We start from the raw sequence: 68,226 nt of genomic DNA, 5'->3' as shown, positions 1-68,226 counted from the left end.
ATTTGCCTTAGAACACACTGCTTGTTAGCGATGGGATAAGGATTAGAAGCCTTGGACTCTTGGTTCAGTGCTCTTTTTACCATGTAAAGCTTTCTCTCCCTCTGCGCTGAGTAGAATATTGGATTCTGTTTAATCATTGCTTTTCAGTTGTGAGATGCTGAGATGTTCAAAGAAACATTCAGAGTGGTTGAATTTATTCCCGAAAGGTAGCTGCGAATAGTAAATAAAGGTTCCATCCCACTCACCGGAAAGATAGTCAATAGGTTTCACCAAAACATATGAGATTGCTGTTCTGGGACACCTTGCCTGACATTAGGCTTCCCTCTGATGTACTGAAGAACCATGAGAACGTATTTCGCCCCTTGTTCTTCAGTATCGGTCAGGATGTTTTCAGTTGCGAGTGATGTAATCCCAGTTTAAAATAACACACCAGCAAAGGAGAATCTATTGGCTGACATGACTGAAATGTCTAGTACCTGGGGGCATGGCTGGGTCCAGGGAGGACTCAAGTCTCTTGACAGAGGTGCTTTCCTTTGAGTTGGCTTTATTCTCAGGTTCCAAGTGATGATTCCGCCTCTGGTTTTGGCCATCCTTCCAACCACCCGTGTCCCTGGACAGGAAGTTTCTTCTACCCGTTTGTTTTGGGAGGCTCTCGTTGCCTGAATTGCACCCTCAATCACTATGAGCAAAGGTGTGGGGCATGCTGATGAGCTAAATCAGGTCGCAGGCTCACCCCTGCCAAAGCAGGATGAACTCAAGGAAAATCAGAGGTCATCGTCAATGGGGAAAAGAGTGCTAGGTAGGGAAGTACAATAGGTGTCCACCCAGCTCTATCAGTAGCGGGGACACTGCCTGCCTCAGTGTCCCGTTTGTCCAGTTCCTTCTTTTATCCCACCTGAGGTTGGGCATATCAAGTTATTGCCCATCTTAACCTCCTGAAGACCTGAAGTCCATCTTTCCTCAGTCCGTTGCCTTCCTCGAGTCTTGTATCACTGTGTGTACGTTCATTCATTTAACTAATACCGATTGGAAGCATGGCCTGCGTCAGGCACTGTCCTGGGTGTTCAGAAGAGAACAATGAACAAAACAGAGAGTCTTTGCCCCCCCCAGCCCCCCTCCCCCCTGAGCTTACATTCTAATTAGGGTGGGGGGCAGAAAATAAATAAATAGGGACCATGTTAGGTGGTGATCAAAGGTAGAGATCAAAATGCCAGGTAGGGTAAGGGATACCAGGAGAGAGTGGAGGTGGGGATTGTTATTAAAACGTGATCCTCTGGGACGCCTGGGTGGCTCAGTTGGTTAAGCAGCTGCCTTCAGTTCAGGTCATGATCCCAACGTCCTGGGATCGAGTCCCACGTTGGGCTCCTTGCTCAGCGGGGAGCCTGCTTCTCCCTCTGCCTCTGCCTGCTATTCTGTCTGCCTGTGCTCGCTCTCTTCCTCTCTCTCTCTCTGATAAATAAATAAAATCTTAAAAAAAATGTTAAAAAAAAACAACAAAAACAAACAAAAAAAAACCAATGTGATCCTCTGATGAGGTGCCCACCGGGGACTGGAGGCTGAGGCTGGTGGCTTAGTCAGTAGTCAGCTGGCCTGCTAGTGGTGAGGGCTGGGAGGCCGAAGCTTCTGGAATGGATGCAAGGCCTTCCTCTGAGCCCTGATGGACTCAGCCTCTCGACTGAGTATCCTGCCATGGTTCTTTTGTTTCTGCAACTTGCAAAGGGAGAAAGGAAGATGGCTTGGTAGCCTGAGGTGGGGAGGGGCCTGGTCATGGGGGGCTTTGTGAGTAAGAGCACCTTGTCCTGTGAGGACATGAGGATGGCATCTGAGATGTATGAGGATCGGGTGCTCCCTGGGGGCTGGGGCTGTTCTGTGACCGGCTGGACCTCAGTAAGCTGCCCAGCGCCTGTTGGAAGAAGGTGGCCTTCAAGTTGTGCTTGGTTGGGATGTTTTCTTCTTTGGATTGTTTTCCTGTGCTTTGCCCTCTCCAGTTGTGTTTGGAGAAGCTTTGTTGTCTCAGGCCCGATGGATATGCACAGGACAGGGCCCTTTTGGCTGAGTGATGGGACCTAATTAAAACTACCATAAGCAACAAGAAGTTAATGGCTCATGTGAAAAAGCATTAAGAGCCAGAGAGAAGCTGACTGGCCTGGCCTCCAGGTCTGGGGATTCAGATCCCTCCCACCCAGCTCTGTTCTCTCAAGTTGGCCATCCTCATGGGCCTGGAGTCACGGCCTCGGGTGGCCCAGGCTTCTGTGCTTCCAGTCTCCTGACCAGAGAGGGAAGAGGGCTTCCCCACACCTGCTCTGTGGGAAAGAATCGTAGGGAAGAACGATTGGTTGGCTTGGGGGTCACGTGGTCATTCTGTGATGCGCTGGACTGTTCTTGGCCAAACCTGTTACGTTGGAACAGGGTGAGAGTCGCTCCACGAAAGGCCAGAGGAATCTCTTCCGGGATGACAAATAGTAAAACCTCTGCAATGAGGCAATGATGCTCAGTTCCTGCTTTTGAGCAGCTCCGGTCTTGTGTGCCACCTTGATTCAGCCCCTCCCTAGATCCCTGCCCCAGCCACACTGACCTCCCAGTTCCCCAAACAGGCTGTGCCCTATTGTGCATCCACGCCATAGTGCACACATGTCGTTGTGTGTACTGTGTCCCTCCACTCCACTGCTTTTGCCAGCTCGGCGTCTAGAAAGCTCCTATGTATTCTTCAAGACGTAGCTTGAATGCCCCCTCTCCAATCAGGTTCTATGTTCCCACACACCTGATTACATGCAGCTCCCACCCCGCACTGCAGTCATCCTTTGACACACGTCCTTTCTCAGTGCCTCAAGGATATGATCTTCGTCCCTCCAGCCACACCGTAGGTACTCACTGAGTCCTTTTGATTAGCTGTTGTTGAATGAAGAGTGGGGCAGACCATTGTTCCGGGGACTCAGGGCGATGGAGATGAAAGCTGCTTGGGAGAGTGACAGAAACTGTGGCAGCAATGGGTTTGGTTTGCCCACTTCCTTGCTTGTCTTCTGTAGCAGATGTCAGTGTCCAGACCTCAGAAATGGCCATGGAACCCCAGCCTGGTAATCATAACCAGCAGCTTGAGCTTTCCCGGTGCTGGATCAGGCTGTCCGCTGCCCCTTCGTGCTTTACCATGTGAGCCAGGGATTTTCCCCCCCAGACCCTTGTTGTGAGCTGGCTGGGGGCTTCCCTGTCCCCTGGAGCCCAGAAGAGCTCCCTAGTCCCTGGGCTCCAAGAAGGAAGAAGCCCTTGAGCTGGTCTGTGTCTGTAGAGTATGGTTGGTGGGATAGGGTGGAAAGGCATTCTGGGTGGAAGAAACTGGGTAAAAGGAGGCAGGGAGGCTCAGGGCCGCATCACATCTTCAGGATGACAAGCAGTGGGGTCAGTACTGGGCGTGCTGGGGAGGGTAGGGCCACACAGAGAGTTCATACTTAGTCTGGAAAGGCTGGGGCCAGCACCCGCCCTCTCCTTCCCACTTGGCTGTCTCTCCCCCACTGCACATTTCTAGCTGATGGTGGTGACCCTCTGTTTCTTCTTTCCTTCCCCCCCACCCCTGCAGGAAAATAATTTTAAACTTATAAGTTCAAAGTGCAAATATTCGTGTACCCGTGAATTCGTGTACTCCCAGATTAAACAAATATTAATATTATATATAATATATATGTGCATATATATAATTTTAAAAATATTTATTTGAGAGAGAGAGAGAGAGAGCGCAAGAGAGCAGGGGGAGGGAGAAGCAGACTCCCTGCTGAGCAGGGATTCCCACCGTGGGGCTTGATTCCAGGACCCTGAGATCATGACCTGAGCAGAAGGCAGAGATGCTTAATGAGCTGAGCCACCCAGGCTCCCCTATTCTACTTATATTGGCTTGTTTTAAAATTTTATTTAATTTAAAAATATTTTAGGAAAGAAAACATGAATACAGTTTGAGTCGCATCTCTGTCTCCAGTACCAATAGCTCATTCCCTTTCCTCTCTTCTCAGAGGAATTTAGATTGGTGAGTGTCCCTCCTGTCCATGCTCTGATCACGTATATGAGAGGTGAGAGTAGCCTAATTAATGGTTCAGGCATTAATTCAGGAGCCAGACTTACTGGGTTAAAGTCTAACCCCATTTCGCTTTCTAGTAGTGTGAACTTGAGCAAGTTCTATATATCTCTGGGCCCTTATGTCTGTCTTCTCAAAATTGAAATAAGGAAAACAAAACCCTTACACATTAGTGCCTGATACCTGGGAGGGGCTGTAGGTATTAGTTACTATTATGCACAAATAACACATGGTGTTATGTTGGATTGCACTGTACCATCATTGTTTCACAAAGCTGGGTAAGTGGTATAGAACCATTTGGTAGCAATTTGTGTTTTTCATTCAATGTACCACGTTTGGGAGACTTTGCTTCTAGCCAAATTGGAATAACTAGGACCAGATTTCTCTTACTGCCTGAAATAATCGACAAAAATATCCAGACAAAATATAGGAGGTAAGGGTTTTCAGACCTTGAATATCATGCAGCACAGGACAGCGATCCCTGGGATGTGGAAGACCGACAAAGTTAGCCCTGTGATTGCACTGGTTTACTGCCTAAATGTCCAGACCTCAGCGTGGGGAAGGGAAGTATAACATCAGGTAAGCCTGATGGTCCCCCCGAGTTGCGGAGATGGAGCTGGGAGTTTGGAGAGGTCAGGGAGACTGGGATTTTCAGGCAGAGTGTGAATGAGGGGAGCCCTGCCCAGAGAGAGCTTTTGGGCAGTATAGGGAGCCCCCCTTGAGTCTTCTGCTGTGGATCAATCAGTGCATGTGTGTGAGGAAATTATCTAAAGCTAGGGAAAGAACTCAAAAGGATTAGAGAGAGTGATTCCTTTAGATCATGCAGGGCTGGGAATAGTTCAGATTCTCATCAGCCAGAACAGAAAAACCTTGTAATTCATGGGATGTCTTGCAGAACACTCAGTTTTGGGGAAAAGGTAGCCCAGAATAAAAGGCTGCTTTGATCCCACCTAGCAAAACTTAGAAGCAAACCTTGGGAGGATCAAACTGTTTCTGAGTAACTTAATTGTATCACAGAACAAACCCCTGGACTATCTATAGGGATACAAAATACCCATTGCATGTCATGCTAAAATTCACAATCTCTGGCAGTCAATAAACATCACCAGGCATGCAAACAAGCAATAAACTATGACCCATAACGAGGAGAAAAATCAATCAATATAAACAGACCCATAAAGGACACAAATGATAGAATTAGTAGACAAGGACATTAAAACAGTAATTATAACTATATTCCATATGTTCAAGAGGAGAACAAAGATCAAGCATGCAAAGAGACATGGAAGATATAAAAAGGATTCGGGAAGTCCCCCGGGTCTGGGCAGATCCTCCCACTAAGTACAACTAAAATCCCTAAAAACAGGGCTGCCTGGGTGGCTCAATCTGTTGGGTGTCTGCCTTTGGCTCAGGTCATGATCTTGGGGTCCTGAGAGCCAGCCCTGGATTCAGGCTCTTTGCTCAGTGGGGAGTCTGCTTCTCCCTCTGCCCTTTCCCCTGCTCACGCTCTCTCTGTCTCTCTCTCCAATGAGTGAATAAAATCTTACAAAACAGCAACAAACAAGTGTAAGAAGACACTGAAAGGTGGGGAGAAGAATGTAGATTTCAGGGCCCAAACAATGTGTCCTTCCTTTATCTTATACAAAAATCAACTCAAAATATATTAAAGACTTAACTGGAAGGCTTGAAACTATAAAACTGCTAGAGGAAAGAAAATACAGGGGAAGAGCTCCTCGACATTGGTCTTGGCAAGGATTTTGGGGGATAGGACACTAAAAGCAAAGGCAACAAACGCAAAAATAAACAAGTAGGACTCCAAACTAAAAAGTTTCTGCACAGTAGAACAAAGTCAACAAAATGGAAAGGTATCCTATGGCATGGGAGAAAATAATTGGAAATCATATACACACACAAACACACATACACACACACATTTGAGGGGGAAGGGGCAGAGGATGAGAGAAAAAGAGAGTCTTAAATAGGTTCCATATCCGGAATGGAGACTATTGCAGGGTCTCACAACCGTGAGATCATGACTTGTGCTGAAATCAAGAGTCCGACACTTAACCGACTGAACTGCCCAGGCACCCCTGCAAATCATATACTGGGTAGGTGTTTAATGTTCAAAATACACAAAGAATGCATGCAAGTCAGTAACATAAGAACAGATAAGCCGATTAAAAAAATGGGCAAAGGACCTCAATAGATGTTTTTTCAAAGAAGACCCATGGGTGGCCAACAGAAGCATGAAATCTTGCTCGGTGTCACTAATCACCAGCGAAATTTGAATCAAAACCACACTGAGAGATCACCTCACACCCATAGGAGATGGCTATCATCAGAAAGTCAAAAGATAACCAGTGTTGGGAGGACATGGAGAAGAAGGAACCCCTGTGCTCTGTCGGTACAAATGTTAACTGGTGTAGCCAGTGGAAAACAGTGTTCCTCAAAAAATTAAAAATAGAACTACCATGGGCCCCAGAAATCCACTTCTGAGTATATTCCCGAAAGAAATCAAGTCATAGACACCATCTCAAAGAGATACCTGCATTTTCATGTCCACTTCTGTATTATTCACTATAGCTAAGATATGGAAACAGCCTTGGTGTCTGTTGACAGTTGAACAGATAAATGAAGTATACCTGCCAGTCTGTCTGTCTGTCTGTCTATCTATCTATCTATCTATCTATCTCCAAGGACATTATCTGAAATGAAATAAGCCAGAAACATTTATATGTGGAAACAAACAAACAAAAAAGCAACAAAAGAAAAAAAAGAAAAACCAATACCCCTTCCCCCAAACTCAAACTCCTCAAACTTAGAGTAATAGTGGAATGGTGGTTAGCAGAGGCTAGAAGTGGGTGAGGAAAAAGGAGGGATATTGATCAAAGGGTACAGACTTCCAATTAAAAGTGGCTGAGTTCTGGAGACCTAGTGTAAGGCGTGGTTACTGTAGTTGGTAACAGTGTATTATGTACCTGAAATTTGCTAAGAGAGTTCTTAAGTGTAAGGACACACACACACACACACACACACACACTGACTATAGGAAGTAATGGATGTCTTAATTAGTTTGAGTGTATTCATTGTTTCACAGTGTATACATATATCAAAACATCATGTTGTATACCTTAAATATATGTAATTTTTTTTACTCTGTCAAAAAAAGAGAGAAAGTCATAAACTTGCAAACGTATGTAGAGTTGTTCTTAATATTTCCTTATTCTTTTGGTGTCTGCAGGGTCTCTGGTGATACCCCATTTCATTCCTGGTCGTGGCATTTTGTTTTCTCTTTCCCTGTGTAAGTTTTATTTTTATTTATTTATTTATTTTTAAAAAGATTTTATTTATTTATTTGACAGACAGAGATCACAGTAGGCAGAGAGACAGACAGAGAAACAGGAGTGAAGCAGGCTCCCCACCAAGTAGAGAGCCCGATGCTGGGCTCTATCCCAGGACCCTGGGGTCATGACCTGAGCTGAAGGCAGAGGCTTTAACCCACTGAGCCACCCAGGCATCCCTATGTGTCAGTTTTATTGATCTTTGTTTCGCTGATCTTCATTGTCTTTCTCTTTTCGATTTCATTGATTTCTGCTCTTTATTGTTTCCTTCTTTCTGTTGCCTTTGGGTTTGAATATCTCTAATTTTTCTAGGTTCTTTAGGCAGAAGCTTCCGTGACTTATTTGAGACAGACCCTTTTTTCTGATGTGCACATTTAGTGCTGTCAGTGTTCTTAGCCCTGCTTAGCTGTGGTTCCGTGAATTTTGATTCATCATAATTGCATTCTGTTCAGCGCTTTTGTGCATTTCTTTGAAACTTCCTCTGTAACTCAAGGATTATTTAGAAGTGTGTTGCTGAGTTTTCAAACATGTGGAGATCTTTCCATTATCTTTCTGTTCTTGATTTCTAGTCTGATTCCACTGTGGTCTACCAACACAATGGGTGGTATTTCATTACCTAGAGTGTGGTGACCATTTCGCTGGCATTTGCCTATGTCAAAACCCCATCAAGTATCACCCTTAAATATGCACAGTTTAAAACATGTCAGTTACACTGACATAAAGGTGTCAAAAATGTAAAAAAAAAAAAAAAAAGACTCAGAATTTCTGGAAGTGAAATCTACAACATTTGGGATGAAGAATGGGCGATATGGGATTGGTGACCAATTAGATACTCAGGAAGGGAAGGTGAATGAACTTTGAAGACAGAGTGAGGTGAACAACCCAAAATGAATCATGGGCAAAAACGACCCCCAAAATGAAGAGGATCAGGGAACTGTGGGAAAACTGGAAGCTTAATAGAAGTGCATTTGGAGCCCCTGAAAGAGGAGAGAATGTATTAAAAAAAAATATATATATATATTCCTCTCATTATTTCTTCATTCATATATATATGAATGAAATATATGAATATATATATGAATGAATAAATAATGAGAGGAATATATATATTTTAAGTATATTCATATATAAATATATATAAATATTCTCATATATATATGAATGAATAAATAATGAGAGGAATATATATATATGAATGAAATATATGAATATATATATCAATGAAGAAATAATGAGAGGAATATATATATTTTTAAATATATTCATAAATAAATATATATAAATATTCTCATATATATATGAATGAAGAAATAATGAGAACAATATATATATATGAATGAAATATATGAATATATATATCAATGAAGAAATAATGAGAGGAATATATATATATATATATGAATGAAGAAATAATGAGAGGAAAAATTATGAATTTACAAACTTACAAACATAAAGAAAATGACACCAGTACACATCACAATCTATTTGCTTCAAACCAGGGATAGAGAAAAAAACCTTAAAAGCATCCATAGAGGGGCACCTGAGTGGCTCAGCCGGTTAAGCATCTGACTTTGGCTCAGGTCGTGATCCCAAGGTCCTGGGATTGGATCCTGTACTGGGCTCCCTGCTCAGTGGGGAACCTGCTTCTCTCTCTCTCTCTATCTGCCACTTGCCTTGCTTGTGCTCTCTCTCTGTCTCACTTTCTCAAATAAATAAATAAAATCTTTTTTTAAAAAAGCATCCATAGAAAAAGAAGACATTATGTGCACATAAGGCTCACTTCCGGGGGCCCAAGGCTACTATCCCTAGAAAAGTCCATAAGTGAATTTGGCCGTTGGCTGGTGTCTGGGAACGTGGCTTTGGGGCCAAGTGGGGGAGGAGGGTGAGGGGGGCTTCTCAAATACGATGAGCTGAGAAGGACACTTGCCCTTTGTGGTGTCCTTCTCCTGAACCCACAATCTTGACCTAATCATGAGAAAATACACAGACAGACCCTAAATTGAGGGACATGTTACAAAATACCTGACCGTACCTCTCATGACTTGTCAAGAGAAACAAGAAGACTGATACACTGTCAGAGGCAAAACGAGACTAACACAACTCAGTGCAAAGTGGCATCCTAGACTGGACCTTGGAACCGCCAAAGGTCAGTGATAGAAAACTGGTAAAACCCAAAGTCTACAGTTTAGTTCGCAGTGATGTACCAACGTGGGTTTCTTGGACTTGATGGATTTATAAGAGCCATATGAAATAATAACATTAGGGAAAACCAAAACAGTGTGTGGGGTTGTACAAGAACTTTCGCTTCTGTCTGCAAGTTTTCTGTAAGTCTAAAGTTATTCCAGGCGTGCCTGGGTGGCTTAGTCGGTTAAGCGTCTGCCCCTGGCTTAGGTCCTGAGCCTGCTTCTCCCTCTCCCTCTGCCTCTCCCCCTGCTTGTGATCTCTCACACTCTCTCTCTGTCAAATAAATAAAATCTTTTAAAAAGATAAAACAATTCCAAATAAAAGGCTTATTTTAAAAAGGTCATCCTTTGAGAAGACTAATACAGCTGATGAATTTCTAGTTGGACTGATCAGGAAAAAGAAGAGAAAACATAAAATACCTTGATCAGGGCGCCTGGCTGGCTCAGTCTGTTAAGCATCTGCCTCAGGTCATGATCCTGGGGTCCTGGGATGGAGTCCTGTATGGGGCTCCCCACTCCTTGAAGAGCCTGCTTCTCCTTCTGCCTTTGCCTCTCTCTCTCTCATCTCATGAATAAATAAATAAAATCTTAAAAAAAACCTTGATCAGAGATCAAGCTATAAAACACACACACACACACACACACACACATGCACACACTTATCTTTGCCCTCTGTCTACATTGGTGCAGGTATGTCCAGGTAATTAATTTTCTTATCTGTATAGTACTCTGTTTTTGCAATGTGCCATATTTGATTTATTTGTTGTCATCATGAGGGGCATTTACATTGTATCTGTTTAAATCATTATTATAAGCAGTAGCACAATAATCTTGTTCAAGTCCCTTGTGCAGTTGTATGAGAATTTCTTTGAGGAGACTCCCAGGAATAGAAATGCTGTATCCTATGGCATATATTTACCTTTGCCAGAGATTGTCAAGTTGCTTTCCAAAGTGGTTGAGTGGATTTCTGCATTTTTTGCTACCCTTGGCTTCCTGAGGTCTGTTCCGTCTGATTTGTGGGCTTCCATCTCTCTCTCCCTCTGCTCCATTCCTCTTATCCAGGATAGGGCTGATGGAGGTTGATCCTGGGTGATGGAAACAATGTTTCCCCCCTCTTGCAGACCTGAAATAAACTTACTTACCTCTTCAATTTCACTCTTCCAAAACATTCTCAAAGCTGCAATTTCCTGGTCAAGTCCAGCATAAGAGAAATCAGTGTGGTGTATGTATTTGCCCATTCTGCGCCCCCCACTCTGCCCCGCAAGAAACTGAAGATCACATTCACAGATACCAGTTCGTCTACTTGGTAGTTCAAGATACATATCTTATTCCCTTAAGAACTCCTTTTGGAACCTGGCTGGTCTCATCATTTTGGCTTCTTAGATGAGGAGGGTGACATTCGGAAAGGTTAAGTGATATATCTACAGTCACATGATAAATTGATGGCACGATAAATTTTTGATGTTCTTGCTAAAGATGCCTAACCTGAATCTAATTATGAGCAAGCCTCAAATTCAAAACGAAGGACATTCCATAATACAGCTAACCTGTATTCTTAAAAAATGTCTGTGCCAGTGGATACGAGGGTAATCTGTACCTCTTTCTCAGTTTTGTTGTTGACCTAAATTTGCTGTAGAAATAGTCTTTAAAAATGTCCTAAAGCATGCATGTATGGATATGTGTCTCTACACACAGGCACACACACACAGCTGAGGAACTGTTGCAGGTTGACAGAGAATAAAAAGACATAACAATTGAACACAATCATGATCCTGGATTTTCTTTTGCACAGAAGATGTTATTGGGACAGTGGCTGATATCTGAATGAGGTTCCTGCAGTAGATGTTAGCATTGCATTTATGTTAATTGCCTTATTTTGATAATTGGGCTGTGATTGTGTAAGGGAATGTCCTTGCTGAGAAACACGCACTGAAGACTTGGGGGCAAAGGAAGATGACACTTGCAACTTTCTCCACATGGTTCGGGGACAAAACAGATGCCCATCTACCAAGAGGGAGGGATGGAGAAAGGGAGGAGGTATACGTGGTGTTAGGGCACGTGTGGGGAATTTGAGGGGAGGGCACGTGAGAATTCTTTGTGCTATATTCTTGCAACTTTTTTCTCAATTTGAAATTATGTCAAAATATGTCAAAAAAGAAAATGCTCCCTTCGCCCCATCCATCTCACATTGTGTAGGGGGGTCTCCAGGCATCCATACACTTTTTCTTTTTTAAATAAATATTTTATTTATTTGACACAGAGATACAGCACAAGCAGGGGGGAGTAGCAGGGAGAGGGAGAAGCAGGCTCCCCGCCCTGAGCAGGGAGCCCGACATGGGACTCAGTCCCAGGACCGCTGGATCATGACCTGAGCCAAAGGCAGATGCTTAACTGCTTAACAGACTGAGCCACCCAGGCACCCCACTCAGTGGTTTTTTCTAAAGCCTGTGATGGCCAGGGAGACAGGGAAATGCTGTGTGTGGGGGTCCTCTGGAGAAGAGTCAACGCCTCCTCACCCTTCTGGGGTCTGCAGAGTGGTGCATGAGGTGGGCACAGGCCCTCTCTAACCTGCTTGGTGTCACTGGGGCCTTGGGCGGGTTTTCTGGAGTGCGTGTACAGGCGATTTTTAAGTGTTGATGGAGACGCAGAAAATACACCAATGTCAGTATGTTTTCCTTAAAATGTAACTCACATGTCCAAATGCCCTTTGTATCAGGCAGCGCTTACATGTGAGTCATCTTGTTGAATTCTTAGAACCACCCTCTTAATTAGTTACATCTTAGTTACGGGAAAAGACACCGAAGCTCAGAAGGGTAGTTAATTGCTTCAAATCAAGGCACAAGTAACTGTAAATCTCGAAGCTGATCTCTGAGCCTCTGATGATGATTATACAGCTCTGGGGCTGGGGGAAGGGGCGACAGGCTGGTGGGGAACATGGAGGAAGCTGATGGCCAGATTGACCCTGACTTTCCTGTGCAGGTGTTGTTGGTGTCAGGTTCTGGCCTCCGTAAGGCTTTCCTCCATGTGCCCACGAGAGGGTGCTGCTGGCCCAGTTCAGAAATGCTTTCCTCTGGACCTTTGCTGTGGTCCGAGGAGGAATTGCTCTGTAAGCAGGTAAAGCTGATGCTTTTTGGGTCCTTCACCTGCACAGACCCCTTCTACTTTTGCACCCAATTTTGCATTCATAATGGACTATGTTCTATAAGAGGGCTCTCTGAATAAGCTTCAGGTTCTCTAAATCTGTATTCTCCTGCTTCATGCAAATGCTTCAGTAGCTCAAGCTTGGGAGGCTGGATGCTTGATGCTTTTCAGCCACATGGATAGTAGATTTCCATGGTCTCAGTTGTTAAGGATTACAGGTAGGGCGATGCTAGACAGAAGTCACCTGTAAAGTTCCTTCCAGCCAGATATTTACTCTAGATTCTCTCCATGTCCTTTCTTCTTTTTCTGCTCTGCCACCTTTCACAGAGTCTCCTTAGTTCTGCTAACGGCTTCGGGGGAGGTCTTGAGTCCTCATGGGGTGGGTTGTTCTGTTTCTGTGCCTGAGAAATCAGGGATAACCCTGGGTGAACACAGTGGGCAGGGGGAGAGGGGGAGACGAGTCAACATTTTCTCTACTATCCAGGAAGCACCAGGGAGGACTCCCTCCTCATTGATCTCAGCTCTAATCTTGATGATTTCCCTTCTTATGTGTGGAGTTGGTTTGATTTGTTGTTGATTCTCCAGTTCTTTAAGGTATAGAGACAGCTGCTGTGTTCTGGATTTTTTAATTTTTTTGAGGGAGGCTTGGATGGCTATGTATTTCCCCCTTAAGACCGCCTTTGCTGTATCCCATAGGTTTTGGACCGAAGTGTCTTCATTCTCATTGGTTTCCATGAATTGTTTCAGTTCTTCTTTGATCTTCTGGTTGATCCAAGCATTCTTAAGCAAGGTGGTCTTTAGCTTCCAGGTGTTTGAGTTCCTTCGGAACTTTTCCTTGTGATTGAGCTCCAGTTTCAAAGCATTGTGATCTGAGAATGTGCAGGGAATAATCTCAGTCTTTTGGTATCGGTTGAGTCCTGATTTGTGACCCAGTATGTGGTCTATTCTGGAGAAGGTTCCATGTACACTTGAGAAGAATGAGTATTCTGTTGTTTTAGGGTGGAATGTTCTGTATATATCTATGAGGTCCATCTGGTCCAATGTGTCATTCAATGCTCTTGTTTCTTTATTGATTTTCTGCTTTGATGATCTATTTCTGAGGGAGGTGTGTTAAGATCTCCTACTATTAATGTATTCATATCAATATGACTCTTTATCTTGATTAACAGTTTTCTTATGTTATTGGTTTCTCCCATATTGGGGGCATAGATATTTACAATTGTTAGATCATCTTGGTGGATAGTCCCTTTAAGAATTATGTAGTGTCCTTCTGTATCGCTGACTACAGTCTTTAGTTTAGAACTAATTTATCTGATATAAGAATCGCTACCCTGGCCTTCTTTTGAGGCCCATTGGCATGAAAGATGCTTCTCCATCCCTTCACTTTCAGTCTGGGTGTATCTTTAGGTTCAAAATGGGTCTCCTGTAGACAACATATGGATAGGTCCTGTCGTTTTATCCTATCTGCAACCCTGTGCCATTTTATGGGCACATTTAGGCCATTCACATTGAGAGTGATTATTGATAGATATGGTTTTATTGACATCGTGTTACATTTGAAGTCTTCCTCGCAGCCTCCACTGGCTTTTCTTACCTTCTATTCTGTAACTCTGGCTTCCAGAGCCAGCGCAGCCAGGGAGAAGTCAAGAACCTACACGGTGGCCTTCTGCTCACTTCTTGGACAATGTTCCCGATTTCCCTTCCGCTGCTCTGATAGCTCTTTTGCAATCTCCTTCCTGAGCTTGTCCCTACCTCTTGAGGCTCTGTGGGGTTGCACCCTCCCCCTTTGGCCCTCCTTGCTCTGTCCACTCTTCCTAGGTAACCTTTTCCATCATCATGGACATCCCGATGACCTTGTACATCTCTCTGCACTCCAGGTGTTTCCTCTGGGCTCCAGACCCATCTTCACCATCATATCCCACTGCCTTCAACTCAAGGTGGTCCAACATTTTCTCCGCTTTATTGAGGTATAATTTGTATACAATGTGATTGACTATTGCAGGTGGGTAGTTTTAAGTTTGGACACAAGTATTCAGTAACGCTACAGAACATTTCTATCACTCCCCCACCCCAGTTTCCTCGTGCCTTCTTGCCTCCCTCATTTCTGGGGCCCTGACGATCACCGATCTGCCCTCTGTCACTGTGTTTTGCCTTTTATAGAATGTATATAAATGGAACCCGTCAGAATGTAGTCTTTTATGTGTGGCTTACTTTCACTTGCCACGTTTTCAAGATTCATCCATGTTCTGATATATCAAGTAGTCCGTTCCATTTTTATTACTGAGTAGTATTCTCTTGTATGTGTGAACCATAATTTGTCCAGATGGACCTACCAGTCAGTGACCGACGCATCCAAAATTAATCTGCAAGTTGGACAGAGCCACCTGGCTTTGAGTCTAGCCACCTGGGTTTGAGTCTAGACCCTGCCATCTATTGGCTGTATGATCCCGAGCAAACTGTGTTACTTCTCCAGGCCTCACGGCTCTCAGCTCACTGTGGGGACAGTAATACCTTCCTTGGAATGTTGCAAGGAAGAGTACATGAGTTCACCTGGAGGAAGCCCCTGGCTTCTGTGTCTGGTCATCATATGGATGTGACCTTATCAATCAGGTGGGGACACAGTGTGCAACTCCCCGCCCCCCGACACCACTGCAGGCAGGTCCTAAAACTCTGTGGTTATTTGCCATTGAGAACCTCAGTTCCATGTTCCACATAATGCTCTCCTCTCTAGTTCGGCTGGATCTGCTGCTCTAGGGACCTGCCCTGGGAGGGGGATGGAGAAGGTTGAGAGCAAAGGGGCCCCCGTGCGGGTTCCTCAGAGGGCTCCACACGGACGTGCTCGCTGTCCTGCCCTCTGACCAGCCTCACCTACTTTGCTGGCCGTGGCAGTGCCCTGCCCTTCCATGCTCTCCCCACTTCTGCTCTTCCCTCCTTGGTTAAACCTATAGGAGAGGTAGGAAAGTCTGTGGCTTTGACACAGACTCAGTTTCCTTCCTCTCAGGTGCTGGGAGCAGAGGCTGGGGTGCCCTGCCTTTCTTGACTAGAGTGCTCACCTTCTCAGGCAGCCCTTGCCTCTCTTGGCTCCGGAGCTTTCTATGGGCTCCTGGGCAGGGGTGGCAGAGGAAGTGTGGGGAATCAGCCCCCAGCAGCAGCCCCCGTCTCATGACCAATGAGTGTTGTAGGTTCCCTTCGCCCTTCAGTGGCTCTGGGCCTGCCGTTCCCGCTGGCTCCCAGCAGTCCGACTCAGGGTGGATCTCTGGCTGCTCCTGGGGCCATTTGCCCAATGACCACACCCTTGTCACTGCCTCCCTCCTTTCACTTTTAACTCCCATTCTGGTGTTTTCTGGGGTCATCTCACAAATCCACCTCTTGTCCTCGAATCCTTGCGTCAGAGGCTCCTTCTGGGGGGAATCTAGGCTGAGACAAAGCCCTAATCTTCGTCAGAGGCTTTCCTGTGCTGGGCTGGGGCGAGGTAGGGAAAGGGGCAGAGGGAGAAGGGGAGAGAGAGAATCTCAAGCAGATTCTGCATTGAGTGCAGAGCCTGATGCAGGACTTTATCCCACCAGCCTGGGGATCATGACCTGAGGTGAAATCAAGAGTCAGATGCTCAACCGACTGAGCCACTCAGGGCTCCCTGTTCCGACTCCACTGTTCCTTCTTGTGGGAAAGACACTCTTCCACCCTGATTCCCTCCTTTCATATCCAATCAGACAGCAGGTCTTATCAGTTCTACCTCCTAAGTGTCCCCACATTTTCCCCTGTCCCTCCACAGCCTCTCTAGGTGAGCCTTCTTCATGCATATTGGTGAGGAACAAGAACCAGACAGCTCTGCTGTGGTGGCTTAAAAAGGCAAAGCATATATTTATCACATGCAAGAAGCAATGTGGGGCAAGCCGGCCAGAGGTGGGACAGAAGCCCAACGACATCAGCAGGGACTTTGGCTCCACCTTTCTTGGACCTCATGGTCACAAAATAGCTGCTGCTTCTCTGAGCATTGTTTCCCTGTACTGGGCCATAACTCCCAGCTGAGAGCCTTTGTCTTTTCAGTGGGGAAGAACGCCTCTCTAGGGTCTTCCCTCTGCATCCCTTTGGCCAGAACAGTGTCACCTGACTTCACAAGGCTGAACAGGTGAGTGTTTCCCTTTCCAGCCTCAAAGCAGAGGGTGGCAGGGGCAAGCAGGGTGCAGATGGCTTTTGGTGGCCGGTCCCGGTGTATGCCCCATCAACCCTGCCAGCAGCAGGCTTCTGTCTGAGCTTTCAGTTTCCATTCTCGCTGGGGCCTTCCTGCTGACGACACCGCTGACTTAGTGGCGTAAGAAACTGCTAATTGGAGCAGATCAACTGCAATATAAATGGTAGTAATAATGCTAGTGGCAGATGTGTATTGGGTGTGTAACTTGCATGTTGAACATCCGGGATTTGGAGAGTATAATCCCCAAAGCCACTTAATTGTTGTCTCCCCTGCTCTCTTCATCACTCTAATCCTGGCTCTGGGAGAGCTGTCTCCTCCCTGGCCCTGGGTTGAAACTCAGGGGCCCCTGTGGCTCTAACGGTCAACTGAGGGGAGAGAAAGTTCTATGGTCACTTCAAGGTACAAAACAGAACCGAGGTTCGGAAACTGGAATGTCCAGTCTTTGGTGTTTTGCTGGGTAGTCTGCCTCCATCCCTTCTGCAGTAGGGACCGCTGCAGACAGGCTGCTGGCTTTGGGAAGGGGGATAGTTCTCTCTTTCCACTGAGGACTGCTATTTCTGACCCTTCTAGAGATGTGGAGCGCTGGGTAAGGATGACGTGAGGGGAAAAGAGAGAAGGGGTCAGGAAAGTTCTTATTTGTCTAGTAATATTGTCATCTGGCTTCTTGAACGTGGGTCTGGCAGATTGGAGCTGATTTGCTGGAGACCCTCCTGCTGTCCTCAGCTCCCTTCTCAGGTCCCTGGATACTTGCTGTCCCATCGGTTCCTGGACTTGCACATCCTGTCTCAGTTGGTGAAGGTCTCCTGACTGCAAACCCTGCGTCCTTTCCAGAGGAGATGAACATTCGTGTCCAAATCCTTTATTAAGTTGGTGCTCCCAGGAAACACCTGTAAGAGAATTGGGGAGGAGAAGGACAGGGAAAGGAAAGGAAAGGAAAGGAAAGGAAAGAAGTCAAGCAAATTCTCGGCTTTAGGTGAGGCCCCAGCATCAGCCTGACTCCATGGGATGCTCTGGAGTGTATGTTAGACCTCAGAGCCTGTCCCTACTCTAAGCAAGGTCGCTTGGGCTTTCACAGTCTCATGCCAGACCAGAGCTGCCCCCAGGGGTTTGCAAAGCTCCAAGCCACTCCAGTAGCCCCCGGCCAAGCTTCCACAGAGTTTGCCAGTGTAGCCTTTAGAAGCAAAGCACTGAGAAGGTGAGAGGTGGGCACATGACTAAGAAGAGCTCCCGAGGGAATATGAACAGGGCACTGACAGTGTCCCTAGTACCATCCTTCTTGGCTGGTTTTATTTTATTTCCCAAGTTGGGTTTTCTTGGGATCAGCCCCCTTGTTTATCCTCATGGCTTTGATCTTCCTGGAGTTTCATTGCTAAAACTCCGCTTGGAGAGGCTGCCCCCGTTGCCTGGGGAGGGAGGGCAGGCAGCGGAATGTCTGGGCCTGAGGCCACCCCATCGCCCCGCCATCCTCCCACCATCCATCATAGCTCGCCACCATTCGGGTAACTTGAACACACTCTTTGTGTATTTCCATAATGTTGTCAGCTGCCCATATAGCATTGAGAATATATTTCCCCATTTTAGAGTGCTGGTAACTCAATTTATAGCAATTTATTCCACAAAAGCAGACAGTAACTCAACTGGCGAGAGGAAAAAAAAAATCCTACCAACCCACCACTGTCTCTGTGCGCTGGAAATCAAAATGGTAATGCATGGAATAGATTTCTGCAAGTAATAGGCTTGGTCGGCAGACGTGTGAGCTGAGTTAAATGCCTTTTAAGTAAATCTCAGCGTGAGTTATCTGTTCACTCAGACGTGCATGCATGGAAACGGGAGGCTGTGTGGACAGACGGCACACGCTGTCACTTTCATTATCCTACACTGAGATGGGTTGTTAATAACCACAGTCCAGGGGACTGCAGAATTTCCCATCACTGACATGTGGCCACCAGTGTGACTTTGAGGCATTCATTCATTCATTCATTCCCCAAGCTTTTGTGAGACCCAAGGTGCACCAGGCATTGGAGGGGCAGAGACTCAGAGACAGAGCAGACGAAGCCCCAGCCCCAAAGAGTTCCCAGTAAGCTAAGGGGAGACAGAGGGACAGACAGGTTAGGTGATAAAGTATTAGCTGCTGTGAGAGTGGGCAAGGTCGAGGGCTCTGGAGTCAGAATCTCAAGATTTGAATCTGGGCCCTGTCACTTACTTGGGCGAGGTGTCCAGCCTCAGTTTCTTCACTTGTAAGATGGGGCTAGAAATTGTGCCTCCGTAAGAGTGGATGGGAGGAGTAAGTGATAGATGCATACCTCAGTGCATGATTATAGGATGTGCTCAGTGAACTGCTGTTGCTGTCATGGTTACTGACGTCTATCTCTATAGGGCCTCATGGAAGGAGGGTCAGGAAGATTTTTTTTTTTTTTAAAGATTTTTTAAGTTATTTGAGAGAAAGGCAGAGAGAGAGAGAGAGAGAGCACCAGTGGAGGGGGGAAGTGTGCAGAGGGGAAGAGGGAGAGGGAGAAGCAGATTGAGTATGCTCAGTATGGATTCTGACACGGAGCTCGATCCCAGGACCCTCAGATCATGACCTGAGCCAAAGGCAGACTCTTAACCAACTGAGCCACCCAGGAGCCCCGGACCAGAAGATTTGATAGAGGAAGTGATGCATCTCCTGAAATTTGATGTTGTTGGCACATGTAAGCCAGGGAAGGGGCTGAGTGAGGGGAAGGTGCTGGGGTTTGTATGGGTCTGCTCAGGCTTCCAGAACAAAGTACTACAGACTGGTGGCTTCAACAACAGACATTTGTTTTCTCACAGTTCTGAAGCTAGAAGTCCATGGTCACAGTTCCAGTGGATCTAATAACTGGTGAGAGCTCTCTTCCCGGCCTGCAGATGGCCCCTTCCACTCTGTGTCCTCACATGGACTTTTCTTTGTGGGGGTGCAGAGAAAGAGACAGAGACAGAGAGATCTCTTGTGTCTCTTCCTCTTACAAGGACACCAGCCCTACTGGATGAAGGCCCCCACCCTTATGACCCCATTGAACCTTAATTACCTCCCCCAAGGCCAATCTCCGACTATAGCCACATTGGGGTTCAGGGCTTCAACATATGAATTTTGGAGGGACACAAACATTCAGGCCAAAACAGAGTGGTTGGAATACAATCTTAGGCTTCTGTTTCCCTCCTTATTAGCTGCATGACTGTGGGATTGGTAATACTGGGTCAATAATATTTGGCTAACTCTGGGAGAATTTTACATGGATTAATTCAGGTAACACTTGGTGTTGGAGAGACAGGAAGTGTTGAAGGCTATGGTATTTAGTGCAGTGGAGCAGATGTGAGTTGTGGCAGCAGGAAGAGGCAATTAAAAGGCAAGAGTGTTTTGGTGTCCACTGGCAGAGAGGTCGTCCAATCCAGTGGCTCACTGACACCTTCCCCACCCCCTGGAGAAGTCAGTGCTCAGTTGTGTGCAGTGGTTCTAACTCTGTTGGCACAACCGTCTGAGACTTCCTGTCCTCCTGCTTTGGATGACCCACATCGCAAGAGCGATTATGAGATGATGCACCTGTCACTGACCAATCAAAACCATGCAACAGACCTTCTCATTGATCCTTTCTCATCAGTGCATCTGGCCTCTGTCCTCAGCAGTGGTACGAACGAAGCACACAAAGGAAAACTGGACAAGCTAACAGGACTAGACACTGATTGTAAATCAGTGAACCTTAGGAATGCCCTTTAGCAGCTCAGGTATGCAATATGGCAAGCTAATTCTATGGAATAATCATCTTGCCAAGACTGGTGTGTCTTGCAGATATCCCTGCCAATGGACGAATATTAGGGTCTCCTACGATGTTAAAAAAAATAAATCACACTTGGTAACTCATAGGCCATCTTGTGTCTTGTCTATGCGTGAATCTCATACAAAGAATTATCAGTCCAGAATCCAAAAGTAACTAAAAAGGTAATTACTTTTTTATTTGCAATCCCTTTGTGAAATTGACAAAGGGAATGGACATTAAAAGGCACAGCAGGACTTTTTGGAATCCCTTTACCCTTATTTTTTGTACTCTTCCTGTCCCTCAAATAAATAGTGTCCCTCTGCTATATGACCACCCAGGTGCAACGTCCCTTTGTTTTTGTCCCCTGCCATCCACTTCAGTTACTCATTTATTCAAATTTGAATTGAGTCTCTTGTGTGCCAAGCTCTCTGACTGTAGCAGCAGACCAGACACCAATGGATCTTGCTTCCTCAAGTTTACATTCCTTTGCCCATCAACTTTGTTGAGATATGACTAAGTTTAAATTCTTTGACAATGGACATCATCTGTACCTGCCCTAGAAGATTCCTAGAAACCACTTGTCCCACATGAAATTGATAATTAAAGGATCATTAGGGCAAGAAAAACAGATCTTATATCTGGAAGGCACTTAAGGGATTATCTTATCCAGTGTCTAGGGGTCTAGATTGAGGGGACCCCCTCTGTAGTGCTTTTGGAATCACCTGGCATGACCTTGACTTATCCAGCATATTGTCTCAAGATGTTATGTCTTGTCTTAGACATAGTTAGAACCACTGCACACACCTGAGTCTCAAGACAAGAAAGAGATAATTCTCTTTCTATATTGTTCACTGTAGCAACCTAGCCACCTGGAACAGTAGGTGCTCAATAAATAATTGTTGACTTTTGGATGAATGGTGAACTCCTGGTTCTATGAGGCAGCCTTTCCCATGACTGGAGAACTCTAACTTTTAAAGAAAATTCTTGATATTGACCCTTCTTATCACAGATTCTCATTCTGAGTTCTGCCTGCACAGAATGGCAGCTGTCAATAAAGCTATCCTCAGGCCAAGTCTAAGACAATTTCTGCAGCATCTCTTTAGGAACTGTTTCTTGGTGCCTGTTGCTGAGTCACACAAGGGAATGTAAGTCACACATGTAAAATCAGTGTCCTAGAGACTTTTCTGTATTGGGATTTGCAGCACTCCCCATATTTAGACCAAGGAGACTCGGCTGTCTGGAGGTGGGGGAGGAGGCTTGTCTGGGTTGTGGAAATCATTAAGCTGAAGCTCTCATGAGACTCATCACGATCTGATCAATACATTGAAACTGGGTGTCTAGATATTGTTGCTATGTGCTAGATATTTTCACTTATTTGTCTATTCATTCAACCATTCATTTATTTATTCGACAAACATTTATTGAGCACTTACCGTGTGCTAAGCCCTGTGTTAATCACTATGGAATCTGGGAAGAATGAGAAACCTGTTTCTCAGGAAGCTCAGTCTGGTGGGGGAATCAGGCCTGAAGATAAATAATTGCAATATATTGTGATACGTTCTATAATAATCATCTGTTTAAGGCACAATGGGAGCTCCAGAGATGAAGGGTCCATTCTATGTAGCAGATGGGGTCAGGAAATTCCTCCTTGAAGAAATGACACTTGAGCTGAGTTTTGGAGGTGGACCAGATTGATGGCATTGAGGGAGGTGTTGGAAGAAATCCCAAGGTAAAGGTGCAGACAATGCAAATGCTTGGAGGTGGCACAGAGTAGCACCATGTGTTTGGGGAGCTGGACATGTTTTTGGATGGCAGGGATAGGGCACGTGGGTAGGAGAGCAGCAGACTGGAGAAGGAGGAAGGGACCTTCAAAGACGATCCCATCATCAGCTCAGAGCCACTTGTGTCTGAACATACTTTCTCTCAATCCTCTGTGTTTCATGTGGAGTTCTTTTTATTTAGAGAGATCATAAAAGCCTAGCCAGATTTTAAAAAATCATTAAAAAATTTGAACATGCTTGAAAGTTGAGATATACTGCAAGGAATTCTCATATATTCATCACTCAGATTCAATAATTACCATGTTTTTGCACATTTGCTCTGTTCTTTTTTTTTTCTTTTTCCTGGATGAAATATTTGAAAGCAAACTTCAGACATCGTGGCATTTCATCTCAACATACTGTATTATGTATTTCTAAAAACCAGTCTATTTTTTATGTAATCACAATGCCATTAGCACACTTAACAAAATTAACATGCTTTTCATCTGATATATAGTTTATATTAAAAATTTTCCCAGTGCCTCAGAAGTACTTTTTAGAAGGTGGTTTGTTTGACCCAGGATCCAGGCAAAGTTAGGTGGGAGGATTTTAATTTCAAGAATTTGCTCAATAGATATTATCAGTAAGGGTATTGGTGGGCAGATTATAGGGCAGCTACTGTAATAATTCCCACCTCTTGGAACACATGTGAGTGGGTGGGACCTATGAGTGCATCTAAGCAATGGAGTATGGTAAAGGAGAAGGCATGTCACCACTGTAAATACATTCTGGAAGTTTCTGCCTTTCATTGTACAGAAAGAGTCTGTCTTGCTAGTTTAATGCAGCAGCTGCTGGGCTGTGAGCTGTCCCGTGGAGCAGCCCTATTGGCAGGGAACTGAGGGTGGCTTTCAGCCAGCAGCCAGCAAGGACCCCAAATGTGTCACAACCTGAGTCCTTTCAGACAAGACCCCAGGCTCAGTGGATACCTTGACCACAGTCTCTTGAGAGATCCTGAAGCAAAAGACCCAGCTGTTGTGCCTAGCTTCCTGGCCTCCAAAAACTGAGGTAATAAGTGTGTCTTTTAAAAAAATTTTTTAATTTTTAAATAAATATATAATGTATTTTTATCCCCAGGGGTACAGGTCTGTGAATCGCCAGGTTTACACACTTCATAGCACTCACCATAGCACATTCTCTCTCCAATGTCCATAACCCCACCACCATCTCCCAACCCCCCTCCCCCCAGCAACCCTCAGTTTGTTTTGTGAGATTAAGAGTCTCTTATGGTTTGTCTCCCTCCCAATCCCATCTTGTTTCATTTATTCTTTCCCTACCTTCCAAAGTCCCAACGTTGCATCTCCACTTCCTCATTTCAGGGAGATCATATGATAGTTGTCTTTCTCCGATTGACTTATTTTGCTAAGCATAATACCCTCTAGTTCCATCCATGTCATCGCAAATGGCAAAATTTCATTTCTTTTGATGGCTGCATTATATATATATATATATCACTTCTTCTTTATCCATTCATCTGTTGATGGACATCTAGGTTCTTTCCATAGTTTGGCTATTGTGGACATTGCTGCTATAAACATTCGGGTGCACATGCCCCTTCGGATCACTACGTCTGTATCTTTAGGGTAAATACCCAGCTCTATTTTCAACTTTTTGAGGAACCTCCATGCTGTTTTCCAGAGTAGTTGCACCAGCTTACATTCCCACCAACAGTGTAGGAAGGTTCCCCTTTCTCTGCACCCTCACCAGCATCTGTCATTTCCTGACTTATTAATTTTAGCTATTCTGACTGGTGTGAGGTGGTATCTCATTGTGGTTTTGATTTGTATTTTCCTGATGCCAAGTGATGTGGGGCATTTTTTCATGTGTCTGTTGGCCATCTGGATGTCTTCTTTGCAGAAATTTCTGTTCATGTCCTCTGCCCATTTCTTGATTGGATTATTTGTTCTTTGGGTGTTGAGTTTGCTAAACTCTTTATAGATGTTGGATACTAGCCCTTTATCTGATATGTCATTTGCAAACATCTTCTCCTATTCTGTCAGTTTTGTTTTTGTTAACTGTTTCCTTTGCTGTGCAAAAGCTTTTGATCTTGATGAAATCCCAATAGTTCATTTTTAGCCTTGTTTTCCTTGCCTTTGGCGATGTTCCTAGGAAGAAGTTGCTGCGGCTGAGGTTGAAGAGGTTGCTGCCTGTGTTCTCCTCAAGGATTTTGATGGATTCCTTTCTCACATTGAGGTCCTTCATTTATTTTGAGTCTATTTTCGTGTGTGGTATAAGGAAATGGTCCAATTTCATTTTTCTGCATGTGGCTGTCCAATTTTCCCAACACCATTTGTTGAAGAGGCTGTCTTTTTTCCATTGGACATTCTTGCCTGCTTTGTTGAAGATTAGTTGACCATAGAGTTGAGGGTCTATTTCTGGGCTCTTTATTCTGTTCCATTGATCTATCTGTCTGTTTTTGTGCCAGTACCATACTGTCTTGATGATGACAGCTTTGTAATAGAGCTTGAAGTCTGGAGTTGTGATGCCACCAACTTTGGCTGTCTTTTTCAATATTCCTTTGGCTATTTGAGGTCTTTTCTTGTTCCATATAAATTTTAGGATTATTTGTTCCATTTCTTTGAAAAAAAAAAAAAAAGGATGGGATTTTGATAGGGTTTGCATTATATGTGTATACTGCTTTAGGTAGCATAGACATTTTCACAACATTTGTTCTTCCAATCCAGGAGCATGGAACCTTTTTCCATTTCTTTGTGTATTCCTCAATTTCTTTCATGAGTACTTTATAGTTTTCTGAGTATAGATTCTTTGCCTCTTTGGTTAGGTTTATTCCTAGGTATCTTATGGATTGGGGTGCAATTGTAAGTGGGATTGACTCTTTGTCTTATTGTTGGTATACAGAAATGTAACTGATTTCTGTGCATTGATTTTATATCCTGACACTTTACTGAATTCCTGTACAAGTTCTAGCAGTTTTGGAGTGGAGTCTTTTGGGTTTTCCACAGGTAGTATCATAGCATCTGCAAAGAGTGATAGTTTGACTTCTTTTTTGATGATTTGGATGCCTTTAATTTCTTTTTGTTGTCTGACTGCTGAGGCTAGGACTTCTAGTACTATGTTGAATAGCAGTGGTGATAATGGACATCCCTGCCGTGTTCCTGACCTTAGCGGAAAAGCTTTCAGTTTTTCTCCATTGAGAATGATATTTGTAGTGGGTTTTTCATAGATGGCTTTGATAATATTGAGGTATGTACCCTCTCTCCCTACGCTTTGGAGAGTTTTGATCAGGAAGGGATGCTGCACTTTGTCAAATGCTTTTTCAGCATCTATTGAGAGTATCATATGGTTCTTGTTCTTTCTTTTATTAATGTGTTGTATCACACTGATTGATTTGCAGATGTTGAACCAACCTTGCAGTCCTGGAATAAATCCCACTTGGTCGTGATGAATAATCCTTTTAATGTACTGTGGAATCCTATTGGCTAGTATTTTGGTGAGAATTTTCACATCTGTGTTCATCAAGAATATTGGTCTGTAATTCTCTTTTTTGATGGGATCCTTGTCTGGTTTTGGGATCAAGGTGGTGCTGGCCTCATAAAATGAGTTTGGAAGTTTTCCTTCCATTTTTATTTTTTGGAACAGTTTCAGGAGAATAGGAATTAATTCTTCTTTAAACGTTTGGTAGAATTCCCCTGGGAAGCCATCTGGCTCTGGGCTTTTGTTTGTTTGGAGATTTTTGATGACTGTTCAATCTCCTTACTGGTTATGGTTATGGGTCTGTTCAGGTTTTCTATTTCTTCCTGGTTCAGTTGTGGTAGTTTATATGTCTCTAGGAATGCATCCATTTCTTCCAGATTGTCAAATTTGTTGGTGTAGAGTTGCTCATAGTATGTTCTTATAATTGTTTGTATTTCTTTGGTGTTGGTTGTGATCTCTCCTCTTTCATTCATGGTTTTATTTATTTGGGTCCTTTCTCTTTTCTTTTTGATAAGTCTGGCCAGGGGTTTGTCAATCTTATTAATTCTTTCAAAGAACCAGCTCCTAGTTTCTTTGATTTGTTCTATTGTATTTTTGGTTTCTATTTCATTGATTTCTGCTCTGATCTTTATTTCTCTTCTCCTGCTGGGTTTAGGCTTTCTTTGTTGTTCTTTCTCCAGCTCCTTTAGGTGTAGGGTTAGGTTGTGTATTTGAGACCTTTCTTCTTTCTTTCTTAATTTTTTAAAAAAGATGTTATTTATTTATTTGACACAGAGAGATCATAGTAGGCAGAGAGGCAGGCAGAGAGAGAGAGAGAGAGAGAGAGAGAGAGAGAGGAGGAAGCAGGCTCCCTGCTGAGCAGAGAGCCTGATTCGGGGCTCGATCCCAGGACCCTGGGATCATGATCTGAGCCAAAGGCAGAGGCTTAACCCACTGAGCCACCCAGGCGCCCCCCTTTCTTGTTTCTTGAGGAAGGCTTGTATTGCTATATATTTTCCTCTCAGGACTGCCTTTGCTTTGTCCCACAGATTTTGAACCATTGTGTTTTCATTATCATTTATTTCCATGAATTTTTTCAATTCTTCTTTAATTTCCTGATTGAGCCATTCATTCTTTAGACCCATTCATTCTTTATTTTGGTTCTTTCCAAATTTTTTCTTGTGATTGAGTTCTAGCTTCAGATCATTGTGGTCTGAAAATATGCAGGGAATGATACCAATCTTTTGATACCATTTGAGACCTAATTTATGACCCAGGATGTGATCTATTCTGGAGAATGTTCCATGTGCACTAGAGAAGAATATGTATTCTGTTGCTTTGGGATGGAATGTTCTGAATATATCTGTGATGTCCATCTGGTCCAGTGTGTCATTTAAGGCCTTTATTTCCTTGTTGATCTTTTGCTTGGATGATCTGTCCATTTCAGTGAGGGGAGTGTTAAAGTCCTCTACTATTATTGTAGTAATTGTAGTATTATATTATTGTATATGTGTTTCTTTGATTTTGTTATTAATTATAGTTGGCTGCTCCCACATTAGGGGCATAGATATTTAAAATTGTTAGATCTTGTTGGACAGACCATTTGAGTATGATGTAGTGTCCTTCCTCATCTCTTATTATAGTCTTTGGGTTAAAATAGAATTGATCTGCTATAAGGATTGCCACCCAATCTTTCTTCTGATGTCCATTAGCATGGTAAATTGTTTTCCATCCCCTCACTTTAAATCTGGGAGTGTCTTTGGGTCTAAAATGAGTTTCTTGTAGGCAGCATATTGATGGGTTTTGTTTTTTTTATCCATTCTTATACCCTTTGTCTTTTGATTGGGGGCATTTAGCCCATTTACATTCAGGGTAACTATTGAAAGATATGGATTTAGTGCCATTGTATTGCCTGTAAGGTGACTGTTACTGTATATTGTCTCTGTTCCTTTCTGATCTACTACTTTTAGTCTCTCTTGGCTTAGAGGACCCCTTTCAATATCTCCTATAGAGCTGGTTTGGTGTTTGCAAATTCTTTCAGTTTTTGTTTGTCCTGGAAGCTTTTTATCTCTCCTTCTATTTTCAATGATAGCCTAGCTGGATATAGTATTCCTGATTGCATGTTTTTCTCTTTTAGTGCTCTGAATATATCATGACAGTTATTTCTGGCCTGCCAGGTCTCTGTGGATAAGTCTGCGCCAATCTAATATTTTTACCATTGTATGTTACAAACTTATTTTCCCAGACTGCTTTCAGGATTTTCTCTTTGTCTCTAAGACTTGTAAATTTTACTATTTGGTGATGGGGTGTGGACCTATTCTTATTGATTTTGAGGGGGGTTCTCTGCACCTCCTAGATTTTGATGCTTGTTCCCTTTGCCATATTATGGAAATTCTCTACAATAATTCTCTCCAATATAACTTCTGCTCCCACCTCTCTCTCTTCTTCTGGAATCCCAATTATTCTAATGTTGTTTCATCTTATGGTGTCACTTATCTCTCCAATTCTCCCCTCGTGGTCCAGTATTTGTTTGTCTCTCTTTCGCTCAGCATCTTTATTCTCTGTTATTTGGTCTTCTATATCACTAATTCTTTCTTTTGCCTCATTTATCCTAGCAGTAAGAGCCTTCATTTTTTATTGCACCTCATTAATAGCTTTTTAAAAATTTCAACCTGGTTAGATTTTAGTTCTTTTATTTCTCCAGAAAGGGCTTTTATCTCTCCGGAGAGGGTTTCTCTAATATCTTCCATTCCTTTCTCGAGCTTGGCTAGAACCTTGAGAATCATCATTCTGAACTCTAGATCTGACAATTAAAAAAATTTTTTTTCACCTTTATAGGCATATTCCATCCCTTCATTGTGTTTACCCTTATATATGTTTTTCATTCTTTAAAATTTGGGGAGGTCGTTTCTTCTAAGAGACCATAATACTCCCAAAATTAAGTGGGTGACCCTGTTCTAGTCACCAGTCTAATATATACATATATATTTTTCTTTTTTAATTTTTTTCTTTATTTGTTTTCTTTTTTTAAATTTTTTTTGAACTTCTTTTTATCCCCTTTCTCCCTCCCACGATTTGGGGTCTCCTGATTTGGTTAAAGCACATTTTCCTGGGGTCTTTGTCACCCTTTTCTTTTCTTTTCTTTTCTTTTTTTTTAAAAGATTTTATTTATTTATTTGACAGATAGAGATCACAAGTAGGCAGAAAGGCAGGCAGAGAGAGAGGGGGAAGCAGGCTCCCTGCAGAGCAGAGAGCCCAATGTGGGGCCCGAACCCAGGACCCTGAGATTACAAACTGAGCCAAAGGCAGAGGCTTAACCCACTGAGCCAGCCAGGGTCCCTTTGCCGCCCTTTTAGTATTTTATTTCCTCCTTCATATATTCTTATCTGGACAAAATGACAAGGTGGAAAAACTCACCACAAGAAAAAAACAAACAAAAATAAACAAAAAAAACCCAAAAAACCAAGAGGCAGTACCGAAGGCTAGGTACCTAATCAATACAGACATTGGTAATTTCCTCGAGCTGGAGAATAGAACAAGCCCGGAGCTAGATTTAGGGTATATTTTGATCTATTAGAAGAAGATTGTACCCCAAATTTTTTAGAAGAAAAAAACCCTATGTGTATATAAAAAATAAAATTAGATACAATGAAGGATAAAATATGACTATAATAATGAAGTTTCAAAAAAGATTATTTTTTTATGAAAGGTATTTTTATGATAAACTAGTTAAAAAACGTTAAAAGAGGAAAGGGTAAAGGTTAAAAAGAATTTAGCAGAAAAAAAAATAAAATAAAAAAAATTAATTAACTGCAAGACTAAAGGATCATGGGGAGAAAGCCATGAATTCCATGCTTTGCTTTCTCCTCCTCTGTAATTCCACTGTTCTCCTTGGTAAGTGAACTTGGTCTTGGCTGGATTTCTTGTCGATCTTCTGGGGGAGGGGCCTGTTGTAGTGATTCTCAAGTGTCTTTGCCCAAGGCAGAATTGCCCTGCCCTTATCAGGGGTCGGGCTAAGTAATCCGCTTGGGTTTGGGTTGGCTTTTGGGAGCTTTTGTTCCCCGAACGCTTTCCGTAGAGTTCTGGAGGACAGGAATGAAAATGGCAGCCTCCCAGTCTCCAGCCTGGAGGAGCCGAGAGCTTGGGGCCTGACTCCTCAGTGCACCCTCAGAGAAAAGCTCTCAATCACTCCTCTCTCCCTGGCCTGCGGCTGCACTCCTAGCTCACCCACCCTGTGACTGGTTCAAGGTAACCCTGAGTTCAGAGCTCACTCCTTGGCTCTGTCTCTGTAGCCAGCTTCCCCGCTCTAATGCCTGCGAGCTCTGCAACACTCAGACACCCCCGATCCTTCTGTGACCCTGCGGGACCTGGGGCCACGCTGACTGCGCACGGGCTTCATCCCGGTTTAGCCTCTGGAACGATGTCCCTCAGTGGAGCAGACCCTTAAAAGTCCTGATTTTGTGGTCCATCTTCCGCCGCTTGCCGGGAGCCGGCCCCTCCCACCGCGGTCTATCTTCCCGTCACTTTGGATTCACTTCTCCACCGGTCCTACCTTTCAGAAAGTGGTCGATTTTCTGTTTCTAGAATTGTTGTTCTTCTTCTCTTTGATCTCCTGTTGGATTTGTAGGTGTTCGCTACAGTCTGATAAGCTATTTAGCTGATCACCTGCTACCTGATGTCGTCTCAGCCTGCTTCTTCTCTGCCATCTTGACTCCTCCCTCCAAATGTGTCTTTTTAAAAAAAAGATTTTATTTACTTATTTGACAGAGAGAGAGATCAAAAGTAGGGACAGAGGCAGGCAGAAAGAGAGGGGGAAGCAGGCTCCCAGCTGAGCAGAGAGCCTGATTCGGAGCTTGATCCCAGGACCCTGAGTCCATGACTTGAACCGAAGGCAGAGGCTTAACCCACTGAGCCACTCAGGTGCCCCAATAAATGTGTCTTATTTTATTTTATTTTTAAAGATTTTATTTATTTATTTGACAGAGAGAGATCACAAGTAGGCAGAGAGGCAGGCAGAGAGAGAGGAGGAAGCAGGCTCCCTGCGGAGCAGAGAGCCTGATGCGGGACTCGATCCCAGGACCCTTAGATCATGACCTGAGCCGAAGGCAGCGGCTTAACCCACTGAGCCACCCAGGTGCCCAATGTGTCTTATTTTAAATGGTTAAGTTTGTTTTAATTTCATGCAGCAATAGATGACTAAGACAGATGCATTGGGCTGTTAATAATAGAAAGCTGAACTACTGGTAGCTTAAAGTAAAAGAAGATTAATTGTTTATGTAACAGGAAATTAGGTAGTTACAGGACAGTTTCAACAACTCAGTGCTGTGGTCAGGGACCCAGATCTTTCTGTCTTCCCACTCTGTCATTCTCAGTGTGTTAGGTGATGTCTCCTAGCATGATTGAAGTATGGTTGTTCCAGCTTTGAGCATCATATCCTCCCTGCCAATGATCAGACAGTAAGAGAGAGTGTGTCCCTCACTTATTAGGGAGACATAGCTTTCCTAGAAGCACCTCGTAGACCTTCCCCAACATGTTAATTTCCAGAACTGTGTTGATTGCCCATACATAGACCTAGTGCCTAGCAAAGGGAAATAAGACTCTGTGACTAGTTTGAATGAATCAAATGTGGTTCATCTCTTGAGCTGGGTACTTTGTGAGTAAACTGATGTTTTACTCACAGGGGATAAGGGAGGAACAGCACCCAGATGGGCTAGAGCAACACTGTACCCCAATGGGGGGAAAATGTATGACCTTTCCACACATTGAAACTGCACACTGGGCCTCATCCCTCAGCCTGGCAGGAGCTAGGTGGAACTTTCTCTCCTGGTTGACAGCCACAACCACTACTGGGCTCCTGTCTCTGTCTTCTGGTGGATCTGATGATCATAGGAATCCAGCCATCAAGGCTGGGGCCCTTTGGAACATGTGTCTGTTTGTTTCCTGAACTCAAGTGAAAAAAAATGCCCATGCATTTTTGAGGACCAAGCATCACAATCTACTGTACAGTACATGTCAGACTCTGTCAAACTGCTGTCATTATCTGTACTGTTAAATTGGGAAAATAAGTTCCATGAGCTTCCATTGCCAGTCTATAAAATGGGGATGATCATGTCCACCACACTGAGTTTTGAGGAGTAATGCTAAGTGCCTAGCACAGTATCTGTGCTGTAGGAAGTACCTCCTACCTTGGTCACTCCATCTGCCCATCAGATGTCTGCTGAGATGATGATGGGTAACAAGTAGCTCCAGGCTCGCTGACATGCAGCACCAAGTGTTTGGTCCTGTGACTCAGCTGTGGTTCTGCTGGGCTTTCCTGGGCTTGGCTCCAGGTTCAGGGCTGCTCTGCATAACTCCATGCTGGGACCAGCATCTCCCAAGGGCAAGCTCTTCCTGGGGCAGTGATGGAGCACAGGAAACCAAGCCACACTATGTAAGCATATTCAAAATCTCTGCCCACTTCAATCTTCTCCTGTCCCTGTGGCTAAGGCAAGTCATGTGATCGAGCCCAACATCAACGGAATGGAGAAATCTAAAAAATCTACTGGGAGGTGCTGGAAAATCACATGGCAAAGGGCGTGCATTTCTGTAACATAGAGGAAGTGAAAAATTGAGAATAATACAACCCACCTCGGTAGAATGCCTGGAATACAAAGAGTAAGTGCTTGTGTTAAGATGCCGAGTGTTGGAGGTAATTATGTGGCTTTATGGCTGTAGAGACATAGACAATACATGTCCTTTCCTCCTCCCTGGGGTATTAAGAGAACTCTGCATCCCTTATTTTCTTTGCTTGAGCCCCACCAAGGGGGTGCTGCACCTTGGGTCCAGCTGAGGGATCCCAGTTCACAGCGGCCTCTCACCAAGATGCTTTGCCTGGTGTTTCCCTACAATAACCAGTTGCATGTAATCAAAACAGAATTAAAACCACTTCAAACAAAAAGGGGATGCTTTGGCTCAAATGATCATGGGGAGGGGCACAGCTGTACTTTAGGGACAATAGGAATGGGGTCTTGAATGTTGCAAAGACTCTCTCCCCATCCACCTTTGCTTTATTTGGATGTTGGCTTCATTCTTCCAGGCTGGCTTTGCCCCATATTGGGAAATGTGCCAACACTCCTCTCTTCATGTAGCTCATACTCCCCATGAGAGAAAGACTGAGGTTCATTTTCCCTGCCCTGATATCCCAGGGAACTTGCCCAGATGGAATCAGGGCTTCTTCCTGAGCCCATCACCGGTGGCCAGCAGCACAGAGGCTGTGGAAGGTGGCAGCTCCCATGGTTGGTGGAGTTGAAACGTCCTCCTGGAGATAGCTGTGACTCTAAAGTAAGGGGAATGTGGTTCTTGAGATAAAATAATATATATCCACCCAATACGTCTTGAAGTCCCCAAGCTAAAGAGTATGTGCAGAAAGGGTGGGACTAATTTATTTAGAAGAGTAGTTTTAGGGAAAGGTACAAACATTTCCCATACATCAACTGCCCCCACCTAATCTCCCCCATTACCAGCGTTCCCCCAACAAGGAGGTACATTTGTGACAACGGCACTGAAGCTCACACACTGTACCCACCAAAGTTCATGGTTTACATCCAGGTTCACTCCTGGTGCTTTATGGATTTGGACAAATCCATAATGACATGAAAGAATGGTTTTTAATTTTTGATTTGCCAGCACGCCCATATGACTTTTTAAGCCCTGGGTGTTAAATGCACCTGATAAATTATTGAACACTACATCTGAAACTGATGATGTCCTTTATGTTGGTTAATGGAATTTAAATAAAATAAATAAATAAACTCTTCTGAAGCCAAGTTTTGAGGTTTTCTAAAGGACTCTGCAAGTGTTTTACCTGAGGACTCCCGTGGACTCTAATGGGGGTCTGTGGCCAAGGGCCTGTGCACTGCATTTAGAAACGGAGGCCTGACAACCCTCGTCCTGTTGTCAGTAATTCTTTTCCTTCCTTCCAAGAAGGACATTCCACGTTTTTTTTTTTTTTTTTTTTTTTTTTTTCAGGAGCACATCTGGTATGTGGCTTCATGCCATGGTTCAGAGACAATGTCACCATTGTCTCTCTCAATGGGTTGGGGGGCCGGATGGCTTTTTAGCAAATTCAGTCTAGATGAGGCTTAGCTGAGAAGGGATGGGGATGTCCATTTTTGTACTGTGAATGTGTGCGCCAAATCTCACATATCCAAATGAGTGGAAACTCCTCCAGAATGCTCCCCTGAGGAAGGGCATGGCTCAGGACCTCCTGGACTGTCTTGTTTAATTAGAGCAGCTTATAAACCAGAAGCCTGGAAGCAAAGCCCTGCTAAAGTAAAGGGTGTACTTGATGGAAGGTCTGGCACAGCTGCAGGTGCTGGGAGGACGTCCAGGAGACCAGCAATTCTCAAATGCCCAGTGGAACCATTTGGCAAGTTTAGAAAAATCTGGATGCCCAGGCTGAACCCCATACCAGTTACATTAGAATCTCTAAGAGTAGAATCAGTAGCATTTAAGTCTCCAGGTAATCCCAACGTACAGCCAAATTTGAAAACCAGTGGTCATTCTGCAAACTTTTTTTGGTAAAGTACCAGAGAGTAAATATTTTGGCTTTGCAGGCCATATGGTCTCTATTGCAACCACTCAACTCTGATGCTGAAAAAACAGCCATAGCCTATGTGTAAATAAATAAATGAGGTGGTGTTCTAATAAAACTTTATTTACAAAAACAGGCAGTGGCCTGGATTTGGCCCACAGGCCCTGGTTTGCTAAGCTCTGCTCTACATTCTGCTGTGTAGTTTGGGCTGCAAGCATCACCTGGCATCTTGTTGGAAATGAAACTCCTGGGCCCCTACACCTGCATCTACATTTTTTAAAATTTATTTTTAATTTATTTTCAGCATAACAGCATTCATTATTTTTGCACCACACCCAGTGCTCCATGCAATCCGTGCCCTCTGTAATACCCACCACCTGGTACCCCAACCTCCCAGCCCCTGCCCCTTCAAACCCCTCAGATTGTTTTTCAGCATCCATAGTCTCTCATGGTTCATCTCCCCTTCCAATTTCCCCCAACTTCCTTCTCCTCTCTAACTCCCCATGTCCTCCATGCTATTTGTTATGCTCCACAAATAAGTGAAACCATATGATAATTGACTACATTTTAACAAGATTCTCCAAGTGAGTCATATGTACATTGAATTTAAAAAGCACTAATCTAGACCAGTGGTTCTCTAGCTGTGATCCCTGGATCAGTACCGTCAGCATCCCCTGCGAACTTGCTAGAAATGCAAACCCTCAGGCCCCGCCCCAGATGTCCTGAATCAGAAACTCTAGAGGCAGTTCTGATGTACCTTAAAAGTTGAGAAATGCTGGTATAGATAAGTGGTTCCCAGACATCAGCTCATCTCAGGAGATTTAAATAATCCTCAGGTTCAGATCTCTAGGATGGAGAACGGGCATCAGTATTTCAAAATAAATGCACCAAGCAATTCCAAGATGCACATGAATTTGAGAACAAGTGTTACAGATGGATATTGAGAATGTGGCCATTGGCTTGGGTGATGCTTTAGTTAGGCTGTGGTGGGAAGGCCCACCCTGGGAAGCAGATGTATGGCGGACACTGTTGATTGATCTGCCAAAAGCTTCCCCTACCTTGTTTCCTTGCTCAGAAAAACTATGTGCTTCATTAAATCCTGGGCCCTTTCTCAGCCCCAGGGAGGAGATAATGATTGGCCTAACCAGTGAACAGTTCAGTCATGGGTGTATGGTCCAATCTTGGCCCAGGGGACTGAGAGCAAGTTGGTTATTTGTTTTTCTGGAAATCTTAAAAAGAAAAAAAAAATGGTAGGAAACTCCTTTTTCTCTGAATGTGTTGTGTGATGCCTGGAAGTGCTGAAGCCTTCTTGGGCCTATAAGACATGCTAAAGATAGCAGAATAGAAAGCAAGCAAAGCACCTAGGGCCTTGAAGGTGGTATTGAACCATTGAATTGACCACTCTTGGAGTTTTTTTGGATTTCTTGTTATGTGAGGTAATAAATTCCTCATCATCTAAGCCACTTTCCTTTAGGGGTTTTATTACCCGTAGCTTGGAGTATCCTAACAAATTTAGGGAAGCGATTGCTGAGTCATGATGTCAGGATCATAGAGGCTTGTCTGCAGGTTTACACAGTCATCCATGGAGGAGCATGGGAGTAGAGCTAACATTTATTGAACACCTATCTTGGGCCAATGGCTTTTTATTCTGTGGTCCATGAAATACTCCTAAAAATCCTGCTTTGGAGGGTTCTTGCTTTCACGTCACAGGTAGGACTTGGAGAGTTTGCAGTTTACTTCAAGTTAAATAGTGGATTCGGGATTCAAACCCATGCCTTTCTAATTCCAAAATCTATCTGGAATCTATAGACCTACAGGATCATACTTTCTCTTCTGACAAGACTGCAAAATTTTAGACTGGGGTTCCCATTGGAGAGCTTGGGGCCAGTAGGCAGGGATCCCCTCCTAAAACAGTTACAGGGAAGAATGCTAGTAACAAGGGATACAGTTATCAAAGTGGAATGTAGGTAGGACTCTCTTGGAGGCAAGGCAAACTCTAGAAGTGAAGCATGTGGGAGGGGTCAGGCTAGGAGCCTGGGCGACCACAAGCTGTATCCTAAAAGAAGGCTTGAGGCTTCTGTCACTCTGGTGAGACCCCTGGGCATCTCGTCAAAATGCAGATTTGGACTCAGTCAATCTAGAGTGGGGCCTGGGATTCTGCATTTCTTTTTTTTTTTTTTTAAGTGTTTCATCTATTTAAAAATGTTTTTTTAAATCTTTTTCTTCCAAATTTTTATTTAAATTCTGGTTAGTTAACATATAGTGTAATATTGGTTTCAGGAGTAGGATTTAGTGATTTATCACTTACATGTAATACCCAGTGCTCATCATAACACATGTCCTCCATAATACACATCATCTGTTTAGCCCATCCCCCGCCCACCTCCCTCCATCAACCCTCAGTTTGTTCTCTATCCTTAGGAGTTCCTTATGGTTTGCCTCCCCCTTTCTCCTTCTCTCTCTTTCTCTTTTTTCCCCTTCCCACATGTTCATCTATGTTGTTTCCTAAATTCCACACATGAGTGAAATCATATGATATTTGTCATTCTCTGACTGACTTATTTTGCTTAGCATAATATGATCTAGCTCCATCTATGTCGCTACAAATGGCAAGATTTCTTTTTGATGGCTGAGTAATAGTCCACCCTAGATACATCACATTTTCTTTATCCATTCATCAGTTGGGGATTCTGCATTTCTAACAAGCTCCCAGGTGATGCTGATGTCATGTGTCTGGGGTCCCCACTCTGAGTGGTAAGAGCTTAAATCCATCCTCCCGAGATTCTGTCCTCGCTCTGTGTCTGACCAACCGCAGGGACAGGGTTGCTAAATGGCATTGGCTGTGGGGGAGAGGAGGGTTCTAGGGATCGAGGTCTGGGAGGCACCTGTTGTAGGGCTTCTCGGTGAGTCTAGTGCGATTATCAAAATAGTTTCTGGAATTCTGTCAGAGAATCAACCACCTTCAATCCAGTTCTGCTATCTTAGCAAGGGGAGCAATGATGTGAGAAGGACACTCAGAAGAGAAGTCTTTGGGGAAGTTCTTAGCAGAAGCATTTGCCCTGGGGACCGTGTGATGTGGCCAAACATGTAAGGGTTTGGAGTTACTCATTTGCAGCGCTTGAAATGGAGGCCTCCCCAGCGGTCATTTCCTTCCCGCCTCCACTCTTCCCATGGAATCCAGGCTCCGATCGGCTCCGCAGCGCTCCCCAGCTTGGGGGCGGTGCTGAATGCTGATTGGTGTAACGGAACACGTCCTCCCCTTCTCCTGCGGGCCAGTGACAGGAGGTGGGACAATCACGTGACGCAAATTGCCCAATGAGGCTGCTGAGGGCTTCTGGGAAACTTTTCCTCCTCCTTCAAAAGGAGCGGGCTGTGGGGGGAAGGACTCGCTCCTTCCCGTCTTTGGGAGTTGAGGTGTGAGGTTGTGGTGCTTTGAGCAGGGCAGCTGTGCTGCCGGCAGGATGGGAAAGCCGGGAGAACCGCCGAGAAACTCGCTGGGTCTGTCACATCATGGAGTTGCCGGTGTGTATCCAACCCAGGGGCAGTTTGGGTCTCTGCATTTTGTAATGTAAAATCAGAGCCTCGCGTTCGTGTTGGGTCAGGGGAGAGGGAGGTAGCGTCTTGCCAGGAGCCCGTGTGCTCCTCTTTACGTGTCTGCGAGGATGTGTCCGCGGAGGCAGGGGTGTTGACGAGACCGTGCAGATCTCCTGAGCTTCCTCTTGACTCCCAAAGGCACCTCAAGTGACACTGCGCCCGCACGGGAGGTGTCCCTGCGTCCTCCACCTCGGAGCTGGGTGTGGCCTGGCCGTGGGCCTGCTGTGGACTGTGAGGGGAGGCTCGCGGGGCCGCCATCTTTGGCCGGAGAATCCGCACCCCGGAAGGCTGGAAGTGGTAGCCCTGAACCAGAACTCTAGAACTCGTCAGTCCGGTGTGCTGGGGTTTTCTCTTCTGGGAAGCCGTGGCTGTCATCCGAAGGCAATTCTCTAGGAGAGGAGAGCCCTAGAGGGGGGCTGTGAGGCTCGAGGTCTCCCTCTCTGCTCCGCATCGCTGCCCAAACTGAGCCCGAGAGTAGCCACAGAAGAGGTTGATCTGGGCTGTTAGTCAACTCCAGCCGTGACACAGCTCTTCCGACACCCTTACCTTCCAAAATCCGCTCACGATGCCCCTCCCGGGCTACTGCTGACAAGGCTCACTCCAGAGTTGGCCAAGCCGGGTCAGCATGGACTAGTTTTCTGGACTCTTCCGTACCGGAAGGGCTTATACAGAAGAGCTCCGAAGGCGAGGAGCCTCCCAGAGGCTTTTGCCAGGGCACGCTCCTGCACAGAAGGGCATCATGGCGAGAGTGTTACCCAGAGTGAGTGCTCTGTTCTGATTCGACCTCCAGCTGGTCACTTCAGATCGCCTAATGTCTGGGAGACTCACTTACCTCCTCTGTGAAAGAGGAGGACTCCCTAGGGTTGCCAGGGGAATAAGGATAAGCAAGATAAAGGATGGGTAGAGGATGAATCAATATTGGGTTGTGCTGAGAACCTGGGCTCTTGGTAAGACTCTGGGGTTGTACACCAGCTCCTCCAATTCATAGCTTTATAAAGTTGGACAAGGGCATGTCTTGAGGTCTCAGTTGACTCATCTGTGTTTTAAATAATTTAAAAAATCACGTTATGTTAGTCAGCATACAGTACATCATTCGTTTTTGGTGTAGTGTTCCATGATTCATCGTTTGCATATAATACCCAGTGCTCCAGGCAATATGTGCCCTCCTTAATACCCACCACCGGGCATCTACTGAATGGGTTATTATTAACACCTACATTATGGGATTGTTAGGATTTGAAAAGACATAGATGAGGCTTTTAGCAAAGTGTCTGGTGCGTAGTAAATTTTGTGGAGTGTTCAACACTATTGCTACTACTTTTAGTTTAGATCGTGTATCCTGGATATACCCAAACTCTTGGGGAGTCAGGAGTATGAACAAGGAAAGGGAGCCCCAAAGTCTTGACCCTCCAGTTGCTCTGATCTCCCCATGGCCATAATTCTTTTCCTCTTACACCAGACTCTAGGACCGCCAGCGCTTGGGGTTACAGTTTCCGAGTGGAACAAGGAGCTGGGGATTATAGCCTGTTGCTACTTTATGTACCAGCCCCGGCTATTTCTGTAGAAGTCATAAACTGACTCATGTCAGAGCTATAGATCATCTGGTTCAGTTTTTCTCATTTTATAGATGGGGAAGCTGAGTTCATAGACACAGGTATGAGAAGATCTTGATCATCTGACTTCCAGGTTAGTGCTCTTTCTACTACCCTGCACTGTTAGCTGGTTTATCCAGCACCTCCTCCCAACATTTTCTCTCGTCAGGACTAGTCCAGAGTACAGCTAGGTGCATGGGCGTGATCCTATTTTAGCCAGTGAGATGTAAGTGTAAGTCTGCTGGGGGTGGGGTTGAGGTTTTTGAGAAAGCATTTGCTCTTTTGGTAAAAGGGCTAGGTAGAGCTGTCCTTATTCTCCTCTGTCTTTCATCCTGCCTGGAATTGGGGGCATGATGCCTGGAGCGGTTGCAGCCATTTTATAACTATGAGGGAAAGGACAAGAGAATGGCACAAACACTGCCCTCACATCACTGAGCCACTGAATCAATTCTGGCAGCCTGTTGTTTGTTCTTTTCTCAGGTGTTCTGTTACCAGCAGCAGAAAGCATCATTAACTGATAGAGCTCCTTTGCCTTTCCCCCTGTTGAGCTGCTCTTCTAAGTGAGGGCTCCGAGACCTTTAGACAGGATGGAGGGCTCGTGGACTCACCCTTTGGTCTATCCATTTTTAGAAGCAGCTTTTGGATTAACTGGCCTCAGGGGCCTCACTCCAGCCTGTAACTTAGGGAAGAAAGCTCAGTTACCAGTTAATAATACGGCTGCTGCAAGGTAATATTTGCAGGCGCTCCTTGCCGAACAGTGGTCTATGAATACACAGTGTTATTATTACTAACCCTTCCCTGGCCCCCTGAGCCTCCAGGAGACAGCGGAGTGAACCGTTTCACTCGTCTGAGAGATAGCAAGAGAAATATAATTTTGATTTGATTCTTGGTCCCTCTGGAAGGTGCCCGTCTACTGCTCAGAAGTGGGAGGAGAGAGAGTGCAGCGAGGACACTTCTCGTAGATGGGGAGAAGAGAAATGGCAGCGTGAAGGAGCATGGACTCCCATTTAAAGGCCCATTTTCCATGTGACACTTTATAAATCAGTTCAAATATAATCTTGAATGTAACCAACAGTCTGCCTTCTGCCTCCTTCCCTGCGCTCCCCACCTCCCTCCCTACCAGTCCTTGAAGGCAAAGATCTTGGGGAAGGCTGCTTTTCCACTGGACTGTGTGAGTTGCAAGAAGCTAAAATTACGGCTTATAGGATCTCTTAGCTTCAATGAGGATAAAGCCATGCCAGCCACAGAGAGGAGTCTGTAAGTTTGGCTTCTGTGGCCCAGAGTGACTCCCATGCCCCCAAATGCAATGAATAGGTAATTAATTAAATATTATGTGTGGGCACGCATTCTATTTCATGTCTCTGGTCTACACTCTGGGCTCAGAGACTCTGCCTTGCTTATTTCCACAAGGCACTGTGGAAATTTAACTGTTTAATTTAAACTGTTTAACTTATGGTGAAGTGATAGATGTTGGTGCCACATATCCTGGAGTCCATCCTCGGCTCTGCTACTTGGCTGTGTGACCTTGGTCGAGTTAATTTATCTCTCTGCACCTCCTTTTCTTTTTTCTTTTCTTTCTTTCTTTTTTTTTTTTTTTAAGATTTTATTTATTTATTTGAGAGAGAGAGAGAGAGAGAGAAAGCTCAAGATGGGGCGGAGGGAGAGGGAGAAGCAGACGCCCTGCTGAGCAGGGAGCCTGATGTGGGGCTCAATCCCAGGACGTTGGGATCATGACCTGAGCCGAAGGCAGATGCTTAACTGATGGAGTCCCTAGGGACCCCTCTGTGCCTCCTTTTCTTATCTGTAAAGTGAGGATAACACTAATATCTGCTTCTGGATGTTGTGAGGGATATGAAATAATATGAATGGGTTAGCTGTGTCACTGTGCCTGGCCCAGAGCTGGGCGGCTAGTAGTCAGGAGGAGTAGTTACAGTGGAAGTGGTGGTAGAAAGAGCAGTTAACAGTGATCAAGTGCTCGCCCTTATCTAGGCACTATGTTAAGCCCCTTGCCTCCATTCTCCCATCTCATTCCTGGGCCAGCGCAGTCCACTTGCTGGCTCCCTCACCAAGCTTATTGCATACTGCATTGACCCAGGCATTTTAACTGTAGCAGAGAACCCAAGAAACAAGGTCCCTGCTCCAAGTGAGTTACATTTATTTGCATTCTCATGGGAGACAGATGATAAGCTCATGAAAATGGAATCTATAGGAAATGTTATAAATTAACAGAATAGATGCTCTGTAGAGAACCCACATGGCCTGAGATGCAGAACATCATGGGAGGAGCTGTTTTAGACAGGGTGGTCAGGGGATGCCTTTCCATGGAATCACCTGTGTGGAGACCCCAATATGGGAGGGAGGGAGCCATACTCCTGGTTTGGGAGGGTGTAGGCAGATAACTAGCTCTCAGAGTACTTCTCTTTTGGTGGGAGGGTCAGATCTGACATCTGCACCTTCAAAAGGGTGATAGAGTTGTCACAGGAAAAATGCAAGATGCTCTGAGGACACCACATGGGGGGCCAGATTGATCAGAGATCTCTCCTGTGCAGGTGGCAGAAAACCTACCCAACTGGCTTGATGAAAAGGGGGACTTGTTGGCTTAGGTAAGTGACAAGCTGGGGGGAGCTGGCTTCAGGCATGGCTCAATCCTGGTGTTTTAATGGCAGCTTCAGGACGAAGCCTCTGCCTCATCTCTCTGCTCAGCCTCTCTGTGGGCTTTGTTCTCTACAGGCTCCCAGAATGGTGCCCTCAGTCCCCACAATGATGTCCATGGTCAGGATGATCGGAATGTTCTGCTTGGCCAGGCTGAGTCCTGCGCTTCCCCTGCCCATCCCTGAGACTTGGAAGTAGGTTTCCAGGAGGAAACTCAGGCTGGTGATGCAGGAGAAGATCTGCCAGGCGAATGGAACAAACAGCCTCCACCTAGTCTAGGGGCTTAGGGCAGGGCTCCCGGAGGAGCACTGTTCAAATAAATGCTAAGGCTCAAGTGCTGGGGAGAGGCTACAGGGTGGGGAAGAGAATCACAGACTCTCAGGTTTGAAAGAGGTCTTCAAGTTAGGAGACCATATGACTCGTCATTCGCTCTGAGATACTTCTGGGAAGGAAGAGAGCACTGTTAACGACATTGGGACATTGTCCTAAAAGGGACTGCTGTGAGCAAACTGCAGTGCAGGGCTGGCCACACCCCAAAATGATCCTCCGTTTCCCTCCATATCTCTTTAAGTTCTTACCTTACCGTGGCTTACGTGACTTCAGGGCTGGGACTCTCATTACTTGCATAAGTCAGTTTTCTTTTGGTTCAACTTCGCTTATTTACTTCTCTGTCCATTGCACCCAGATTGGTTCCTCTGGAGCTTGCCTCCATCGGTCCAGGTCCTGAGTCAACACTGGGGAGTGCCACAGATTTTACTCCTCTTGTACAAGCAGCCAATTAATTTTTTTTTTTTTTTAAAGTAGATTCCATTCCAAGCATGGAGTCCAACACGGGGCTTGAACTCACCTCAGCTGAGAACAAGAGTCAGATGCTCGGCTGACAGCCTCCCAGGCACCCCGTCCAATAAAATGTTTGAAGATGAAGACAAGGATCACATATGTGTTGGAAATGTCTCTTCTTCAGTGTAAACCTGTGAAAGGTCTTTGCCAGTAAACCCTGGATGGTGACAATTACTGTATTGGCTGATTCTTTGGCTCAGCCGCATCCAACCTAGAGAATCAGAGACTATATTCATGGAAGAGTCTTCTCTCCTTTTGCCTGCTCTAAACCCCACCCATCCTTCATAATGTGGACAAAAGCTTGCTTTCCCCAGGAAATGTTCTTTGACTTGAGTCATGCAAGCAGAGGCCTTATGTCACACTCCTCCCTCCTCGTACTCTGCTGCGGCCACACTGACCTTGTCTCTGACCTTGGGCACACTAAACTCATTCCAACCTCAGTCAAGGTCTTTGCACTTGCCTATCTCTCTGCCTGAAATACTCTTCCCCCAGAACTCTTCCGAGCCCCTCTTTAACACACACTGGGCAGACTTATGGCCTTCTCTGCCCATCGTCTCTACGACTTTCCACTCACCCAGCCCTTCTCTTCATCCCATGGCCCCGTTTTGTTTGCTACATAGCCGTCATCACTCTCTGAAAGCATCCCGTTAATTTATTTACTTGCTGTGGCTGTCATCCCCACCAGAATAGAAACGTTGTGAGGGTAGGACCTTGTTCACGTCTGTCTCCACGTTGTCTAGCTCAGTGCCTCCACCTAGTAGTTCAATAAATATTGGCTGGACGAGAGATTGATGAGCTCCTCTTCTTGCACAGTCTGAATTGTATGATACATGCCATGTGCTTGATTCCCTCCTCCTGTACATTCCCTTTCCTCCAGCACGAAGAGCCGTTTAACTTTCAACGATAAATATATGTGGATGTGGGTGATGTGAGCCCAGGTCTTATCTTGGCCTTTACTCACTCTAAGAGCCTTGGGGATTTTATTCACTCTGTGTGCTTCATTCAGTTTCCTCATCTGTAAACTGACTATAAAACTGCCTCAAGCACAGAGATAGTGTGAGGATCACATGAGATCATGGGTGTGAAGTCATTCTGCAAACTGGAAATGCTGTGTGTATTTTAGAAAATGAGATTGCCATGCACAAATCTGCATCATTAGTCATCATGTGGCATTCTAAGGAATCACCACCATTCAGCCATTTTGATGCACTAAAATGGTAATTTCGTGTGGTTCAGCCTAATATAACTTTTTTATACCTAAAAAGTAATACTCCCATGACTGGAGTATTCTGGTTAAATTCTTTGCTAGTCTCCTCAAAGCTTAGTAGAGTGCTCTGCATATAGTCTGGGCTTATGCTTGTGTGTTTAAATAATTATGCCTTCTCATAGAGCAGTGAGGGGTTAATACAAGACAAAGTGCTTATCTCTGCTCAGAGGGCTCCAGGAAGCTTTCCCAAAGTGGGTCGCAGTGAGCTCTGTCTTGAAGGATGAGCAGAAGCTCAGCAGGAAGACAAGAGGGCAAGGGCATCCCAGGGAGAAGAGCAGTGTGGAGGTGAGAAAACAGGAGGCATTCTGGGAACTCCAGGTCAGTGTCTTTGGGCAGCCTATAACCTTTCTGGATGAAACCATGCTGTTAATGCCCCTCCTCCCCAGCCCCCCAGCCCTACTCACGGTCTCTGCTGTTCCTTAGCCCTTTACTCCTTCCTCTCTTGTGGTTACCACTGGTTTTGACCTTCATCTGTGTTCTCTCTTCTGGACATGGGTGAGCATCTGAAGGCAAGGAGTCTGTGTCATGCCCTCTGTAATCACCCCAGAGTGTAATCAACCATTGCACCATGCTTATGGTCACTAAGCATGGTGGTTCATTGGACCACTGGTCTCATCCCTGGGAAATTTCCAAGCTTAGATGAGATTAGCTCATGACTTCAGTCTGGCAAACAGGGAGAGAAGGGGACTTGGTTTTACTGAGTGTCCATGATGGCCCAGGAAGAGTACTAGGTAATTCATTCACTCATCCATCTGTCTCATTCATTCATTCATTCATTTTAAAAACAAATTTCAATTATACAATACCATGTCATCAACTGTAGTCACTACATGATATATCACCAAGCTTATTCATCATAGAGCTGCAAGTTTATATCCATTTACCAACCTCTTTCCCCCACCACCCCAGCCCCTGACAACCACTCACCACTCATCTACTACTGTTTCTATGAGTTTAACTTTTTAAAAGGTTCCACGTATATGTGGTCTCATTCAGTATTTGTTTTTTTCTGTGGCTTATTTCACTTAGTGTAACACCCTCAAGGTCCATCCATGTTGTGGGTGAATGGTAGGTTTTCCTTCTTTTTCGTGGCTGGATGTTACACACACACACACACACACACCACATCTTCTTTATCCATTCAGCTGTTGACATACACTTAGATTGTATCCATAGTTTGGCTATTGTGAGTAACACTACAGTGGACGTGGGAATGCAGCTGTCTCTTTGATATCCTGTTTTTTTTTTTAAATTTATTTTTTATTTATTTTCAGCATAACAGTATTCATTATTTTTGCACCACACCCAGTGCTCCATGCAATCTGTGCCCTCTATAATACCCACCACCTGGTACCCCGACCTCCCACCCCCTGCCCCTTCAAAACCCTCAGATTGTTTTTCAGAGTCCATAGTCTCTCATGGTTTGCCTCCCCTTCCAATTTCCCCCAACTCCCTTCTCCTCTCTATCTCCCCATGTCCTCCATGCTATTTGTTATGCTCCACAAATAAGTGAAACCATATGATGATTGACTCTCTCTGCTTGACTTATTTCACTCAGCATAATCTCTTCCAGCCCCTTCCATGTTGCTACAAAAGTTGGGTATTCTGTTTTCCTTTAAATTGGGTACGTACCTGGAAGAGGGACTTCTGGATCATACAGTCATTCGATTTTCAATTTGTTTTTTAAAGGTTTTATTTATTTATTTGACAGAGATCACAAGTATGCAGAGAGGCAGAAAGAGAGCGAGAGAAGGGGAAGTAGGCTCCCTGCTGAGCAGAGAACCCGATGCGGGGCTCGATCCTAGGACCCTGGGATCATGAGCTGAGCCAAAGGCAGAGGCTTAACCCACTGAGCCACCCAGGCGCCCCTTGATTTTCAATTTTTTGAGCAGTGTATGTACTGTTTCCCGCAGCAGATGTACCCATTTATGTTCCCAGCACCAGAACACAAGTGTTCTCTTTTCTCCACATCCTTGCCAATACTTACCTCTTGTTTGTTTCTTTCTTTTTTCTTTTTTAAAATTATATTTTATTTTCAGTGTTCCAAGATTCATTGTTTATGCACCACACCCAGTGTTCCATGCAATACATGACGTCCATAGTACCCACCACCAGGCTCACCCAACCCCACACACCTCTCCCCTCCAAAACCCTCAGTCTTTTTCTTTTCTCTTTTTTTTTTATGATAGCAATTCTAACAGGTGTGAGGTGGTATTCATTCATTCATTCTTGGACCACTTCCTATGTGCCAGGCATCTTCTGGACAGGGGACCTATCCCAGCAACCAAAGTCCCTGCTCACGTGGGGTTATGCTCCACTGAGGAAGACAAGCAATGAAGGATGAAAAAGATACAGAATATCATATAATGTACCATGATATAATTTATAATATAATATGTAGGAATTTATCTAATACTCTATCACTCTGTAGTATGAGTCTGATTTTTTTTTCCATTTTAAAGATGGGCAAACCAGGGCTGAGAGAAGTTAGTGACTTGCCTCAAATGGCATAGTTTGTGTTGTGAGTTGCTCTCTGACCCCACTGTATGGTGCCGTCTCCTGAGCTTTGACACAGAAAATGTGCATTTGTATCCCAGCCCACCTGGTCACTGCATACTTGGGGACAGTGTTTCCTCTCTCTAAGCCTCAGTCTTCCCACCGGTAAAATGGGTTAATAGATGCGATCTCCAGGAGGGTTGTTGTGAGGATAGTGAGTGAAGAAGGCTGTTTGCAAAGTTCTATAAAATCTTCTTCCATGATGTGCCTCAAATGGCTGGGACAGTGAGAAATTTGTCCCCGTACCAAGCCTCAGTATCCTTGATTTGGCCCTTTGTGCACAATTGGTTGGTCTGTTCCTGTTGCTCTGAGGGAAAGCGGCCCCAGGGAGGATGGGCCCAGGTGCCTGGTCTGGGTGTGTGTTAGGAGTGTTTCCCCAAAGTTCTCTGCTAACAACTCACATACAGGTTGGCCATTTCTCCTGCTATAAATAAAGGTGGCCCCAATGGCTCTGTGGTTGGTAGGAAATATCAATAACATAACTAATTATGGAAATTGCATAATGCATCATTAGTTAGTAATTATGACTTTGTCAAGTGCCTGTTAATTTTTATGTAAGAATCACTCAATGTGTGACATGGAAATATTAGCTTGTCATCTGGCTTTCCTTTCTGGTGGAGGAGAGTGATCTTGAAAGTTTAGGTTAATGATGTGTCAGGGTAGAAGGAAGAGGAGGAGAGAGAGGAGGAGCAACAGGATGGGGGGGGGAGGAATGGAAGAAGGATGTGGGTAGGAGGAGGAGGAGGAGGGAGGGGAGGAGGGGGAGCCGAGGACTGTGTAGTGGGACAGATGTCAGGCCACAGAGGCGGGTGGGAGGACTTCCGAGCTGGCCTAAGAAGGTGAGTCATATCAAACAGGCCTCCTGCTTCTTATCCCGGAACCAAAGGGATGCATGGGGTGTTGACACATTTCCCTAATAAGACGGCATTATCATTTTACAGCTTCCCTGGAGATTCTTGGCATGTCTCATTTTGCTTGAATAAATTATTAATTTGGTCTAATTAGGCTCATCCAGCAGCTGGGAGGCAGGTTGAGCTAATCTGGGATTCCGATGTGGGTCTGCATGCCTGAGTGACTTGGAGGGGTTGGGACAAGAGGGAGGACAGTGGAGGGGGGAGCTGAGGTTTTATGCAGTTCCATCCACTTGGGACAATTTCTTCTCAGGCACCAGTTGCTGAAGGGTGAGTGCTAAGAACCCGTGTCTTTCTTCGGACCCCTGGATCCTAATTCCAGCTCAGAGCTGCCTCTGAAGCGTGGATGGTGTCAAGTTGTCGCCCTGTCCAGTGCTCAGAGAGCTCCATAATCAGGAACGCATCTACCAGTTTTATTCCCCTAGGGTTTTAGCCCAGGCCTTAAAGCAAGACAGCTCTGGCTTCAGAACATGGCTCACCGCCCCCACTGCCCCCACCGGGCCACAGCCCTTTGAGCTCAGGAAGTCATGTCAACTCTCTGTGCGCTCAGTTACAGTGAAGTAGTAATGGCCGGCCTTTGGGTTGTCTCTGTGAAGGTGAACTGAGATGATAAATGTGTGTAAACTTCCCAGTGTGGAGTCTGGCACATTGTAGGTATTGGGTAGACGGAAGCTGTGAAGTCCCCTAGAGAAGCAGGACCGAAGTGGTTACAGCCTTTTTATGATACACAGGGAAATTAAGATCCATGGAAATATTGTGACTTACTTAGGACAGATGAGACAAAGTCCCTACCCATTGTTCTTTCTGTCCCATCAAGCCACCTCTGAAAGTCGGCACTAGCATTTAGCTATTAATTTCTCTTCTTTCTTTTCATTTCTTTGTTTGAGAGAGAGAGAGAGAGAGAGAGAGTGAGTGAAGAGAGCATGAGAGAGAGGGAGCATGAGCAGGGGTGAGGGGCAGAGGGAGAGGGAGAAGCAGACCCTCCCTGAGCAGGATGCCCCACAGGGGGCTCCATCATGGGACCCTAAGATCATGACCTTAGCCAAAGGCAGAGGCTTCACTGACTGAGCCACACAGGTGCCCCTATTAATTTCGTTTCCCACCAGAGTTAGTGTTTTCGTAGGCACTGACAAAACCAATGTGCTTAAGAGTACAGATTATATTTTAATGGTATTCAAAACTCTCCGACATCTCTCCCCATGTAATAAAGTTGCAAGATTTAACTTGTTTTTGAGAGAACCAAATCATCTTCATGGGTTTTCCTGTCTTCCGGTGATCAACAAGCTGTTTCCAGGCAGTAGCTCCGGCATCCGTTGAGCCCCCCCGCAGAGCCCCCAGAGCTGGTGTGCGAGCTCAGGCAGCGTGCCTGTGTGGGGTTGTCACTGCTTCTTGATGTGTTTGTCTCCCAGGCTGGGCTTTGAACATCTGGAGGAGATGCTTCTTCCCCCAGGTTAGGGGCATGCAGACTGGGCGCCCTTCCAGGCCAGGAGCTGTGTCTCATATAGGGGTCCCGCGCTTAATGGATGATGAGAGGACACTGAACGACAGAGTTGTAGTGGTTGTCATTTCAACTTTCCTCAGTGCCCAGGAGGTGCCATAGCCCCTCAGGACCATCTGTTTAAATCAGTGCACCCACATAATAAACATCTCCCATGCGTCAGCCCACACAATCAGAGGGTCAGAGACTGCCCAACTTCTCTCTGGTGCAAAGGCAGGGGGGGGGGAGCACTGGGACTGAGGACAGAAGGAAGCAACTTGTGCAAGGCCACCTACATTCAACTCTTCCCTCTCCATGGAACCTCTCATCAAACTGGGCCAGCAGCTTGACTTCCATTTCCGTATCTATATATATCTCTATATCTCTATAAATTAAAAAAAATGTTAATTCCAGTAGAGTTCACATGTGGTACAATTTGTTATTGCTTTAGTTTCAGAGGGACAATATAGTGACTCAGCACTTCCATACATCACGGAGTGCTCATCAGGACAAGTGCCCTCCTTCGTTCCCATCACCTGTGTAACCCATCCCCCACTCCTCTTGGGTAACCATCAGTTCTCTATTGTTAAGAGTCTATTTCTTGATTTGGCTGTCTCTCTTTTTTCCTTTGGCTCATTTGTTTTGTTTCTTAAATTCCATGTATGAGTGAAATCATACATTATTTATCTTTCTCTGAATTATTTTGCTTCACATAATATTCTACAGTTCCATCCATGTTGCAAATGGCAAGATACCATTCTTTTTTATGGCTGAATAATATTCCTCTGTGTGTGTGTGTGTGTGTGTGTGTGTGTGTGTGTGTGTGTACACACATATATACCACATCTTCTTTATCCATTTATGTATCAATGGACACTTGGGCTGTTTCCATATCTTGGCTATTGTAAACAATGCTGCTATAAACATAGGGGTACATGTATTCCTTTTGATTCTTTGGGAATATACCCAGTAGTATGATTGCTGGATCAGAAGGTAATTCTCTTTTTAAATTTTTGAGGAGATACTGTTTTGCACACTGTGCACCAGTTTTCATTCCCGCCAACAGTGAATGAGGGTTCCTTTTTCTCTACATCCTCGCTGACACCGGTTGTTTCTCTCTCTCTTTTTACTCCGCTCTCTGCCACTTCACACCAGGATTGCTGGGACCCTTCCCCACGGGTCTTCCTGTTTCTTATCTGTTCCATCTCGGGTTGCTTAACTTCATAAACATTAGTAACAGATTCTCCTAAAACAAGGTATCTTTGTTTGATTCCACTTCTTAAAGGAACCTACTGTAACCATTTAATGCCTTCTCCTTGTCTAAGGAAAAAAAATCTGTACAAACTTTCTCAAGCAATGTGTGTACATGTGCATGTGGGGGAGGATTACAGAATTTGTCCAGCTGCTTAAGAAAGTGCTGTATACATGGTGCTATAAGAGCATTTGTTGCTGTTATTATTATTATTATATTAATAATTTTTAAAGATTTTGTTCACTTGAGGGGGAGAGAGAGCGAGCCAGCGCGGGTTGGGGGAAAGACAGAGGGACAAGCAGACTCCCTGCTAAGCAGGGAGCTGGGACATAGGGCCGGATCCCAGGACCCCGAGATCATGACCTGAGCCAAAGTCAGACACTTAATCAACTGAGCCACCTAAGTACCCCTTAATAATATTATTTTAAAGATTTATTTATTTATTTAAGAGGAAGAAAGAGAGAGTGTAAGTGAGAGGGGGAGAGGGGTACGAGAGAGAGAATCTCCAGTAGATTCCCCACTGAGTGTGGAGCCAAAGGGGGACATAATCTCAGGACCCTGAGATCATGATCTGAGCGGAAATCAGGAGTTGGACATTCAACTGATGGAGCCATCTAGGTGTTGTTCTCATTGCATATCATCGCTGTTGTTGTTAATATTATTCCGCTGTAATGGAATCCAAGGGTAACAAGCCAATGCATTGGGACCTCATGGGCACCGGAATTGAGACTCAGCAAATGTGTTTTAGGAAATGTCGTTGACACAGCCAGTGCTTTAATCGGATTCTCAGAGTGGCCCACAAACCCCCAACCGTCAAGAACCACTACCCCAGTTCTTAGAAACTTTGTCATTGAATCGAGCCAGACATCAAAGAGCTGTGTATCTGAGCTCTCTATTTCACCATCTTGGCCCTTTTAGAATTTCACTTTGAAGGACACTGTGAGAAACTAGGGGGGGAAAAAAAAAAAGGTCCTTGGGTTGTTGAGGGATATAACAGAAGCAGTTTCTGTTCCCTTGCCTACTTTCCCCTTTACTGGGGACTAGGTTCCTTGAGGTCTCTGCATCAGGGAGAGCTGCCATTCTCCTGGCTGATTTGTATTTAATGCTTTGGACATTAGAAATGTTAAAATAATGTCCATGTTTTAAAAAGATTTTATTTATTTATTTGACAGAGACAGAGAGAGATCACAAGCCAGCAGAGAGGCAGGCAGAGAGAGAGGGAAGCAGGCTGCCTGCTGAGCAGAGAGCCCGATACAGGACTTGATCCCAGGACCCTAGGATCATGTCCTGAGCTGAAGGCAGAAGCTTTAACCCACTGAGCCACCCAGGTGCTCCAATGTCCATGTTTTCCTCTGCCTTTGCTGCTGGGAGTCTCAGAGTCACCTCTTCACCAACCTCCAGTGAGGCTTTCTGGATGCTAATCTGACTTTATCATCTAGTTCCACATTAGTTCCCTTTTCTTTCGAATACATCATAAAATAAATTCTGTTTTATTGCAGGTATCTCCGTAAGCCACACAAGCCACACAAGATTCCTTTTAGATCTTAGGTAGGATATTGGTGAACATATATTCATCATTCACACAATACTGTACCATATTAAAAATCTGCATATGAGAGGACTTGTGTGCTTCAAGCCTGTGTCTTTCAAGGGTCAAGTATATGCATTCAGAATTTTCACTTTATTCTTGATTACTCTTCAGGTTTTTTTTTTTTTTTTAAATTTTCTGTGTCCATTTCTGTCTCATGGGGCCTTTTGAATACTTTCTTCTAATTTATCTTCTCTTTTGGCAATAGTCTCTTTAGCTGATTCTAATTCAACCTATTCACAGCATTTTAAATTTTAGTTATATTTTTACTTCTATAATTCTATTTAAAAAAATTGGTCATCCTAGTTTTCTCTTATTTCCCTGTTGTCCTTTGAGTTCTCTCTGTCCTTGCCTAACATGATATCTTGAGTTCTTCCTGTAATGTTAATAGTGAAACCTTGGAATCCTGTCCTGAAATTCCTCCAACTTTCTTTTTAAAGACTTTTCTGGCCATCTTAAGTCTCTCACTTGTCCATATATTTTAGAATCAGCTTAGTGGTTTCTTTAGAAAAGACTGCTGGGGTTTTAATTAAGATTGCATTGAATTATAAATAAATTTGAAGAGAATAGACATGGTATCTCCCCATTTACTTAAATCCTGAATTTTTTTTTTTAAATCCTGAATTTTTAATAGAGAAGCCTTTCGCATCTTTTGTTGAATTCATTCTTTGGTGATTATTTTTTGATAGTATTTTTAATTAGGTTATTTAAAAATAGTTTATCTTCCAGTTGTTCCTGTCTCATACATGGAAATACAGTTGATGTTTATGTACTGGTCTTGTGTCCTGTGAACCTGCTAAATTCACCTGCTAGTTTTATCAGTGTTTTTGTAGATTCCTTAGAGTTTTCTGTGTATAAACAATCATTTCATCTGTGGACAAGGAAAAGTTTATCTTTATGTCTTCCTTTCCAATCTTCGTGTTTTTTTTTTTTTTTCACTTTGCTACTTTCTTGTTCTAGTTAGGATGTGGTGAGAGCACACACCCTTGCCTTTTTCCTGATCTTAGGGAGGAGGCGTTCAGTGTTTCATGCTAAGTGGGATGTTAGCTGTAGGTTTTTCTTAGATGCTCTTTGCCAGATTGAGAAAGCTCCTTTCTGGCTTCATGAGAATTTTAAAAATCTTGAATGGGAACTGAGTTTTGTTAATTCTCTTCAGCTTTTGAGATGATCATGTGATTTTTATCCTTCATTCTTTTAGTGTGGTGACTTACGTTGCTTCCTTTCCTTTCCTTATTTTTTTTTTTTTTTTTTTTCATCACAACAGGCACCCTCTTAAATACCCAACACCTATCCAGCCCATCTCCCAACCACCTCCCTCCACCAACCCTCAGTTTGTTCTCTATCATTAAGAGCCACTTATGGCTTGTTTCCCTCATTCCTTTTTTTTTTTCTTTTTCCTCTTCCCATATGTTTATCTGTTTTCTTTTTTAAATTCCACACATGAGTGAAATCATATGGTGTTTGTTTTTCTCTGAATGACATATTTCACTTAGTATAATACAGGTGAGTTCCATCCACATCATGAATGGCAAGATTCCATTCTTTTTGATGGTTGAATAATATTCCATTGTATATATGAACCACATCTTTATCCATTCATCAGCTGATGGACATATAGGCTCTCTCCATTGTTTGGCTATTGTTGATAAGGTTGCTATAACCATTGGGGCACATGTATCCCTTCAGATTTGTATTTTTGTATTCTTTGGGTATATACCCAGTAGTGCAGTTTCTGGGTCATACGGTAGCTCCATTTTCAACTTTTTGAGGAACCTCCAAACTGTGCTCCAGAGTGACTGCTCTAGCTTGCATTCCTGCCAACAGTTTCCCTTTCTCTGCATCCTCACCAACACTTGTTTCTTGTGTTGCTAATTTTAGCCATTCTGACAGGTGCATAGCAACTTGTTATTAGACACTTTGATATATATATATATATATATATATATATATATATATATATAATATTTTACTTATTTATTTGAGGGAAAATGAGTGAGAGAGCATGAGAAAGGAGAAGGTCAGAGGGAGAAGCAAACTCCCCAAGGAGCTGCAAGCCCGATGTGGGACTCGATCCTGGAAGTCCGGGATCATGACCTGAGCTGAAGGCAGTTGCTTAACCAACTGAGCCACTCAGGCACCCCAGCTTTCTTTTTTATATTAAACCAATCCAAAATTCCTGGAATACACTCCCCTTGGTCATGATGTATTATTCTTTTACTATATTTCAGGTTCAATTTGCTAGTATTTTTATCAAGGAATTGGGCATCTATGTTCAAGAGGAATATTGGTCTGTGATTGTCCTGTCATTATCTTTTTCAGTTTTTGTTAATGAGTTGCAAAGTGTTTCTTCCTTTTCTAGTCTCTGAACAAGTTTATAACAGATTCTTTGGTATTCCCCATCCATTCCAGATACCCCTTTCAGGAACGAAGGATTCATTTTTTTTCCAGTCTCTGGGAATGACATCTGCAGGTGGATCCTCCCCCAGAATTGACCTTGGACTGATGGAACTGTCTTGCCTAGTCTGCACCCAATGGGGAGGCTGATATGCGACTACAAAGTGGACAAGCTGGACCACTCCTCTGTTTGGGACACCTTTATTTTTATTTTTAAAATATTTTATTTATTTCTTTGTCAGAGACAGAGAGCGAGCGTACTAGCTGAGGGAGTGGGAGGCAGAGGGAGAAGCAGGTTCCCCGGTGAGCAGGGAGCTGGATGCAGTATTCGATCCCAGGATCCTGGGATCATGACCTGAGCCAAAGGCAGATGCTTAACCTTCTGAACCAGCCAGGCACCCCTGGGACAACTTCAAAGAGGCTGAAACTTCTGTTCCAACTCTTTGTTCAACTTCTACTTCTGTTCAATCTTTCTCATTTTGCCCCATTATAAGTGCTTTTCCCAGGAGCATTCCTCCCAGGAAACCACTTCATTGAAACTCTCTTAAAGTCCATTTATTGGGGGAACTCAGCCTGTGATAGAGTCTACATAAAATTGTTTGAATTTATTTCTTATATGTCACAATTCATTAGTTAAGCTATCTTGATTTGGAATTTCCCTTGTGGGAAGGGTTTTTTTTTTTTAAGATTTATTTATTTATTTGATAGATAGAAATCACAAGGAGACAGAGAGCCAGGCAGAGAGAGAGGAGGAATCAGGCTCCCCGCTGAGCAGAGAGCCTGATGCGGGGCTCCATCCCAGGACCCTGGGATCATGACCTGAGCCAAAGGCAGAGGCTTTAACCCACTGAGCCACCCAGGCGTCCCATGGTAAGGTTTTTGATTAAGAATGCAATTTCTTCAGTTGATATAGGACTACTTAGACTTCCTATGTCTTCTTGTATTGCTTTTGGTACTTTCTGTTTCTCAAGGAATTTATCTATTCTGCCAAATATTAATATGGGTACACCAACTTTTTCTACACTTTTGTTTTTAATCTGTTAGTTTTCATAAAGTGTTCTTATTACATATAGCATGTAGTTAGGTCTTTTTTAAACAAAGTATGTGCTTTGGTGACTGCTGTGAAGTGTGTAAACCTGGTGATTCACAGACCTGTACCCCTGGGGATAAAAATATATGTTAAAAAAAATACTCTGACAATACCTTATTTTGAATAGGAATGCTCAGTCCATTTACATTTAATGAAAATATTGATCTTCCATCTTGGTACATGTTTTCCATTTGTCCCATCTAGGCTTTGTTCTTTTCTTCCTACTTTTTGACTTTTTTTTGTGTGAGTTGAGTAACTTTTCATGTTCAATGTAATCTCCTTTATTATTTCCAGCTGTACTTCTTTGTATATGTATGTTTTAGTGATTGTTCTAGAGATTACAACATTATCTGTAACTCATCATTGTACTTTCTTTTTTTAAAATTTAATTTTATTTTTTCAGTATTCCAAGATTCATTGTTTATGTACCACGCCCAGTTCTCCATGCAACAGGTACCCTCCTTAATACCCACCATCAGGCTCACCTGTCCCTGCACCTCCTTCCCCTCCAAAACCCTCAGTTTCTTTCTCAGAGTCCACAGTCTCTCATGGTTTGTCTCCCTCTCTGATTTCCCCCAATTCATGTTTCCTTTCTTTCTCCTAATGTCCTCTACATTATTTCTTATGTTCCACAAGTGAAACCATATAATAATTGACTTTCTCTGATTGACTTATTTCACTCAGCATAATCTCCTCCAGTCTCATCCATGTTGATATAAAAGTTGGGTATTTATCCTTTCTGATGAAGGCATAATATTCTATTATATATATGGACCATATATTCTTTATCCATTTATTTGTTGAAGGGCATCTTTGCTCTTTCCACAGTTTGGTGATTGTGGCCATTGCTGCTATGAACATTGGGGTACAAATGGCCCTTCTTTTCACTACTTCTGTATCTTTGGGATAAATGCCCAGTAGTCACTGTACTTTCAAATGATATGATACTATTTTAAAATGTAACCAATTAGAATAACCAAAATTAACAAGACAGTAAATAACAAGTGTTGGAGAGGATGTGGAGAAAGGGGAACCCTCTTATATTGTTGGTGGGAATTCAAGTTGGTGCAGCCACTTTGCAAAAACAGTTTTAAACAATTTAAAACAGTTTAAAACAATTTTTAACTTCCTTAAGAAGTTAAAAATAGAGCTACCCTATGACCCTGCAATTGCACTACTGGGTATTTACCCCAAAGATACAGATGTAGTGAAAAGAAGGGCCATCTGTACCCCAATGGTTCATAGCAGCAATGGCCACGGTCACCAAACTGTGGAAAGAACCAAGATGCCCTTCAACAGACGAATAGATAAAGAAGATATGGTCCATACATACTATGGAGTATTATGCCTCAATTAGAAAGGATGAACACCCAAATTTGTATCAACATGGACGGGACTGGAAGAGATTATGCTGAGTGAAATAAGTCAAGCAGAGAGAGTCAATTATCATATGGTTTCACTTACTTGTGGAGCATAAGGAATAACATGGAGGACATGGGGAGATGAGAGGAGAAGTGGGTTGGGGGAAATTGGAGGGGGAGACAAACCATGAGAGACTGTGGACTCTGAGAAAGAAACTGAGGGTTTTGAAGTGGGGGGAGGGTAGGAGGTTCTGTGAGCCTGGTGGTGGGTATTGTGGAGGGCACGTATTGCAGAGAGGACTGGGTGTGGTGCATAAACAATGAATTATGGAACACTGAAAAGAAATTTAAAAATAAATAATTTTAAAAAAGAATCTTAAAACAATATTTTTCTTTTTACCCTCTTCTTGCCTTTTGTATTCTTGATGTTACATATTTTTCTTCTATATATGTTCTTTTTTTTACCCCTCCCCCTTCCTAAACCCCATCATAAACTGTTACTAATTTTGCTTTAAACAGTCTTTTAAAATATGTAATATATAGAATGAAGTTAACTAAAATGACATATAAACAATCACCATCATATTCTCATTCTTAGTTCTCAATTTCTTCACATACTTCCAGACTTCATCCTCCTTCAGTTTGAAGAAATTGTTTCAGTACTTCTTAAAGTGAAAGTCCACTGGGGACAAATTCTCTTAGCTTTCTTGTTTGTCTGAAAATGGTTTTCTTTCATTTTCGTTTTTGAAAGATGTTTATATAGGACATAGACATCTTGGTTGACAGCTTTTTTTTTTTTTTTTTCCCCTTCCAGCACTTGAAAGGTGGTGTTCCACTGTCTTTAAACCACTTTAGATTCCATGGAGACATCAGCTGTCATTCTTATTATTGTCCTTCTCATATATGGTGTGGTGTTTTCTTTTGATACTTTTCAGATATTCTGTTTATCTTTCCAGTGCTTTGACTATGATGTATTTAGGTGAGGATTTATTCATATTTATTCTTCTCAGGGCGTGCTGTTATTGGATCTGTGGGTTTAAAATAAATTTTTGAATTTCATATTGAGTTGAAGTTTAAAACAAATTTTAAAAAAATCTACACTTTGATTTAGCACATAAAGTCTCTACTCTTTTTAATATATTGGCCAGAAGTTATTATGATTTTAAAAATTTCCCACCACAGGGCCAATACATATCTTCTGGAATTGAGGAAAAGAAAGTAGTCAGTGAATATTGGAGCTGAGATATTTACTCCCTAGGAAGAGCCCTGCTTGTCCTTTCCTTCCGGGGCAAAAAAAAAAGGGGGGGGGGGAGGGGAGGGAAAATGACAGAATTTCCCAATTAATTTTGGTAACTGTTAACAGAGGGAACATGTGCCTCTTTTCATGAATAAATCTTGGGAAAATGGCAAGACCTCCCAGATTCCTCAATTGAATAGAAATGGTTCCAGGTGTCTGGCCAGGCAGAGATGACTGGGTGAGTGTCATAATTTTTCTGGGGAAGCTACAGAATGACTTTTCTGGACCCCAACTACATCATAGAGGTCAAGAAAAGCCTTCATGTTCCCTAGAAAGTCTGAAGGTTCTGAGTGAAATTTAACTGTGAGAGATCCTGGGGGCTTGGCTGTTGGGACAAGGACACACAACATTGCAGACTCTCTGAAGATGCCAAGTACTTAGATGATAATGTCTTGAGGATCAGGTTCTGCTCTTGATACTTGTGCTTGGTCCTAATTTAAACTCTTGGGAATATGAGAACTACCCAGTAGAAAAGCAGACCAGAAACTGAGTGAGGTGTAGCTTCTCCAACCAAAGTGAAGCTTGAGAGAGAAATTAAATTCAATGATGGCAAAATAAGTTTATATCTTGCATCCCTAAGGTTTTGGACTGTGATTCTATCTGTAATCATGACTGTTACTATTATTGGGATGTCATGTGCTTTACCCAGGACCTCCCTAAACCTCCTTGCCTGTCTGATTATTAAGCTAGTCTCACAAAGACAGATACCATATGACCTCACTCATATGAGGAATGTAAGGAACAAAATAGATGAACAGATGAAAAGGGAAGGAATAAATAAAAGGAATTTATTTGCTGTACCATGGTACATGGTACCCATTACTTAGGAGACATCTCATTGGTTGAGCCACACGGTAAAATTCTTGGATGTACTAAGCTAACTGAAACTGCTGATTTTACCTCTTAGATGCCTAGCCCACTTTCTGTTCCACTGTCTGGTGGGTGTTTTGGCCCCCTCTTAAGGCAGGAGCCAGTTGGGAAAACTGAAAGAGAAGGGGAAGCTCAGTGGGGAATATTCTAGGTCTTTACTGCCACTTTTTTAACCCTATCTTTAATCAAACACGAGAACATTTTGTGTTCTTTTGCAGCTCATGAGTCACTCCTAAAATGTATGTATAGTGATGGATATGCAGTGATAGGAGAGATAAGGCTAGAATAGTAATTTGGAACCAGATTGTGAAGACCACAATGCCAAGCTAATGTGTTGAGACAGAATCCTGCAAGGCATGTGGTGTGGGGAGGCATTGTATTTTAAACTTAGGAGACACTTGATAACAATGTACTTTTGTTGTTGTTGTTGTTTGTTATTTTTAGTTCCAGAGGTGGAATATAGTGGTTCATCAGTTGGATATAACACCCAGTGCTCATTACATCCAGTGCCCCCGCCCTTAATGCCTATCAGCCAATTACCCCTTTCCCTCATCCACCTCCCCTCCCACAACATTGTTTGTTTCCTAGAACTCAGCATCTCTTACAGTTTGCCTCTCTCTCAATTTTCATCTTATTTCATTTTTCCTTCCCTTTTCTTCTGTTCATCTATTTTGTTCCTTACATTCCTCATATGAGTGAGGTCATATGGTATGTCTTTGTCTGACTGACTTATTCACTTATAATACCCTTTAGTTCCATCCACGTTGTTATAAATGCCAAGATTTCATTTTTTATGATGACTGAGTAATACTCCATTATATATGTACCAAATCTTTTTTATCCATTCATCTATCAGTGGACATCTGGGCTCTTTCCATAGTTCGGCTATTGTGGGCAGTGCTGCTATAAACATTGGGGTGCAGTTGCCCCTTCGATTCACTGTGTAACAATGGTGTTTTAAGAAGACTAGCCTGTTTTTCTGACATTGAGACAACTAGGAAGCTTAAAAAAAAAAAGAAAACTTACATTACTTTTTCTTCTCTTTTTAGGAAAAATAGACCAATTATCTATATAAAGCAATATGGGTCAGGTGTGCATAGAGGAGTTAATAGTAAAAAAAAGCCAACTTCCAGACATGGTATAGAGTATGTCCAGACTCCACAATCTCCTACATCCTTGTACTTGCTGCTTCCAAGGGTGGTGCGGAGACTCTATAAGAAAGGAACTATCCAAACCTAGTGCACTGTCAGATCTCAGCTCCCCTAGGAAGCCTTCCGGGACCTGCTAGTTCCCCAGCTCCCATTGCAATATTTATCTATTCTAATGTTAAGGCTTCTATTATGTTTCCACCTTGATTGAGATTTAATGGACCAACCTTATCTGCCCTTCTGGACTGTGAGCTTTTTGAGGTTGGGAAATACTTTTTCTCCAACATACTGTGGACACTCAAAATATGTTGGTTAGATGCTCTGATACATGGGAACCACTGGCACTTGCAAATCCTGAAAAGAAAAAGATTAGTACCTGTTAATGGCAGTTTTTATTTGGGAGTGTACTTCATTGTATGCATCCTTTGAAGAGAGGTAATTCAGGTAAGCTAAGGGGTGGGAAATTTGTCCTTCTAGTGATGGTCTGGCATCCACAGGGAGAAGACATTGCAAGGGTAACCTATAAAAAGAACTGAAGGTTTGGCCAGGAATTACAGAAGAAAGTACAGAATTTCCATCTCTTTTACATCCCAGATTAGGAGTAGGGACCCTATGCACTACCCTCTGATGGGAAGCAAGAACCAGGTTTGGGGATCAGACATTTCCTGAGCTTACATCCTGGTCCTACAAACTTTCAGCTGTGGGACTTCAGAGAAGCCACTCAACCTCTGTGGGTCCCAAGGCACAGGCTTTGGATCCAGACTATTTGAATTTGAGTTCTGACTCTGCAAAGTACAAAAGGGTGTGACTTTGGGCAAGTTACTTGTGCCTTGATTTCCCTCACCTATTAAAAAAAAAAACAGGGTAATTTTAGTACCTGGCTTTAGGGTAATTGTGAGGCTTCAAGGTGTTTTAATAATGGTGAAAATGCTTTTAAAAGCCATTGATACATGTATCAATGTATGTATGTACATAGCTGTCTATTGTTATTATTTTCATTAGGAGTAGTATTTTCATTTTATTTTTTTACTCTGGGGATATTGTGTGGATTGTATATAAATATATTTGTAGGGCACCTGGATGGCTCAGTTGGTTAAGCATCTGCCTTTGGCACAGGTCATGGTCCCAAGTCCCACGTTGGGCTCCCTGCTCAACGGGCAGTCTGCTACTCCCTCTGACCTCTCCCCTTTCATGCTCACTCTGTCTCATTCTCTCTCTCTCTCTGAAATAAATAAAATCTTTAAAAATATATTTGTAATATTATCTAATGATTTTAGTTGATACTAACAGTCATGGAATAAAGGGATGAAATATTAATACCAATAACTTCTCTACTGATCATTTAAAAGATTTATTTATCTATATTTTAGAGAGAGTGAGAGAGCAGGGGGAGATGCAAAGGCAGAGAAATCCTCAAGAAGATACCCCACTGAGTGTGGAGCCCCCAGGGCTTGATCCCATGATCCGGACATCATGAGCTGGGCTGGAATCAGGAGTCAGATGCTCAACCGACTGAGCCACCCAGGCACCCCTCTCCTGACCATTTTAGAAGAGGGTGAGGCCAGAGAGAGCACAGCAGTGAAGAAAGAAAAATAGTAGAAGAAGGGATTGATGAGGGAGAAAGAAGAGGCAGACTAAGGAGCAGAGAACAAGAAAGGAAAAGTGAGGGAGAGAGCACAAGAGGAGAGAAAGAGAAGACTGACAAACAGATCCATTAATGTTCGATGAGAAATCAGGACTCACACTCTCTCTGAGTCATCGAATAAAGGTGGGCACTTCACACTATCTCCTGCTATTTTGAAATATTTACTAGCCAATGGACTCCCAATTCCCAGATCACCGTGGTAACTCCAGCAGGGAGGGGCAGAGTGAGGACAGTCCCTGACGGGCTGGGAGGTGTGGAGCTGGGGCTGGGGTTCTCCCTCTGTCCTGGCTCCCCAGATGACTGGGCTTGGCTTGTAGAAACTCCCTGTTAAGACCAAGGAGTTAACCCCAACCCTTTGGAATCAACTGGAGTGTCCCCTGCTGTGCCTAACCCCTCTGTCAGACCATTGTGCCTTGCTGCGCACTTGGACGTGCTTGGACGGATGCCCAGAGAAGCCATAGAGATCATTAGCTGCATCTCCCTGGCATTCTTTTTTTTTTTTTAAAGTTTATTTTTAAATTTATTTTCAGCATAACAGTATTCATTATTTTTGCACCACACCCAGTGCTCCATGCAATCCGTGCCCTCTCTAATACCCACCACCTGGTACCCCAACCCCCCACCCCCCCCGCCATTTCAAACCCCTCAGATTGTTTTTCAGAGTCCATAGTCTCTCATGGTTTACCTCCTTTCCAATTTCCCCCAACTCCCTTCTCCTCTCTGACTCCCCATGTCCTCCATGCTATTTGTTATGCTCCACAAATAAATGAAACCATATGATAATTGACTCTCTCTGCTTGACTTATTTCACTCAGCATAATCTCTTCCAGTCCTGTCCATGTTGCTGAAAAAGTTGGGTATTCGTCCTTTCTGATGGAGGCATAATACTCCATAGTGTATATGGACCACATCTTCCTTATCCATTCATCCTTTGAAGGGCATCTTGGTTCTTTCCACAGTTTGGCGACCGTGGCCATTGCTGCTATAAACATTGGGGTACAGATGGCCCTTCTTTTCACTACATCTGTATCTTTGGGGTAAATACCCAGTAGTGCAATTGCAGGGTCATAGGGAAGCTCTATTTTTAATTTCTTGAGGAAACTCCACACTGTTCTCCAAAGAGGCTGCACCAACTTGCATTCCCACCAACAGTGTAAGAGGGTTCCCCTTTCTCCACATCCCCTCCAACACATGTTGTTTCCTGTCTTGCTAATTTTGGCCATTCTAACTGGTGTATCTCCCTGGCATTCTTGATATTTCTGTGATGTTCAGTGCTCTTCAGTTTCCCTTTTCAATCAAAGCTGCCCCCAGCTCTGACAAACTTCCCCCCTAGCCTTGCTCTCCTCATTTCTGGGAGATGTGGCCATAGAAGGGGCTTGCGTCAGTGAGGAAAGGAAGCAGGGAATGGGGACTCACGGTGCTTTAATTTCCCATTCAGACACTTCATTAACATTTGGTAAGAGGTCCCCAACTTTGTGCAGCCATGCAGACCATCCAGTACCTAGGGCTACCAGGTTCTGAAAGCTTCCTGGTGGCTGCTAAGGGCATCGCCACCTTCTGCTCACCTGTGCCTATCTGTTTCACTGCTTGTGGGCACCTTGATAGATATCTTGGGGATGGGAGCACTGAGAATGCAGGCCAGCTGTGGAAAGGCTGGGTGGGGAGGGGTGGGGGCTGGGAGAAAGTGTGGAGGAATCCTACCAGGTAACCACAGGTCTGTGGGGAATAAGCAGAGAGCATGGTCAGGGCAGGGGGTGGGTCTCTCTCGGTTCAGGTGGGTGGGACAGTGTACTTTCCATGTCTGCCGAGCATCTCACATGTGCAAGGCTTGTATCTCTCTCCCTGACTGTGTCCTTCCTGGTAAGATTGATGAGCTGTCCTATTCAAGGCCAGCTTACACCTGTGCACCAAGATGCCCTCTATCTTCTTGGGAACATGACTGTCTCAACTTTCTCCTGCAGCATCAATTTTCCTTTTCAACTCTGGGTCATTCCCATCAGCAGACCGACATGCTACAATATTTTACATCTTAAACAAAACTCTTCTTTAACTCTAAGTTCCTATGCTGTTCACCCCTGCCCCTTTTTACAGCAAAATTCTTTTAAAGAGTTGATCATCCTTCCATCACCAATGCCTCTCCTTTCATTCACTCCTGGATCTAAGGAGGCACTTGCCCCCCACCTCCCCCAGACTTTGTCCCAAGTGGCCACATCTAGTGGCCGTTGGTGTTCTTGTCCTAAGTGACCTCCAGCAGCTTCTCATCCTGTGGGCCATTCCTTTTTTTCTAGAAACACTCCCCTTTCCTGACTTGGTGAAACCACTCCTCTGGTTTTCTTCTGATTGCCCTGCTCTCCCCCCAACCCACACACATCTTGTCTGGCTCTTCCTCTTCTCTTTGATGTCCGAGGGCCAGCATGCCTGGACCTCTTCTGTCCCTTGACTTCCCTCAGATTTATATCTTTTGCCCATGCATCGTTGAGCTTTGGACGGGTATATCCAACTGTCCACTTGACAGCTGTCTATTTCTACTGGTATGTTTCACAAGGGTTTCAAATGTGAAAATCCAAAACAGAACTCCTGATTCTACCTCTTTTCAGGCCCTGTTTTCCTTATCTTAGCAAACATTTTTACCATCCATCCTCTTTTTCAAGTCAGAGACACGGAAATCATCCTTAATTCCTCCTTTCCCCCCCTCACCACTCCCTATCCAGTCCCTCTGCATATATATCTCAATTATATCCTCTCTCTATGTCCGCTGCTGTTACTATTGTCTCTCAGTTGGATGACACCATAACCTGGGTTGTTGTCCCTCTCCTGACCTTATTCTGTGGGTCTGCTGCCCAGATCGCTTGGGTTTGTGTCCCCGAGGCTCCTTCTGCCTTTCCCCATCTTGTTCCCTCCCCCTCTCTCCATTCCCATTGATATTGTTACTGCAAGCCTCTTCTCTGCCAGGCACCATGTGGCTTTAGGGGAGCCAGAGGTGATGGCTTTGTGGGGCCTGTCTTTAAGGGGCAGGTGTTCTTCTTTGCTTTCTCTGTGTACTAACTTCTAACTCACTGACTACTTTTCTGCTGTGGTATCTGTGTCCTCTTGTTTGGGGGCTGACACAAGCTCCTTGAAACACCAGGCAGGTGCTCAAATCAGGTTCTAGTTTTCAGAGTTGGGAGCTGGATCTCTGAGGCACGTTGTAATCTGGGCAGCCAAGGACAGGAGGAAACAAGTGATGATGAATGTGAACTTAGGCTGTAGGAAGCACAGAAGGTCAAACTCAGACAGTCCAGCTGGATCATCAAGTCCAGAAATGAGGTGAGCCCAGCCAGACATGGGAAACTCAAATGCTGTGTTCAGTTATGCAGGCTGTGAACTGCACAAGGGGACACCTACCATGGGGGACAAGTAGAGTCTGAAATCATCTATGCTTGCTCAGGGTTGTGTTTGCTGGAAAGGGGATTTTGTTTTTTCCTTCCTAATTCAGACAAAAGTGCCACACAAACCAGCTGGAATCCTGACTGTCAGTCCTGCTTTTTGCCCTTGAGTGAGAATGCCAGTTCCTTGGAGAGGCTCCCACAGCCCCATCTGGAGTAGGTCTCCCTGGCTATTCTGGTCTTCGATTCCCTCTTTGGTCTTTGTAGCTCTTGTCAACTCTGTAAGCACATGTTTCTGTGCTAACTCATCTATTACGGGACTCCTCACCAGGCTGCAAGCCCCCGAGGGCGGGGGCCTTCTCTGTCTGGCTCACCATGTGTATCTACTAGGCGGCATATTGTGGACATCAGTTCATATCTGTTGGATGAATGACCCGGGGCAGAAGCCGAATAGGGGAGGAGGAGAAAGAGAGAAGGAGGGTGGGATGAAAATGGTTGGTGTAGGCGACTGCATGTGAGTAGGTCAGACCCACGTTGGGCTTCCTAGTTGTCTGTGCCCTGTCTGGCTCCCAAGATCATGCCAGATACATTCCTGGGCTCCTGCTCAGCCTACCTGTGGCCCTTCCAGGCCCTCATACTGAGCACCAGGCCCTGCACTTGGAGTGGGTGACCGATGAGGCTTGGGTCCAGTCCCACACTAAAGGAATGCATAGACTCACAGTGAAACAAGGCTGTAGAGCTAAGAGCAACATGCACAGACCCCGTGGGGCGAGGGCAGAGAAGGGGCAGAAGAACAACACCCTTTTGGAGAATCATAGAGGTTTCCAAGAAGAGGGGGCACTTAGGTTGGGACTCAGAGCAGGGAGGGAGGTGATCTCGTGGGAGGACGGTTGGAGAGGAGGGCGTTCTGGCACCTGTGGCAGCGTGAGGTGTGTCTCAGGGATGGTGCTAAGCAATTTAGTGCTTCCAGTCACTATGCTTTCCACTTTACAGATGAGGAAAACTGAGGCACCAGCAGGCCAACTGGTATGGCCAGGGTCAAAATCAAGAAAGCAGTGATGATTATGGAGGTTTTAGAAAAGGACATCCATGTGAAAGGGGGATCCTTGTGTTAGTTTTGGGGGATTCCCGTGACAAAGTACCACAGACTGGGGGACTTAAAAAGAAGACAATTTCCTCACCGTCTGGAGGCTAGAAGTCTGAGATCAAGGTGTTGGCAGGATTGGTATCTTCTGAGGCCTCTCTTGTGGCTTGTAGGTGGCATCTTCTCCCTGTGTCTTCACATGGTCTTCCCTCTACGTGTGTCTGCATCCTGATTTCTTCTTATAAGGACACCACTGGTACCTATAATGGGTATGACCCCACCCATAAGACCTCATTTGACCTTAATGTCTCTTTAAGACCCTATCTCCATAGGTAGTCACACTCTGAGATAGTGTGAGTTAGAATTCTACTGATAAGTTATTGAGCACTACTTCTGAAACTAATGATGTACTATAAGTTGCCTGATATTTATTTAATTTTATTTTTAAAAAAATTTAAAAAGATTTTATTTCTTTATTTGACAGAGAGAGATCACAGGTAGGCAGAGAGGCAGGCAGCGAGAGAGGGGGATGCAGACTCCCTGCTGAGCAGAGAGCCCAATGTGGGCCTTGATCCCAGCACCCTGAGATCATGATCCAAGCGGAAGGCTGAGGCTTAACCCACTGAGCCACCCAGGTGCCATCTTTATTTATTTTAAAGATTTTATTTATTTGAGAGAGAGAGAAACAGTGAGAGGTAGAGCATGATCAGCAGGGAGAGGGAGAAGTAGGCTCTTCACTGAGGAGGGAGCCTGATGTGGTACTCAATCCCAGGACCCTGAGATCATAATCTGAGCCCAAGGCAGATGCTTAGCTGACTCAGCCACCAGGCACCCCAGCTAATTGAATTTAAATAAATAAATTAAAAAGAATTCAACATAAATTCTTTTTTAAAATCCTTTTTTCTCTTTTAACGTCTTAATTTAATTTTATTTTTTTCATGTTTGAAGATTCATTGTTTGTGCACCACACCCAGTGCTCCATGCAATATGTGCCCTCCTTAATACCCACTACCAGGCTCACCCATCCTCCCTAGTCCCTCCCCTCCCCCTCCAAAACCCTTAGTTTGTTTCCCAGAATCCACAGTCTTTCATCTTTTGTCTCCCCCTCTGATTTCCCCCAATTCACATTTCCTTTCCTTCTCCTAATGTTCTCCATGTTATTTCTTATGTTCCACAAGTAAGTGAAAACACATGATAATTGACTTTCTTTGCTGGACTTATTTCACTCAGCATAATCTCCTCCAGTCCCATCCATGTTGATACAGAAGTTGGGTATTCATCTTTTATGATGGTTGCATAATATTCCATTGTATATATGGACCACATCTTCTTTATCCATTTGTCTGTTGAAGGGCGTCTTGGCTCTTTCCACAATATGGTGATCGTGGTCATTGCTGCTATGAACATTGGGGTACATATGGCCCTTTTTTGCATTACATCTGTACCTTTGGGTTAAAGACCCAGTAGTGCCATTGCAGGGTCATAGGGTAGCTCTATTTTTAATTTCTTATGGAATCTCCACACTCTTTTCCAAAGTGGCTGCACCAACCTGAATTCCCACAAACAGTGTAAGAGGATTACTCTTTCTCCACATTCTCTCCAAGACTTGTTTCTTGTTCTGTTGATTTTGGCCATTCCAACTGGTGTAAGGTGGTATCTCAATGTGCTTTTTGTTTGTTTGTTTGTTTTTAATTTTTGTTTTTTTTTCATTTTTCTTTTTTTTTTTTCAATGTGATTTTGATATGAATTT

At 44.1% G+C, this 68,226-nt stretch overlaps 1 long non-coding RNA gene across 1 annotated transcript; it reads left to right on the top strand.

The window, feature by feature from the left end:
• Positions 1 to 37,828: 37,828 nt before the first annotated feature.
• LOC131838012 (uncharacterized) lies at positions 37,829 to 42,282 on the top strand. The gene is made up of 3 exons (XR_009356411.1): positions 37,829 to 38,015; positions 39,715 to 39,773; positions 42,229 to 42,282. It is a non-coding gene; the product is annotated as an uncharacterized LOC131838012 (long non-coding RNA).
• The last annotated feature ends 25,944 nt before the right edge of the window (positions 42,283 to 68,226 follow it).

Source organism: Mustela lutreola, chromosome 8 (genome assembly GCF_030435805.1).
Source record: "Mustela lutreola isolate mMusLut2 chromosome 8, mMusLut2.pri, whole genome shotgun sequence".
NCBI lineage: Eukaryota > Metazoa > Chordata > Mammalia > Carnivora > Mustelidae > Mustela > Mustela lutreola.
This window is presented reverse-complemented; position numbering and strand designations above follow the sequence as displayed.